Source organism: Palaemon carinicauda, chromosome 6, assembly GCF_036898095.1.
Source record: "Palaemon carinicauda isolate YSFRI2023 chromosome 6, ASM3689809v2, whole genome shotgun sequence".
Lineage (NCBI taxonomy): Eukaryota > Metazoa > Arthropoda > Malacostraca > Decapoda > Palaemonidae > Palaemon > Palaemon carinicauda.
Genome location: NC_090730.1, coordinates 14,835,860 through 14,907,948, shown reverse-complemented (window position 1 = coordinate 14,907,948; position 72,089 = coordinate 14,835,860). Strand labels below are relative to the sequence as shown.

The following is a 72,089-nucleotide window of genomic DNA, read 5'->3' as shown; positions in this document are numbered from 1 at the left end:
CCTTTTCTCTCCATATCATCCTTCACCTTATCTCACCATCTAATTCACTGCATTACCCCCTCTCAATCTTCTTCCCCTACAGATGTCTCTGAAGCCCTCCTCAACATGCGCCCACACCATATCTGTCGTGACCCTTGACACCTTTAATCTTTGCCAGTCATTTGTCTTATTTCATTGTTTTCCAATCTTTTGAGCTGTGATATACCCATAATTCACCTCGGCATACTCATCTGTGTTCTCTCATGTTCTCTCAATCTTTGCTTCCTCATTTTGTAGAGCCTATATTTCTGATCCATACATTAACACTGGTCGTATTCCTATGCTATAGATCTTCCCAAAACTGCTTTTATTCTATTCTCAACCTTCACCGCACCTCTTTCCTCCTGACTTAAAGTAGATCCCCAGTATGTGACCTGTTCCACCTGTTTTATAACAGAACCTTTGCTTTAATGCAAAGCTACCCTGTCCCTACCTTCCGTACGGCTTAACACATCCATAACTACTAATAAAAACATGCTTAATGTTGACCCTTGCTTTAATCCAACACCAACTTCAAAGGTTTGTTTCCCCAACAGCAATTTTGTCCTTTCTTTAATATGTCATCTTTACCATTCTAACCAACTTGTCTGGGACTTGCCTCTTCCACTCTACCACAAGCACCAAAACATCATTTCTTTGTTTTCAATCATACGGCTTCTACAGATCTACAAAAGTACAGAAGATCCTTTTGTTTCCCTCTCACGAGTCCATAGTGCTGTTTCCCAGTCCTTACAATCACATCTAGTATTCTCTCAAACCTTTAAACCATATCGGTAGTTTAATTCCCTTGTAGTTATTAACATTCCATGCCATCACCTTTCTTCATAGATATATATACCATTAGACTTACTATTTAAATTATTTCTTCTTTCATATTACTCTTAATTCTACCATCCATTCTTTCTTTTTCTTTATCAAGGATCTTGACAATTTCAGTTTGAAACTGATGGGCTCAGTGCTTTTCTATTTTACATTTTACTCGATGCCTGCTTTACTTCTGTATTCTGTATTTCTATCACTGGGTGCCTCCACCCTTTGTGCCTCTCCGCTCATTTTCAGTATTCAATAGTTCAAAATATTCTCTTAGTGACATCCTAATGCAATATATATCAATCTTTATCCTTGATAACTACCAGTTGCTTTAAATTCTCTTTGCCTTTTCTTCTTGTTTGACATCTTGTAGATGTCCTTGTCTTACCTATCTATTGCTATTATGGAGATTAGCAAAATCTCAGGCTTTACCATTTCTGATGGGGGTTATCTTAAGAAATAACCACCACCTGGCTAAACTCCAGGAATTACTCAACTTGAGCGTTTCATTTCCGTTATGGATAAAGGAGACTAATTAGCTATTCAAATATCTTGTACTTTTCAGAAAAAAAAATCCTTTACACTCGACTATAATGAACCCACGATATAACTGAAGTTAGTACTGTTATGTGCATATTACTGACGACTGGTGTCTAAATGTTGGGCCATCTACCTTGACTTGGATATTAGCAGTGCTGTCACTTGCCATAGATTATTATTCAAAACCCTAGCTCCTGTATCTAACAAGCATTTTTGTCTATACTAGTTTTTCTTATGCTGTGTACCTTAGCAAGTAGCAGGTAATTTTATCATGAAAAGTTTTCTGCACTGTTTAATATGGCAATGTGCGAGATAAAAGCAGTTAGTTTTCTATATGAGAATATGCTATGTGTAACGGATTCAATTATGTATATCTAGTGTGTAACGGATTCAATTATTTATAACTAGTACTGTATAACCATAAAAAGATATTTTACCTTAAAGATATTCTTAACATATTGAAACGCTTGTAACATGGATTTCAAAATAAAATGCATATAAAAAGTATTGCACTTTTTAATTTAGTTAACCTGGTATATAATAAGAAAACCTAAAGTAAAATAAAAATGAAAATACTTAGTAATCTGTATTCTTATATTAAAGCTCATTATGCAGAGTATTCTCCCTAAACGGCCCCCTGCCCCTTCTATTCCCCACCAAAAATGGGCTAGTAGGTTCATGAAGTCTCCACTCTTAACTACCCACTTGTCCATGTGGACTGTTATTGATTCCCCACGTACAGATTTTGTTCACCCCCCATAGGGGAGAGGAGCAGTGCTAGTGTTTTATGAATATTTGTACTAGTCATGATGGGCGAACTAAATCTCGGTAACTCATCAAAGTCTACTTCTTAATTCAAATATCTAACTAGGTTTTTTCCTGACTAAAGTCATGATAATCATGGCCTTGCTATTTTTATTAGTTGATGTTACTTCAAAAGCCTCTTATTAAGTCTTGAAGGTAGCTAAATAAAATTTTAGGTACAGTATAAGTGAATATGAACAATAAATTAAAAATGAAGACTTTTATTGTAGAAGATTGGATGCCCAACATGAGACAGGTTTCAGTGTAATCAGTTTAGCTACATAATTTAAATACAATCACTCTAGTCAATGACATTACATCAAATTCATGGTGCCCCATTTACTGAAAGCTTTAAATGCTCTCCATTTACAGAAAACTTACAATTGTCATGCATTACTCTCACGATTTGACCAAGAATGGCTCTAGTCGAGTCATCCTTCATCTAACATGATGCAATGACTGACAAAAATCCCGTTTTCTGTTATCTGGACACTGCCCGTTTTCTTTTTTTTTGAAAACTACAGGTGCATTTGAAGCTCAGCGTTTGAGGTTACATATTTCATGATTGTGAAAGTAAGCAGTGTTTTCTCTAATAGATAAAATTATTAATAAAAAAGGAGGGAAAAGGAAAGCCCACCAAGGCCATCCCCTGTCCCACCTAGTAACCAGTAACTTAAAGCAAAGTTTTCTTCTGAAGAAGCAATGTTACTAGGCCCTTGAATGCTTTCCTTTTCCTTCTTTTTTTTCCAATATTTTATTAATAATTTTACATAAAATAATTTATGGATTGTAATTTAATAACTCCAGGAATCGTTTGGACCTCTCCTGAAATTAAAATGTTAAAACATTTATGTACTATATAGTAGATTCCAGCAATTATAAAGTTATGAATTCTTTAATGAAACAAAACTATACACTAGGTCAAAAAATAATTCATTAATACTTCTAGAATGGAAAGCAAACAAAAAATCTAAAACAAGTAACAGAGTCGTTTTCAGGCCTTTGTGCAATTTCAGAACTATCTATTACTACAGACACCCAAAGCTCGGTCAAAAGCAGACAAGATTCACAAATGCTAAGTTGCCTCCCAGTCCTGTGCCATTTCATGTACACGATTGAGTCGGGTAAAAGAGAAGAGACGTGCAAGACTACTGCCCTGACCATCCTTGCTGCTTCCCCCAGCAGACAGTCAGATCGGACCGAAGTACGCATTTATCTTACACATCGACACCTAAATCACTTTAGCTGTGCAATAAAGTTCTCAAATACAAAACCTAAGGAAAACAGCGTTGGAAGGCAAGATCAACTTATATAAAAGCTGACACTATTCTAAACAATACAAAAGAGATTTTATATAACGACTAAAAGAAACCACCTAATGAAAAATTTTTACCTTTTACATGCAGATAGACAATGATATGAAACACATGATTCTATCTTAATATTTACCTACAGTCTGATGTCTATAAGTTTTGATTGAAAGTTGATAAGACTCCTTGCCCTACGCCAAATTCATAGAAATTTGATGGTCTTATGCACCCATAGAATTAAATAGAGCCAACCCCACTAAACACTATCCTCCACTTACAATGATTCAATATATCTTCAGCTTATAATTTCTCACCTAAGTATACAGTACTATCCTCAGCAGATTAGCTCTTTATATAGTATCATAATCTTATAACTACAGTATTCATAATAGCTTAGCAAGTAATAATAACAATACTATCCTCATCTTATAAACTCTGACTTATAACAGCATCAACTTATGACTATTCATAATGCTGTACTATCCTCATCTTAAAATTTCTTACTACACTATCCTCTTCTCATGATCCCCTATTATACTATTACAAACATACAAGTCCTGTCTAAATTGATATCTAATTACAAGTTACGGTCAAAATAGTTATGGTAAAGCGATTTTTGGTAATTAAAATAATGATACTCCCTGAATTTTTTTCTGAACAGACTTAGTATTAACCCAGCCTGAAATTAAGTTTAAATTGCCTTTTTAAATTTAACAGAATGAGCTCAGAAACAAAACATACAGACTCGGATTACGTTTGCAGAGTACGATAATTCCTTACTGAAAACCACCACAAATATCAAAATATTAAATTAAGCGATATAATTTTAGTAATGGTTGGAACATGAAAGTCTGAGCGCCTAAATAACGTTTGCAAAGTAGGTTAATTCTTTACTGAAACTACCACAAGATGAACAAATATTAAATTACAGATATAATTTTAGTATTGCTTGGAACACCAATAACTTTCTACGTAAGGCAGTTAAAAAAATTACCATCTAAGGCATATATCTTTAGATTACTAATTACGAAACACCCAGCAGTTCACAAAAATTATTTCAGAGGAAAAACTAGAATCCTTTTCATAAAAAAAAAAAAAAAACAAGACCAGGAATTATTACTTCTATACAAGGTAATTATTGTTTGTAAAATATATGCTAATAAAGACCGAAGCATTAAACACAAATCTCTAAGATCAAAAAGACAAATTATAATCCATCATTTATTCTTCAGGGACCTTAGAAAAACAAATTTCCTTCTTAGATAGTTCAGCAAACCACAAAATTAATAAAAAAATGCTCTAAAATCAAGAAAAAAACTTGCGCCTTAAAGAATTTTTATACTGTAAACAAATTCATATAAAAAAAAAAACTTTTATGTTAAAAAAAGTTATCTCAGAAAAGCGGAAATATTTTGGCATATACTAAAATTTCAGGTAGTTTCTTTACTCTCAATACATTTTTGTAATTATAATACGAGTTGTTTCAAAAACTTGATGTGATAAATATTCTATATGCTTTGTTTACCGAACCTGAGAATTCTACACTTTTGGGAAATAAATTTTTTTTTGAAGAAACTCTAGCTTAAAGCTTTCTAATGAGCTGACTGACTGGGTGTTGTACTTACTAAATGGATAGAGGACATTTTTCACCTTCTCACATAGTTAAATAAAATATAAGCCCTATATAATTCTATATGAAAAACTTACAATAATTCTGTATGAAAAACTTATCATAATTCACTATGAAAACCCCACCACAATTCTGTATGAAAAACATGCAATCCTAATTTGTACCAATCTATACAAAAACACTATAACTAAAATCCTTATAAGTCTGACTTCTTTAAGGAAACCCTGACAAAAAATCAACTTTCCTTTTCCACCTTGGGACACAATCCATTGAAGGGAAATGGGCAGAACAACAATCTCACTTCTAAATAAGAATCTCACACCAGTCACTCAATACTAGCACAGCAATCGTACATTCCTTGTAGTGGATTTCATGACACACTCATAATACAGAACAGTCCCAACATTTAATATGTGCAAATTCTCATCAAAATTAAAGATCATATCACAGGTTTTTCATCCTTTTGCTATACTGATGTGCAATGAATAATCATCTTAAGAGAGTAAAAGTGACATAAAAAACCAATTGAGCTTATTACCAGTAAGAAATAAAAAAATATCTGACGGGGAATCTTGTTAACAGCATTTTTAAAAAGGAAATTGGATTGAGGTTAGAAATATAATCCTGCACCAGGCCCTGCGAGGCAATTCAACAACTACATGTAACAGGAGAAAACAATGCAGGTACACTTTAAAGTTAAAGTTTCTGATAATCCTTCAGGCACAAACAACTAAACAAATGATAATTCTCAAAAGGTGTGTTACTTACGAGGTCAGTAGTGGGTACTGTCTTGGGCAAGATTAAGATTTTACTTTAAGACAAAAAAAAAAAAAAACCTTTAATATTGTACTGTAGCATTCTAAATTGTACCCTCTTTCAATATGATTTGTAAATTTCTCATTTCATCAGTTTTTAGACATCCATTAGTATTTTCCTTCTTTTCTCATTGGATATTCATTACAAATAATGAGTAAGGTTTGTTATCACTTTGATGGCTTCCCATGTTATAAGTGTGAGGTATCTTAATCATCAAAATTTTAGTCGAAATTCATGCTAGTTTCCAATATAAATTGATACCAGTTATCTAATAAATTAAAAGAAAAACTGGCCCAAAGGCCAGGCAATCTAACAAACAAACTAACGTTAAAATGGCTGCACAAAAAAATACCAGTTATGAATCTGTCCATGATCCAGCATTAATATATCTTACAATTTTCTATAGATTGCCAAGAGATCTAATATTAAAGATAATTAAGGGATTAAAATGGAGTAAAGTGGATTATGAATTAGCTATGTATAGTGCATTAACAAATGTCTGAATACGATATTCAAATTACTGTGAACTTTGCAAGTGTAATATACCTATTGGGTCTCTCACAATGTTATGAATTTTCCTCAATGAAGGATACTGATTAAGGATAAGAATATTTCTGCACATCAGTATTGCATTTCCAAAAAACCTACCCAGAAATCGATGCATCTTCAAAACAATGGTTTTGAATATATGTAAACAGCAGTTTTATGGAAATGGGACTTTCACATCTTGACCAATGTAAGGGAATACACAAAAATCTTTGTCATATATCCAGGAAATCTTGCACTTGAAACCCACAAACCTGACAAGATTCTTTCTCTTTATAAAACTATTCTTCATACCAAACCAGCTTACATACACACACACATATGGACAGCTTTCACGTCAACAACAAGATATTCGAAAACTTATTACACAATTCATCTAAAAATGCTTAAAGTGTTATTTATCCCTTCTTTATGTCATAGACACAAATGACACGAGACAAGAAGCAAAATGGAATTTATGAACCGAGCTGTGCACCTTTTCAGAGAGCCCAGGTATCTCGCCTTAATAAAAAGCTCTGAAATGCAAGACTTCAAAATGACCCTCTTACCAAATTCCTTATTCATTGAAACACTTACAGTATGTACACTATCATTATTTGCTAACATTTTAGTTATAACTTAACTTGTAGTTTTTATGAAAAAATAGAAATGAGTTACCATTGATTACACATTAACTTCAAGATGATCATAAACATGTCTGGAGTACATTGAATTACAATCCTTTTACATTAGATACTTTCACTACTTACATTACACAGTTCATACCAAATCTGATGTTTTTTGTCATTGATACTAGTGCATATAACTTTTCTAGAAATGAAAATGATAGTACCAAAACCTGTACATTTGACATTATAACATCCTACAATAGAAACTACTTTAACATTCTGAAATACTTGATTTAGATTGATCATTTATACCAAATCCTGAAATCTGATAAACCATTACAAACTTTAAGAATTTGAGGCTTTTGAGCAAGTGAATAATAGCATAGCAAAGCCAAGATTTTTCATGACTAGCTGTCAGGATAAAACCTGAGCTGACACGACAGCTGAATCAATATGCAAACTAAAATCCAACATGTTTACCAAGACAGGATGTTGGCATTTGACAAGTACAATATACTCAAGCAAACACATTGAGCTACAGCTCTCAAGGCACCAATAAAAGAATGAACAGGTTCTGTACATGGGGAATAAAATAATAGTCTAATAGAACAAGTGATTACTCTAGTTAAGATAGGCTCTAGCTCATGGACCGTTTAGCCATTTTTATGGTGAGGACTAAAATGGCAAATGCTGATGCTCAAAGAGGAGGGGGCCAGTGGGAGACTCATCAGCCATATGAGGAGAGAGTCTGTTTTTTTTTCTAACATTTCCAAATTTGGTATAAGGAAGGATCAAGGATGGGGAGGGTGAGATCTGAAATTGGAGGTGAGGATCAGGTCGACATAAAAGAGAACTTCGTAATTCAAACTTATTGGAAAATGTGTACACAATCTCCCATTATCTTTAACATTTAGCATGGTATTCTTCAAAAGAGAGAGAGAGAGAGAGAGAGAGAGAGAGAGAGAGAGAGAGAGAGAGAGAGAGAGAGAGAGAGAGAGAGAGAGAGAGAGAGAGAGAGAGCTACTGTTGCAAAGCAATATAAAAGGTCAAAGGCAAGATTGGTATTGTGACAAAATTTGACTAATATTCAAGAATTATTAACTTGTAGAATAAGCAATACAAGACACTGTACCATACTATTCTTTATCTTTAACTTATGAATGAAAATGGCAAACGTAGCAAAAGATTACAGAAGTGATGAGTGTCAAGACCGAGATAGTGTGAGCGCGTGTTGAGGATGGATGGTGTGGAGGGAGTGAGGAAGGCTGGGTAGGAACCTGTTAGGGGGGAAGATGGAGAGGGAGAGAGATCTAAATAGCAAGATAAGGTGAAGAATGACATAAAGACAAGAAGTCTGCTGGAAAAGGATGCCTTTGATAGATTGCATTGGAGAGGGTGCATCCAGCAATCAACCCCTTAATATAAGGATGATGGTGGGAAAGATATGAAGCGTAAGAAGGATTCTAATTTTCTTTCATATTTAGAAAACAAAAAAATTGTAAACCGAATACATTATTTTTCATAAAAGAAAAAGTTGATTATTGTACACAGTTTACCCTTAGCAATATAGTGTACAAGAAATTTACGGAAAAATAGGCTTTTAATATTTTCTGATTAAAAAACTAATGGGGATGAAGCAAATCCCTTGCCAGTTTTGTGATCGTTTGGTAGATAAAATAGATAGAAAAACTTAAGGTGCTACATGTAACATACCTTGAATTCTATTGATACAGACGTTCTCTTTTACATTTCCCCCAAAATATAAAAGTGAAATTACAAAATATATGAATAAATCTGAAATTCACCAATTTCATAGATTTTGCTGATTAGATCTTAATTCACAGAACAGTGCCAAATAACTCTGGAGCCTAAAGATTGGAAAGAAAACTCAAACTCTTGAAAACAAGAGTGACTGAAAAAATGAAACTATGAATTACTTAAATAGAAACAAGAAAACAATGAGCAACATGAAATAATCAATCCAATGACTGGACAAAATAGCTCCTAAGAAATAATATCTTTGAATAACTCCATAGGTAGTATAGTGCCCCAAATAACATATACTGTAGATCAAGGAAAGTCACAGATAACTTCATTATCCAATGAGTGACAAAACAACCTTATAGAAGTGTCTTCCAAGGCCAAGAAATGTCATGAATAACTGAATGAACCAAGGAATAAGACCAAATAACTCTAAAGACAATGTGGTGTCCTCAATAAAACTATGGGAAACAAAAAATTCTGTAAACGAGTGAATGCTAATAACTGGTAAATCAACTAAATGCTTAGATTTCTAATTAAATCAAGAAACACCTCAGATAAATCCACACAAAGGATTCCCACATTATTGCATAGACTGATGAGAATTTTAAATAAACTAAAAAATACATACACAACCTTAATTTCTCCACAATTCATGGCTGAGGAGTTTGTTAAATAACTCTCAAAACTAAGGAGTGCTACGAAAGACATTTTAAGCAAATCTGAACTAAAGAGTAAAATCACAAAAGCTTGACAAATCAAGGCATCACCCAATAACCAATCTTTATCCAGAGAAAATTCATTAAACAAAAGGAACTTTGCAAGACGTTTTTAAATACAAACTGAATCACAAAAGTCTGAATAATAAAGAAATCCCTTCATACCCAAAAGGGACCAAAAAATATATTTTTAAAACAGAAGTATCTGAAAATATCTGTTAACAAGAATTGCTCAAAAGAAGCCAGGATGGCCCAATGTAACTCAGCAGACCTAAGAACAAACAAACAGGATATCAGAATCAACTCTACGAGATTCCTTAAACAAGTACTTATCAACCACTAACAAAAAAACAAGTCAAGGAAATTTTTTTAAAATCTTGAAACACAAGAGGCCTTTCAAAACCATCAGAAAGAATGGCCTAATAATTTTCTCAAGTCAGGCACAGTCCTGAAACTTAGAAAAGCCTTTTAAAACCTTGAAAACCTAAGTATGAAGGAAAATATTTTGAACTGATATGGGCAGATCATAAGCTTTTACAAATTTTTCTTGAAAGTTTTTTACAACTGATAAAACATCCACAGAAGGAAAGAATAGATATACTGGAGCCTTAGGGTATATATTCCAGGAAACCAACAAAAAATTATTACCATTTTTAAGAACTAGTTATTGGTTGATATTGATTTTATGAAACTATTTAATTCTCCAGATATCTCTAAATATTTCAAATCCAAATTACATTTCAATAATTTTTCCTCGTAACCATTAGACCAAAAGAGTTTTAACTATTCATTAAAGAGGAGACAAATAGGAAGCCTTCAGAAAAGCAGGAAACCTAAAGGAAACTAAGCAATGAAATCATCATACCATCTACGAATGAGAAATATATTCCATATAAAATAAATGCAATAAACTATCATGGAAAGAAAAATTCTTTTTTAAGAAAGTTATAATTATCATGCGTCAGGACTTGATTAGGAATAAATTTCCAATCTAGACAGCCTTAAATAATTAAAAATGCTTACATTTCCAACTCATCAAACCATCAATAAAGGGATTTTGACGAAGGAAAAATCTATTTCTGGGGAGAGACCTGTGGCGCCCGGCGAAAAGTCCTTCTTGTATACCTTTTCTGATAAAAACCTTCCAATTATACCAGAGAAAGATAAAAGCATGGAATGCTGAGGTTACAACCCTCGCGCGAGCACCTTTTGGGTGTCGTGTATAAAGCAAAGGCGCGTGAAATCCACTATTCACAGGTTGTCTTCCATTTAGTTAATTCCTTCGCCAAAGGGATGGGCCGATACAGAGGCCCTAGACACATCCCCATCGCCGCACCACCCACGCCACGACGCGAGCGCCATCTGAACAACATCCTTCTGTATTGACCATGATGGCTTGGAAAGGAAAGGGTGGGATCGTGTAAAATAAGGGGAAGGGTTTCGCCGGGCGCCACAGGTCTCTCCCCAGAAATAGATTTTTCCTTCGTCAAAATCCCTTTTCTGGGTCGAACCTGTGGCGCCGGGCGAAAATGTACCAGAGAATGCCTTCCAAGCCCAACAATAACTACTAATTTAATAAGGGGAGAGAAACAACACCATGTAAAGAAAATCATATATAATTCAGGTAAGTAGGCATAAAATATAAACTAGCCACAGGGCATAGTGATAACAAGGAAACCTCTGAGTATCAGAGGAAAACATGCAACAAAACTGACATGGCTAAGAATATCCCAACTTAATAACAAGGGAAAACAATAATAGTTACAATCATATTAACCTACTGTAATATGTAATACACTTAGGGCTAACGAACCACCAAGGAAGCGGCGTCGTGGTGCGAGTGGCGGGTAGGAGGGAGAAGAGAAGAGATGGATGAAAGGAAGAACAAAAGATCAATGGGGAGAGATAAGGCTCCCAGCTGCAACCGTTGGATATTTAAGAGCCTGTAAGTTCTTTAGATAGTGGCGTTTGAAGACCATAGGAGATTTCCAACCCGTGTACTTCTTAAGGTTATCAAAGTCCATATTCTGGAAATAGTTGATGGAGGTAGCTATCGATCGGATATCATGAGCATGGGGAAATGAACCCGGATTGGCTTGTTTAATGAAGTATAGGATCTGTTGCCTAATGCCACGTATGGAAATGGTACCTCCTTGTTCTCTGATAAACAAGGGGCCAGACGATTGGGTAGCAGTCCTGGCTAAAAAGGCCCTGAGAGTGGTGACCGGACATAGAGAAGTATCTTGGAGAAGAGGAATAATCTTCCAAGGGGACCACCTATTTTGGGGGTCCTCGTTCTTAGCTAGGAACGCCCTGTCTGGTGAAAGAAGTACCTCACCTGAAGGGAGGAAATCCATGTTCTCTGAGTTTCGTGAGAGAGCTGCTAGTTCTGAGATTCTGGAACCCGAGGCCAAAGCTGTTAGAAATAAAGTCTTCCTAAGAAGAGTGATATAAGAGCAGGATTCGTTGTCCGTGTCGGAGGCCAGTTTGAGGACATCATTTAGAGACCAAGAGACCTTTTGAGGACGGACCGAAGGTCGAAGCCTAGCACATGCTTTTGGAATAGATGAGAAATAAGACTCCGCCAGGTTAATGTTAAACCCAACCAGGAAGACTTTCCTCAGAGCTGACTTAATGGTGGTTATAGTGCTAGCTGCTAGGCCTTTGTCAAAAATGGACCTAAAGAAGGAGATGGCTAAATTAGGAGTCATAACCGAATGGTCTGAAGTCCTTAAGAAATCCGCTAGTTTCTTAACCGCCGAATCATATTGGCGAATCGTTGAGTCCCTTTTGTCTGATTCTATAAAGAGGACATTATCTGGGTCGATGTTTGCGTCCCTACGTGCCGCAAACTTCATGAAATCCACAAAGTTAGGGTTTTGGCTATCCTTGAGGAATCTGACACAGTCCGTGTTTGGACCACCTGGGTCAGTTTGGGGAATGGGATCCGGAAGGGACGGAGTTTCAACTCGAGGAGGAGAGGAAACCAACTGCTCTTTGGCCAGTGAGGTGCCACTAAAGCTACTACCCCCGTTGAAGGAGCGGAGTTTGTGCAAGACTTTCAGTAGAAGATTCACTGGAGGGAATAAGAAGATCTTCTGCCAATGGTTCCAATCCAGGGTTAATGCGTCCATGGCATAAGCCTGAGGGTCCAGGTTCGGTGTCACATAACACGGGAGTTTGTGATTGAGTCGGGTCGCGAATAGATCTACCTGGAGACCTGGAACCAGCCTGAGTATCCACCGGAAGGAGTGCATGTCCAGGGACCACTCCGATTCCAGTGGGCTCGTCCTGGATAATGCGTCTGCTATCACATTCTGGACTCCTGCTAGGTGAGTTGCTGACAGGAACCAGTCTTTGTCGGCTGCCAAGGTGAAGATAGTGACTAGGATCTGATTCAGGTTGGGTGATTTGGACCCCCCCCTGTTGAGGCAGTGGACTACGGCCGTACTGTCTGAGACTACTCTGATGTGGGTCGACCTCGGAGGGGAGATTCTCTTCAGGGTCAAGAACACCGCCATGGCTTCGAGAACATTGATATGGAACTGTCTCATGGCGGGTGACCAAGAGCCCTGACACATCTGATGTTGGGAGTAACCCCCCCAACCACTCAGAGACGCGTCGGTATGAATTGTCACTTGTGGAGAGGGGAACTGTAGAGGAACTGACTTGGAGAGGTTCCTCCGATCGGACCATGGTCGTAGTCTCATTTTCAAGACAGAGGGGATCTTCGAGGTCTTGTCTCTTAAAGGTATTGTCGCCCTCTTTCTCCAAACTCGATTGATGTCTTTGAGTTTGGCTTTTAATAGGAGATCGGTCAGTGAGGCAAACTGGAGTAGGCCGAGGACTCGTTCTAAAGCTCTTCTGGACACCTGTTTGTGTTTGAGAAAGTTCCTGACCTTGGAAGCTATCTCCCTCACCTTCTTGGGAGGAAGGGAGAGCTTGTGCTTTGAGAGGTCCCAACGGATGCCTAACCATTCGAAGAGGCTTGATGGTTGTAGGCGGGACTTCCGGAGGTTGACTTGGAAGCCCAGTTTGGAGAGAAAATGGAGTACCTTCGACGTAGCTCTTTTGCATTCCTGGTGCGACTGGGCCCAAATGAGCCAATCGTCCAGATAGGCGACGATTTGTATCCCTTGGTGTCTGAGTTGCTCGAGCACCGTCTCCCCCAGTTTCGTGAATACCCTGGGGGCAATGCTGAGACCGAAGGGCATGACTTTGAATGCGAAGGCTCTCTTGCCGAGACGGAAGCCTAGATAAGGAGAGAAGTTTCGAGCTACTGGGACATGATAATAGGCGTCGGTAAGATCGATAGAGGTGGTGACGGCCCCACGGGGAAGTAAGGTCCGTACCTGAGAGATAGTCAGCATACGGAACTTGTCGCAAAGGATGTAAGAGTTGAGCTTCGACAAGTCCAGAACTACCCTCAACGCCGACGAGTCTTTCTTCGGGACTGTAAACAGGCGGCCTTGGAACTTCAGGGATCGAACCCGCTTGATTGCTCTCTTCTTGAGTAACTCCGCAGTGTACTCTTCCAGGATGGGAGTGGGTCTCTGGAAGAAGGTCACCGGTGGAGGAGGGGACCCCTGTGACCATTTCCAACCCAAGCCCCTTGATATTATGCTGTGAGCCCATGGACTGAAGGTCCAATGATCCCGGAAGTGATAAAGTCTCCCTCCTACCGGCATCACATCATTGGGAGGGAGTGAACTTAGGGCCCCTCCCTCCACGGGAACCCCTTGCTCTGGGCCCGCCGCGTTGGCGGAACTGTCCTCTACCTCTGGAACTCCCTCTTTGGTATCCACGAAAGGAACCGGAGGGTTCGTAGGCAGGGTTGTATGCAGGTGAGGGCATCCAAGAGGGGTTGGGCTGTGTACCAGGGGGAGCAGCGAGGTAGACTACCTGCTGAGGAGGCGCCTGTTGTCGAGAAGTCGAGGCCGCGGAAGGCTGTGGGGACGAGGTACCCCGGGCCGCTTTGTAAGGACTAAACCTCAGCTTCTTCTTGAAGAATGTGTGTCTCTGGGGTTCGAACCTCTTTTTGGCTGAGAGACCCCACCTTACCTGCAAATTCTGGTTTGCCCTCGCTGCGTCCTGAAGAACCTTATCCACCTCGGTCTGAGGGAAGAGGGTCTTACCCCAGCAGGAGGAAGCTATCAGTCTGTTCGGCTCATGCCTGATGGTGGCCTCCGACAGAACGAACTTCCTGCAACTAACCCGTGCTGACCAGAAGTCATGGAGATCTATTTGGTAGGATAGCAGCTGGTTCTTTGTGGCGACTCTGAACAGCGTTTCCTCTGGGTAAAGAGATGCAAGGGACTCCATGGAGGTGATGGATTGGAGGGACCTAGCAAGTCTAGTACGGGTCTCGAACTCAGTTTTGAGAAGACTCTCTATTAATCTGGGAAGCTTCTCAGAGAAAAGAGTAGAGGCACAGTCCGGGTCTAGTTTCCCCACCGTGAAGGTAGAGGCCGCAGCATCCCAGGCTGCCGAGGAACCCGGAATAAGCAAAGAGGTGGGGTCCGTCTCCTTGAGAGCCGGCATGGAAGAGCCTTCTTTGATGGCCTGTATAGTCAGCTCTGTGACTTTGTCTATGAGCGGCAAAGAGATGGAGGCCGCTGTCGTAAAAATAGTGTAGGAACCCTTGTGAGGGGTGAGCTTTGAGTTAATACACCCCCACTCTGATAGTGTTCTGGCCCAGATAGCCTGGGCCTGCTCTTTTGGAAATATGACCGTTTCCTTCGGTACCTTGTCCATACGGACCAATGCATGTTCCTTTAACCGTACAAAACCATTGAACGGGAATGCTAGTCCAGGGGGATAGAACTCCAGGTCCTCTAGAGGGCGGGTGCCCATGCCCTCCAGAGTTAGGGAGCCATCTACGAATGGAGCATGCAAAGCAAACCGCCAAGGATTGTTTTTATCGAAGGGCGGCAGCTTCGATGCGTCTGGGGCAGAAGGGGGAGGGAACTGAGTTCCGGCGCGGATCAGAGTAGCCATCATATCCTTAATCTCTGTTATTGCACCAGAGTGATGTTGAACTTGATCCCTGACCAATCCTTTGATCAGTTGGATGGGGAGGAGATCAGCCCAGGGTACCTGAAAGTCACCCGTTGGTTTTTTCTTGGATTTGGTAGACTTAGACTTCTTAGGAGTGGTTTTACGAGGAGCAATATGAATATCAGGAGCTGTCGAGGGTCCGGGGACCGGTGACGTTGATACTGGCAAAGCTGAAGTCTTATAAGTTCGAAGTGGCTTCACCTTGGGTCGTACGGAGGCAGAGGGATCCCGAGGAGAAGCCTTAGAGTTATCAAAACCTAGAAAGGAAGAGGTAGAAGAGGGAGTAGGAGAGAAAAGGGTTTCCACCAACTCGGCACCACTTACCTGCTCGTCCCTGGGTTCTACGTCTATATCCAGACCAGCCATGTCCATTGGTACGAGGGTTTCGTCCTCCACGGAAATGGTAGCCCTGACTTCTTCAATTAAAGGGGCAGCAAGGTCAGGAGAGACTGCAGCAGTAGTCGAGCCTGGGAAGAGACGGGAGGCCATATCCCCATCGAGGAGATAGGGAGCGCCAGACGGGGCATTCCTGCCAAAGCCCGACACCCACGGCCGAAGAGTAGCCCTTGCTGACCGAAGAGAGACATCATCGGCCTGTAAGATTTGCAGTGATTAGTGATGGAGGAGGGGGTTTGCCCTCCTAAATATACTGTGTATATCATATTCATGTCTATATTAGTGTCTGCCAACGAGAAATAAGGAACAAAGGGAAAACCCACTTACATCATCATTCAGCAGAACTGACGACAACTCGTAACAGAACGAGCACAAATCCGGGAACCACACTGGGTATTGGGCCTGTCCCGGTTCCTGGATAAAGGGAATGGAGCAGTGGGCATGAGACCGGCAGAGGTCATGCCCAACGGGGTCGCTGAACGAGGCAGAGCATCCTTCAGCAGTACAACGGGCCTTCTGTAAAAGAAAGGAGACATGAGTCTGGTGATGCTTGACACTCTGATAAGGGATAAAAACCTATTATTTTAGAGTTCTGGCACTCACTGAATTACCTAAGCACCCATATTGCCTTGACCAAACAACTAACTATTAACTTTAGTTGATACTGCCCCATACCATTGTTGGCACTTTAAAATTCAATTGTCTGTATATATGTAATGCACCCAATTCTGTTAATGACATAAGGATAATAAGCTTAAAGTAATCCGCCGACCTCCAAGGGTCGGGGAAGCAGTGACATGCCCTTAAAATAAATACAAACACCAGCCTTAGCTAAAGGCAAGGCAAATATAAGTGTGAAGTGTATGGGCGACCTCCGGTGAAGCCGGAGCTCCGGTGAGGCCGGATCGTAATGAAATGTCCTGAATAAAGGAGCCTTAGCTAATTAGCTAAGGCAACTTTAAGTGTTAAGTGTTTGGGCGACCTCCGGTGACGCCGGAGGATAATGAGATGCCCTGAATAATTCAATTGTGGCTAATAATTCAATTGTGAAAGATAAAAAGCTAAGTCGTAGCTAAAGACTAAAGCTTAGATTATAGTAAAGCGTATTTACGATCTCCGGTGAGGCCGGAGGGAGAAGAAAGGTCCTGAATAATTATTGTGAATAACAACACAGTTGTAATAACAAAGGCTATTGTGGATATGGCCGTGGCCTGAGACCGAAGTAAGGGCCACCGGAGGGTCTTATCTAAACAATATGAAGCCCGTCCCATGTAGTAAACAATATAAATATAACAATAGAACGAAAGATATTGAGAATCCCTCGTGGCGGAGTATAACTCAAGGCGGAGTGGATAACGTTCATAACTACTCCCGAGCCGTAACGGGGAGAGGGCGAAACACGGACCAAAATAACGCTAACAATTGAAAAGTCACGAAAAAATAAATAACTCGTAAGTTATCATCCACCCAGAGGGGGAGAGGTGAGGGAGGGAGAACCCGCTGACCGCACAAAACGGAAAACGGGAAATCCGCTCCCCCACCGGAGCTAAGAAAGAAAACGAGAGAAAGGGGTAACTCGTGACTGCGAACAGAAAACGGGGACCCCAATCTCTCGCTCTCTTGGACACAAAAACAGGACTAAAAATCACAAAACACTATTATAAACGTATAAAATAAAAATGTACATCCATATAATACTACGATCGAAGAATAGCATCCGTTAAAACTTAAAATAAATAGCACTGTTCCTTTAACCGAGTCGAGTGACGAACGCCTCGGGCGGTTACTAAACAAAAACAAAGCTAAATCGCTATCTCGATCGTAGGCTGGACTTACTTGCAAAAAGTACCATGAGCAAAAAAAAAAAAAAAAAAAAATAAAAATAATAACGGTTCTAAAGGCATAAGGCCAGGGACTTACCCAAGAACCTAAGTGACAGAGTACTAAACGGGCAGATAAAGATGAATTCCCCAACAAGTGAACAAACAATGGCCGCCATGAACGGCCAGACGGGGATAATAAAACAGACTATACTGGATATAAAACACAAGCCCGGTACAATAAAATACTGTCAAAACAAACTATGGTACTTAACATTGGAATGTGTGAAGATGGAGCTTCGGACATGACAAAATAAATCCACGATAGATAAAAAAGACCGAGAGCACAACGAAAACATTCAACACTTTTGAATTCCAAAAAGAAGGATGTAGTTCAGATGGCGCTCGCGTCGTGGCGTGGGTGGTGCGGCGATGGGGATGTGTCTAGGGCCTCTGTATCGGCCCATCCCTTTGGCGAAGGAATTAACTAAATGGAAGACAACCTGTGAATAGTGGATTTCACGCGCCTTTGCTTTATACACGACACCCAAAAGGTGCTCGCGCGAGGGTTGTAACCTCAGCATTCCATGCTTTTATCTTTCTCTGGTATAATTGGAAGGTTTTTATCAGAAAAGGTATACAAGAAGGACTTTTCGCCCGGCGCCACAGGTTCGACCCAGAAATTAACCAATGATAAAATGCCAGCCTTCAGCAAGATCCATGAAAGGTCTACAGAAAACTTTTGTTAAAGTATCAGACTTTATATCCTCTGAGAGAATAACTTTCCAGACAGAACCTTCACATATAACCAGTTGCTTGATAGTTTAGCAAAGTTTACCATTATACTTTCCAACCAGTCAATTAAAATGCGTTATGAATTATGATCTATAATGTATATCATGTGCAATTCTCCAGATTATTCAACACCAAAAGCAGGCTTCACATCAAACAGAACACCCAAAGAGGAACTAAATTACTGCTGTTGAAGCGTAGTTAATTCACAGAAATGCAGCATCTAAGCAGAGAACTCTGAAAAAGCATAACAATCGACGTAGGCTTTATGTCATCGAGGTGCATATGACGTGTTATAATTACACGACCAACAAATATTTACAGAATAGGAAGGCTTTATGGAAAGTAAGGATAAAAACAAGAGCAAAGAGAGAGTAAAAAACCCAGAATTGTTGAGTAGCTTTCCAATCAATCAGCATTAGTCCACCAAGAGCACCGAATCTTAGAAAAACAATGAAGAATAGAAATCACTGCATGAAATAGATCACCACCCAGTTTCATCTGACCTAATTGATAAACTGGTCATCAGTTTAACTTTTGATCACAAGGATATATTGAGTAAAGTTAAGATCAATTATTCTGACTTACGGTAACAAAATGTTTTCAAAACATACATTATAACATATAATTGTATACCACAATGCTTGTTTATGAATAAACGAGTAATTTAATATTGGTAACAAAAGTTTTAGTGAATATATTTTCTAATTCATAAGAGTATTGTTTGTGTTTGTGTCCCTTCAAATGCTCTTTACAAATAACAGCTATTAATTATCCGGAAGTACAAATTCAGGTAGCATAAAAATGTTATCCCACATGGGCTTAAAAGAATGGCAAACATACAAGCATAGTGGTCAAATAAAATTAGAATCAAGTGGCACACGACTGAAAATTATATAACCTATAGTTCTGATAAAACAAGGCATTTCCAACATTCTTATGCCTTGTATAAATGTGAAAAAAAAAATATTAACATTAAAATTTCCAATTGAGGGCAATGTATCAGTGAGAGTAAGATTTAATATTGAGGCTTCTAGTAAGACATAAAATAGCAAAAAATTCAGTGATATTTCAAGTTGCAATTAAGGTAGAACTTGATTTTATGCCTAGTTTTTTGTTAAAATTTTCCAATAAAACACTGACAGTAACATTTGCTATAGTTAAGACTTGATCAGTATACTGAAACATAAAAAGAAAACTATATGTTACAGATAACAATGGATTTTAAAATTTCTAAAAAAAATATTAGTTTTGGAATTGAATTTTAACAGCTAACTTTAACAGATTAATTATATTATAGGTAATTAAGAGCCTCAATGTAAATAGATCTGCACATAAATTTTGAAAATGATTAATTCTCCTTAAACTTAAAAACACGGTGTGAATTTTCTTATCCTTTTTTGAAGTCACTGATCCTATATTCCACTTGTGCAGTAGAACAGATGTTTTCTTGTGATTAAGAGACATCACCATCGTATCTACCGTCAGTCATTTGATAATCTCAAGCTAGTGATCTACTTTATCCTGAAAAAATATATTTCATCAATAACCCCTCACATAATTTAGGACAAACAAGAACATATAATTAAAATAAAATATAATATAAAATCTGCTATTTGATGAGATTGTAGCAAAAAATCTCTGTTTTTCATAGCTGTTCTTTCATGAAAATGAATAAAAACAAGCACACTTGCATTCACTAGATTCAGTTTATAAAAATGTTTTATCACGTCATCCAATTAAATAATTTAATTTTATATAAACAAATTTGATTCTTGACTTTGATGAAAAATAGCATTTTTAGATTGAAGATAGTTTTAATAAATGCAAATTAAGGTATTACTTGGTATGCAAAAAAAAAAAATGTCTAGAAATAAGAAATGTTTCAAGTAATTGAAGCAGGAGTAACATTTATAATATTAGAAAACTCATGATTTCTCAAAATGGAATGATTTTATTTATATATATCAATTTATCAATTAGTATATCCCCTATGCAATTACAATTGCAATGGAAGATGAAATATCATTGGAAGGAGAAAGCATTAATGAGGTAGAATCATTTAAGTATTTAGGAACAATGATCTCCAATACAGGGTCTTTAGAATTAAAGTTTAGTGAAAGATTGAAAAAAGCAAATCAGAAAATGGCTAGGTTAAGTAAAATTTGGAAATCAAATCGCCAAAATTTCACATAGAAATCAGACTATACTGTATATCAGTTTAGTGAGATCGGTGTTACTCTATGGACATGAGTCATAGTATGAAAATGAAACAATCTCCAATAGATTTAGTAGATTTGAGAATAAAGCCCTCAGAAGGATATTGGGAGTTAAATGGCAGGACAGGATTAGAAATGAAACTATAAGAGATTACTCGAGTACCATATGTGGATGAGATCATGATGAGGGGTAGAAGGAGATGGTTTGGGCATGCTCTTCACACTCCCCAAGAGAGATTAGTTCACCAAACGTTTAACTTGGCTCCACAAAGCACTAGAAGAATTGAAAGACCCAGGCCTACATGGCTTAGGACTATAAGGCACGAAGTAGGAGATGATGAATGGAGAAATATTGAATTAAAAGCGCAAAACAGAGACGACTGGCAAAATCTAACAGAGGCCCTATAATATAACATGCCTATAATATAACAGATTATCCCCAAACATACCTATTAAACACAGATTTAATAAAAAATATACAACTTTTACAATTATGAATGATTCTTAATCTTTATGACAGAAAAATGAAAAACAATCAATCTTTAGTAAGAAACCCTTTGTGTTTATTCTATTCCATGAGAATATTTGTATTTACCTAACTTGTAAATTATGAGCACAGTACGGTCTTGTCAGTAAAATTAAACTTGAACATATACTTACAAAAAGGTACCATTATTACTATTTGTAGACGAACCTAGGAATATCATTTTCCATACTTCACATTTTATATATAAAAAAAAAATGAATGTCATTAAGTTACTAAAAAGGAGGAGCCCATGGAAAATTTAATTTACTATGCAATATGTTTACACCTAACACAATTTCATGTAACATACATGACAGCTACCCACAAAAACCAAATACTGACAATGCTTGTAATGTGTCTTAATCAAAACATCCTTCTCTCAATATAAGCTATAGGGACCAGTCTTATGAAGTACTTTTATTAACCACCTGCCAATTAAACTATTTTGGAAAAATGTAGCAACCTAACTTGGATTACCCTTTTTATCTGATATATTCTTTTTCTCTCATGAAGACAATACATAAGTATAAAGATGACTGACTCCAGATTAATATGTTTGCCCCTTACTCTTTAAGAAAATAACTTTGCGAAAAGGAACTTCTTGCGATGATCAAGAATTAGTTAACTTCTAATCAGAAAAAGAAGCAGTGCAAGTTTCTTGATCAAAAATTATCTTATGACCATATTTTCAAAACTTTTCATGGTATCTCCAATGACACTCTTAATAAAGTACAGTATTTATTTCAATACATCATTAAGTAGAACTCCATTCTATCCAGAAGATTTTAACTTTTTTCTGCAAGAATAAAATCCATACAGAGGCAAAGAACATGGCAAATTTCCCTTTTAATTCCAACATTAAAGACTGAATAAATTTGTACCTTTCAAACTTAAACTGGAGACGATATTATTTCTCTCTAAAATATGTTCTATATATAATACAATTTGCTAACATTTGGTGTTGGGTAAAATGATAACATTTATGGAAGTAGTATTACTTTCCACTGCACCTGAAGTTTAGGTCTATTAACAAAAATGGTTATACTTCAATTCTGGAAGAAAAATGTTATTTTGATAATAAAATAAATTTTTGAATATACTTACCCGATGATTATAATAGCTGCAACTCTTTTGCTCGACAGAAAAACTCTACGGAAAAATTCGCCAGCGATCGCTACACAGGTAGGGGGTGTACTCAACAGCGCCATCTGTCGTTCAGATACCCATTACTCATTGTAAACAAAGAACTCAATTTTCTCCTCGGTCCACTGTGTCTCTATTGGGGAGGAAGGGAGGGTCCTTTAATTTATAATCACCGGGTAAGTATATTCAAAAATTTATTTTATTATCAAAATAACATTTTTCAATATTTAACTTAGCCGGTGATTATAATAGCTGATTCACACCCAGGGGGGTGGGTAGAGACCAGCAAAATATGTTTACATCATATGAGCTAAGAATTTTTATTTCATTTTAGAAGTTATCAAAATAACTAAACAAAATAAATAGGTACCTGGTAAGGAAGTCGACTTGAACAATTACTCTGCCTTTTTAAGTACGTCTTCCTTACGGAGCCTCGCGATCCTCTTAGGATGCTGAGCGACCCCTAGGAGCTGAAGTATCAAGGGTTGCAACCCATACAACAGGACCTCATCAAAACCTCTAATCTAGGCGCTTCTCAAGAAATGACTTTGACCACCCGCCAAATCAACTAGGATGCGAAAGGCTTCTTAGCCTTCCGGACAACCCAAAAACAATAATAAAAACATTTCAAGAGAAAGATTAAAAAGGTTATGGAATTAGGGAATTGTAGTGGTTGAGCCCTCACCCACTACTGCACTCGTTGCTACGAATGGTCCCAGAGTGTAGCAGTTCTCGTAAAGAGACTGGACATCCTTAAGATAAAAAGACGCGAACACTGACTTGCTTTTCCAATAGGTTGCGTCGATTATACTTCGCAGAGATCTATTTTGTTTAAAGGCCACGGAAGTTGCGACAGCTCTAACTTCGTGTGTCCTTACCTTCAGCAAAGCTTGGTCTTCCTCATTCAGATGGGAATGAGCCTCTCGTATTAACAGTCTGATAAAATAGGATAAAGCATTCTTTGACATAGGCAAAGATGGTTTCTTAACTGAACACCATAAAGCTTCAGACGGGCCTCGTAAAGGTTTAGTTCGTTTTAAATAGAACTTAAGAGCTCTTAGAGGGCATAAGACACTTTCTAGTTCATTTCCAACCATACGATAAGCTTGGAATATCGAACGATTTTGGCCAAGGTCGAGAAGGCAGCTCGTTTTTGGCTAGAAAACCAAGTTGTAGAGAACATGTAACCGTTTCAGATGAGAATCCGATGTTCTTGCTGAAGGCATGAATCTCACTGACTCTTTTAGCTGTGGCTAAGCATACCAGGAAAAGAGTCTTTAAGGTGAGATCTTTCAGGGAGGCTGATTGTAGCGGCTCGAGCCTGTCTGAAATAAGGAATCTTAGTACCACGTCTAAATTCCAACCAGGTGTAACCAAACGACGCTCCTTCGTGGTCTCAAAAGACTTAAGGAGGTCCTGTAGATCTTTATTGTTGGAAAGATCTAAGCCTCTGTGACGGAAGACTGATGCCAACATGCTTCTGTAACCCTTGAAAGTGGGAGCTGAAAGAGATCGCTCTTTTCTCAGATATAAGAGGAAGTCAGCTATTTGAGTTACAGAGGTACTGGTCGAGGATACGGATACTGAGTTGCACCAGTTTCGGAAGATTTCCCACTTCGATTGGTAGACTCTAAGGGTGGATGTTCTCCTTGCTCTAGCAATCGCTCTGGCTGCCTCCTTCGAAAAGCCTCTAGCTCTCGAGTCTTTTGATAGTCTGAAGGCAGTCAGACGAAGAGCGTGGAGGCCTTGGTGTACCTTCTTTACGCGTGGCTGACGTAGAAGGTCCACCCTTAGGGGAAGTGTTCTGGGAACGTCTACTAGCCATCGAAGTACCTCGGTGAACCATTCTCTCGCGGGCCAGAGGGGAGCAACTAGCGTCAACCTTGTCCCTTCGTGAGAGGCGAACTTCTGCAGTACCTTGTTGACAATCTTGAACGGAGGGAATGCATATAGATCTAGATGTGACCAATCTAGGAGAAAGGCATCTATATGAACTGCTGCTGGGTGCGGGATTGGTGAGCAAAATATTGGGAGCCTCTTGGTCATCGAGGTTGCGAAGAGATCTATGGTTGGCTGGCCCCAGGTGGCCCAAAGTCTCTTGCATACATCCTTGTGGAGGGTCCATTCTGTTGGAATTATTTGTCCCTTCCGACTGAGACAATCTGCCATGACATTCAAGTTGCCTTGGATGAACCTCGTTACTAGTGATATGTTTAGATCTTTTGACCAGGTGAGGAGGTCCCTTGCGATCTCGTACAACGTCAGAGAGTAGGTCCCTCCTTGCTTGGAGATGTACGCCAAAGCCGTGGTGTTGTTCGAGTTCACCTCCACCACTTTGCCTTGAAGGAGAGACCTGAAGCTTTTCCAGGCCAGACGTACTGCCAGTAGCTCCTTGCAGTTGAAATGCATTGTCCTTTGACTCGAGTTCCATATCCCCGAGCATTCCCGACCGTCTAATGTCGCACCCCAGCCTACGTCCGATGCGTCCGAGAAGAGAACGTGGTTGGGAGTCTGAACAGCCAGGGGAAGACCCTCTCTTAGGTTGATATTGTCCTTTCACCAAGTCAGACAAGACTTTATCTTTTCGGAAACCGGGATCGAGACCGCTTCTAGCGTCTTGTCCTTTTTCCAGTGAAAAGCTAGATGGTATTGAAGAGGACGGAGGTGTAGTCTTCCTAGTGACACAAATTGATCCACGGATGACAGTGTCCCTACCAGACTCATCCACAGCTTGACTGAGCAGCGTTCCTTCTTCAGCATCTTCTGGATGGATAGCAGGGCTGGGGGCTAATCGTCTTGTTGTTCAGCAACGTCCTCATCAGAGGGTTCCTCATCCGAAACTGATGAGGAAACGGCAACGGAGTGGGCAACGTCCGGCTCGCTGAATCCGGTTGCACTGGTGGATGCGTGACGGAGCCGGACGCAATATCATGGAACTGCTGCACAGTCTGTGAACTGTCAACAACCATGGGTGCGCGAGGAAGCACAGCGTCAACCCGAGACTGTCTAGACCGTCTGGGTTGTGCAGTCAACACCCTACCGGGTTGATGAGGTTGACGCACTGCGTCAAAACAAGTCACCTCTGCTGGTTGTTGAACATCCTGAACGTCAACAACCACCTACGAGCGTCGCTTAATGTCAACGTGCGGCTGGTAACCCACACTGGGTCGCATCGGTGGAGTAACCACCTCAACTGGCAGACGCGAGTAGGTTACCTCAGCGTCAACAGGGCGCACAACCGACCGGTTGGAACGTTGTTGGCCAGAAGGTTCTTCTCCGCATTTAAGTCCTCTATCAAGGACGCAAGCTTGGACTGTATGTCTTGCAGCAAAGCCCATTTAGGGTCTACGGGAGCAAGTGTGGAAACAGACGGGGTTAGCGACTGAGGCGGAACCGTTTACCATCCCTGAAAGCCTTGTTATGCGTGACATAATAGTACAGCAAAACTTCAAAGGCTCGACAACAGCTGTGAAGTTGACCTGTAAACAACTTGGAGCGTCTCCTGGCTAGGCGCCAGGGAGAGTCTACCAGAATTGAGAAGTCTATCTGGGCAGAGGCATGAACTCCCAAGCCGAGAACTTCTCTCGTGTCATATCAGACTCTCGCTCTATAAACCAGTTTAAAAGAAGGGAAAGCAAAGGCTGTATCCCCCAAACTCCTCCTGGTGAAAAACCAGTCGCCTAGCCAACGTAACGCTCTCTAGGAGAGCGAGAGAGCACTAGCTTAAAAACAATGGCTTCGAAGTAGCTAGGCCTAGTGTAAGCTCTGACGTTTAGGCGAACGAGGAGCAGCAGTTACAAAAAAATCCGGACGAAGATCCTTAAAAAAATCATCATGATTTAATTAAAGTCCATAGGAGGCTAAGCAGCTTTAGGCTCCTCTCCATCTGACAGAGTCCTCAAGGGAATATCAGTAGGAGGGAGAACAGCAATTTCCTCATCTACAGGAACCTTGTCCGATAAAAGCTGAGTTTAGTAGCGGACCAGAACGCAACGTCATGTAACTGCTTGACAGTCTGTGAACTGTCAACAACTGAACTGTCAACCACAACAGGTGCGTGAGGACGCACAGCGTCCACGCGAGACTGCTTTGACTGCCTAGACTGAGCAGTCAAAACAACTCTAGAATGCGGAGGTTGACGCACAGCGTCAAAACAAGTCAACTCCGATTGTTAGTGAACGTCTTGAACGTCAACAGGAGCATCAGCCAGTGGCCTAACGTCCAAATGCGGCTGAAAAAAACCACACGAGACCGCATCGAGTGTGGTTCTAAACAACCTGACTGACGTGACTAAGCTACGCCAACGTCAACAGTAAGCACAAAGGAACGTTAGGTTGGCTGAAAGCCAGGATATCGATGAGATAAACGGCTAGACTCAACGGACTAATCGGCAGAATAGTCTTCCATAAGGGAGGCAAGCATATACTGCATGTTTTGCCATACAACCCCTTAAGGATCAATGGAAATGGTTGTGGTAATAGACGAGGGTAACGTCTGTGACCGCAACACTTTGCCTACAAAAAAAGACTCTCGGAGTCTGTGTTACGCTTTTATAAGGCGGCGAGCAGTTATCCGATGACTGCATAGGGTCAGAGCTGTCCTAATGGCTGTAACCGGGACGCTGGACCTGTCCTGAAAGGACTGACTTTCGCTTAAGGGCTTCGAAACCTTGTGACAGGTTTCTTATGCGAAAAGCCTACGGATGGCGAGGAGAAACAACGTCTCTCTCGTCTTATGGTAGGGGAGATCTTGGTAAGATACACCCGATACCATAGAGGGAAAACGTCTGTTCGTTGGTCAAGGCCTCTCGAACCCATAAGTCGTTTGACATTACTTCTCCCCTGGGCTTGGGAGCTTGTAAGAGGTCCCGGACTAGGTGAACGACAGGCACGAACAGACGAACCCTCGGACGCAACGCTGTAACACTTTGCGCCTCGGACGCAACACTGTAACACTTTGCGCATATCACTTTATCACTTCGATTTTCTGTTTTGCACTTATTTCTACCTGAAACACGCAATTCTACCCTTCATTAAAAGGTAGTAATTGCGAAATTAGTCGTATAATGCAAGCTCATAATACCAGCAAAAAACAGAAAACATATTTTAAGATAAAAAAATCAGTGGCTCGGAAAGAGACTAAACACTAGTTCATATAAACTACGTTTTCAATCTCTCACCGCACATAGCCTGGGGACGAGAATAAAAACCTAAAAAAGTTTTATCCTTCCTCCCCGTACAGCGACTAGGGACGTGAGTAACACGAGAACAACGTTACCCGCTTGAACGGAACGTTTTCTCTCCTCTCTCTCCCTCCGTCTCTATCTCTCTCTCTCTTTCTCTCTTGATTTCGCACCTAAGAGAAGAGCCCAATTATATATCGTCAAAAAAAAAAAAACATGTTATTTGACTAAAGGAAAAAACTGAAAGGTTTTTCAAATAAAAAGTTCCTTTAAATTAGAATTTAAAACATTTAAGCTAAGAAAGAATGAACAAAACGTCAGAATCGATTTACTCTTACTGCAAAGTGAAACCGTGATACACTCTCTCTCTATCGTAACGATAGAGCGCATGTTGAACGTCCTGAACGTCAACAACTGCGTAGCATAAAAAACTAAACGTTAGTTCATCTTTGAAAACAGTACGAAGACTATCAAAGAAATTCTTTCATAAAATATTACATTTAAAAAGTTTTAAATCCTTAGCTCTTTAAAAGCTAAAGACGATATAAAGGGCTCAACGTTGATTAACTTCGGTTTCCAAGTTAGGACCGCCTACTGTCAGGAAAGGTCTATATAAACAAAGCATTAAAATTTATTTTTAAATGTTTATAAAAAATGGAAAGTTAATCGAAGAGGCCTAATAAAGGCAGAGAGATATAAAATATATATAGGAAAATCTATAACGTGATAAGATAATTACTAAAAGCCTAAACACACTTCCGTCTAAGGGAAGGGTCGGCCATTTAAAAGTGAAAGAAAGTCCATACTCCCTTTGTCACCATAATTAAATCTATCCAAAACGAGTTCAAGTTTTAAGATGAAGATAAAACACCTGCATAGCGAAAGCTCAAAACTAGAATAGTGTACTTCACCAAATAGTTGTGAAAACAAATCCAGTTAGCAACAGCGAATTAGTAGGTCTTGCCGGTAGCCCGACAGAGAGAAAATTGAGTTCTTTGTTTACAATGAGTAATGGGTATCTGAACGACAGATGGCGCTGTTGAGTACACCCCCTACCTGTGTAGCGATCGCTGGCGAATTTTTCCGTAGAGCTTTTCTGTCGAGCAACAGAGTTGCAGCTATTATAATCACCGGCTAAGTTAAATATTGAAAATTGTAATATCAATCACATATACCATTTTAGTAATCAAGCTATTTGGCTTGCCTCAGACATCAAATAAGGGATTCCAAGTCTAATCCGTTTATGAATAACTCAAGTTTAGGACGTATGGGAAGTGAAAAGCTAGACTTAGAAATAATCAATATTATTTTTTTTTCTGCTTAAATATTAGGAATTCCAAGGCAATATTACATTTACTAATTATCCGACAAGTATCATTTTACAGGCTATAGAAATATAGTATTATAAGGCATTAAGGGAGTGTTTAAAATCTATGACCACTGTAAGCATACTATCTAATCTTAAATTAGCGATTGCATAACTTTAAAGACTTTCAGAATTTACCTTTTGGGAAATATTTGTATATGTAGAAAGACCAGATATAAAACTAATAATGTGTGGGAAATAACAAAATTTATGACTAACTCACCTAAAATAATTTGAGAACAATCTTTCAAAAGAATTTCTCCAATACTGGACTTTTTTCAGATGGTATATTTTGAATGCTAAATTGTACACTGTATATAAGCTACCTTACAGAGAAATTTATTCCCTACTCTGTAACCTAACTGAAGTGTAAATTTCTGAGAAAAAAAAAAAACTTTGATGAAAATTTAAACTTATCTTTAAACTTATGTCAGCTGAATCTTACAGCCTCCATTCCTGTTATCCTCTTTGATATACATTTGATATGTTTAATTTAATCTTGTGCCATCAACATTCCTTTAGGGTCCATCTCCTTCCCATATTATTAAGGGAATCAGGTTGTCGACTAGTGCTTTTTTTGTGTACTGCCTTTAACTTTTGGATTTCAAATATGCAGGCAATTGATGAATCTGAAAGAAAAGTAAAATATTCTTACTCCAAATGTTCTTAACCTTCAAGTTACAACTGACTTGTTAATCAATTTCATACATAGTCACTTTATACGCTTATTCATTAAAATACCTTGCATATTCAACTTCATAATTTAGACCTTAAACTTAACCGTGCTTAACCAGAGTTTGTTAAAAAAAAAAAAAGAAAAAAAAAAATACAGTTCAGCTTGGATAATTATCTACAACTATAGAAGCAGCCATGTATGAGATTGGTGTTTTCATATCAATCTTCTTATTTAAGTATTGGTTTTATGAATACTATTCTTGATAAGGTTAACAATATTTTCATTGCTTTGGAAATACAGTATTGAATTTGAAGTATTAATAGTGAATAGGATTAAAATCTCACAATCATATAGATGAATAGAAAATTAGGTATAGAGTAATTATGTTTATCTGATAAAGTTTTGAGTGCAAGTACAAAAGATGGAGGACATTATAGATGTTTTTAAAAACTTTCGGTGATTTGGAAAACCTCTGGGCTGGAAGCGCAAGAACAGATAGGTGTAGGGTACTAGTTCCCTGGTGACTCAAAATTAACAATCACTTGAAGAACGAGCGAAAGTTCCAATCGTGTGGTTCCTTATTGCGTAGTTCCTGATCATATTATTCTCCATCTCAGCTCGCAACCAATCCTGTGCAAAAAGACTATCATAGATATCAAGTGTGAGGAATCCTGTCTTGAGGCGGAGAGAACACAATTGGAATATTCACACGAGGAAAAAACATGAAGGGAAGACCACAAGGAAACAATGTTGCTCGTTAAGGTAATGTCTTGCAGACCGTACAAGCAATGAGAATAATCATCAGTTCCTCCTTAACTGGTATCATAGATTGGAAAAGCTGGAACAAAGCAGATACAAAATGTTCTGTAACCAAAAATTCCTTGAAGGAGAGGCAAGAAAGATACATTTACTGGTGTCTGACAAGTGCGTAGAAGACCAATCCCAGAGTGACTGGCCTCTCAAACACTGCCCTAGCACCAAAGGAGACAGTGGAAACCTGTGCCAATTTAGAAGGCATGAATTGTAAAGATCAAGAACATGTTGATCATGCTTGTGGTATTATTGTTGGATTGGTAAGCTGTGACAATGTGGTCCAGTAATGTCCTTATATTCACACTACACGGCAATCATATACTCCACCACAGTCCTGCTGGGTTATCGTCTCTATAATACTCCGAAGAGGGAACACCTGTACCACGTAATAAAGCATATTCTTTAGAAAGGAAAAGTTCATGATACAAAACCTCTTGCCTCACGTATGAGTTGAGAATGCACCACGACCGCTTTCCAAAGTGAAAATGCTCCCGATACGTACTGGAGAACATCTTGATGTTCTTTGAAGCGTTGTTGGGTAGAAGAATCAACACAACAGCCAATTTCCTAAACAGTACCACCTACCAAACCATATTCCAAGGGAAAGGAAGCACTCCAGATACAAAATCAATTGCCTCTCTTATGAGGCAATAACATACTAGTATCGTCTTTCCAAGTGGATACTTTCTCAGTCTGTGCTGATGGTTCTTTCAACGTTCTTCGATTTCTTGGCGTCACAAAAGCGTCCCTGGAATGTCCTGGAGCCAGCAATGCTTTTGCCTAATCTCGTATGAGACCTAACAATAGTAGCAGGAGCATGAGCTCCATCATCTTGTACCAAAACAACCTCCCACGGTTGTTCGGGTTTTGATATAGTGGTGCTCCTCCAACAAGACCTAATAAAAGATTCGGTCAATGTCTTGTGAGACTCGGTCAAATCGTTTCTCCTGAGCTTTAGTGACTCCGTCTTTCTTCTCTTCTGAATGGCAAGCATCATATCTGAAGGCTCAGCAATAGGTGAGGAAGATATGGGAAAAGATGAGGTGATAGAGCAAGTTGAGCATATTTGCATCAGTTCCTTCTCGGTCATCCCGGATAATGGAAAAGGCTGATGCTCTTCGTCCCCGCCACCCATGATCATACTCTGTACCAGAAGGAGAAGGAAGTGATCACTTAGTGGGTGGATAACAGGTGCAAGTAAATTCAGGTGTGTGTGAATCTCAGGTACAGGTGGAGCGAGACAAACATGGAAGGTAGTATGTTCCAAGGCCGTACACATGCAAGTGAAGCTTGTGCTTGAGGAAATTGGGAGCATTGTACACATGTAATCCATACACATAAAATCCTTGAGCATGGAACCCTTGCATGTAGAGCGTGGTTTCTGTGACAGTGCTGAGTGTGTTGAGATGGTCTACTTAAGTGCTAATGCTGCTAGTATAAGGGGGAATTCATTCACCATGATACTTCTGCTGGACTGACATATTTCTTAATGGTAATTTCATCATATTTCAGGAACTCATGGAAGGAGAACAGAAAATCGGGGGATCCCCTTTATCCCGGTCGAAGGTCAAACTACTCGGTCTCATACGAGACAGAATACTGGTAAGAAGTATGAGTATTTGAATTGTGTACTGCTCAGTACTTTGTATGATCTTGGTATGTAGGCCTAGCGCTCCTGGAACTTACCCTTCTTACATATGTTGAGACAGATCATCAAAGATGCACTGCTACGTTGATCGATTATCACAGATGATGTCTTTTTTTTTCGGGTTGACTAAAAGTACTCATACGAGGGCACTGCATACAGTGCAAAACTGATCACACATGTAGAAGCAATGCATATCAATGTTTCTTCCAGTTAAGGAAGCAGTCTCAGCAAACACTGATTCCCCCTCTCCCAAAAGAGAGATATCATCCAGGAACGGGGGAGAAGGTTGGAGCACTTCATACAGACAGTAAGCACAGGTAAAAGGTGTGTGAACATCCATACTGAGTACACAGATTACTCCCCCAGGGAGAAGTATTCAGATGTACCTTTCCGCTAGGGGACACCTTTTGGAATTTACTAAAGGAAGGTAGGTTCTTGGTGCTGTAATGTCCCCACCATTGGGAGAGAAATGGTTGGAATTATGCAAACATGATCCCTAGTGATAGGTCTTCCTGGGCACCCTTGATGATGTCTTCAACTTTGTCTCCTACAGAAGTAACAGCAAAGACTGTCTCACAAAGATTAGGAAGAGGAAAAAGAAGAACTTCAAGTTCGGCTTTTTCCTTGTTGTACAAGCCAATGACGATACTTTCCAGGAGAAGAGACTTAATGAGCTCTATGAAGAAAAAGCATGACTAGATGTTATGTTCTTAGCAGCACCAAATCTTTCATCCATCAATAGAATACATAGATGATTATGGGCTGCCAGTCTCCTTAGGATTCCGGTGGTGTCTGTCTTCAAAGGGCCTAACAAGAGAGGGAATATACAGTAAACAAGAATGTGAATATCGGCAGGTTTGCACAGGAAACTATCACATAGCTACAGTTATTTGGAAGCAACTGCAAATCCTCCTCATTAATGTCCCTTTCATATGAAAATCTACCAACAAATTATCTTAAAGAAAATCCTAAATATAAAAGAGTGATTTGAGGATGCAAGACACCTGAAAAGTGAAAGCTCAGTGGCAGGTTGGGTGGGAGAGGCTTACCCACCACCCAACACCTATCTACCGACAACTCGTAAAGTCTTAATAGCATTTTCCACCTTCACTAAAGCACACTCCTATTAAAGGATGAAGGCTTGCATTCATGTAGCAACAAATATAATAGAACTTTTGTTGACATTACAGTATTATAATTAAAGCTTTGGGCATGGAAAATACAAAAAAGTGTATTTTTCAAAAAGTAATTTATATTTTTCCTAACTGCAATATCCAAACCTGAGTTCATTATAGGAGTATAATTTCAGCATGGCTAGAATTCAACTGTTAACATTTATAATGTAGTGTCAGTAGTTTCTGGTGATGGAGGATAGTTCTATTGATAGAAACTGCCTTTGTGGAGACTTGCGAGTGCATGATTCCAGGTGTGCGGGTACAGATCCGACAACAATGTCATATGATGCGGAAATTATATTCCCTTTCAAGGAATTACGCGCTGTACTTAGACTAGCCTTTCTCCTTAGAGAGAATCCTGTAAACCCTGGGGATTCCAAAATCGTAGCAGTGTGTGGGCAACTGGAATATGATATGAAAGTTTAGACTTCCAGAGGTAGAGGCGCACCTATATCCCTAAGGGAAACAGGCGAATCTCCTGGCCTCAAGACTTGTCCAAGATTTAAAGAAAGAAAATTTTAAAAGTTTGAAGAGAAGCCGATAGAAAGTCTCTGTGATTTGGTGTCTGGAATCAAAGTGACAGTTCTGTGTACCATGAAGGGGGCCTGGCTTCCACATCGGTTACTGCCGACACCTTGGTATAAGTTTTCACTCTCCCAGCTATACTGGAATCAATCTCCTAATTAAAAGACAAAGGTTTGTAATTGTGTAGGAACAAATAAGAATTTATGTTAATGATAATTTTACCAGGTGGATAATCACTTAAATTAAAATATATAGCTTAAAATATTGCTTTTATTTCACCCAGTGCATGTATCTCTACATCCAAACACTGCCTCTCAATGCTTGGGATATGTGCACCTTTATCAGGATGGACAAAGATTTCAGTGATTAATAGATAGGTGCACACACCAATCAATGTTAAGATCTTTATAGGGTCTCCATGATTAGCTTAGAGTTACACTGACCCCATTGATAACGGGAACAAAAATTCTGGCATTCACTGGTTCATCCACAAGTATAATCAAGAACGAAATGTGTGGTATCTTAAACTTGTTTTTTGGGCTCGAGCCATGTCGTCCTGATGGAAGTTCTTTTCAGCTGCTTCCTACTGTATTATATTTCTGCGAGTGATATTACAAGAGAATTACTGTCCGGTATCACGGGGTTCCAACCCGCGGAACAACTATCCGTGGATATCGTGTATAATCAGGGACGTATCCTAAGATAACCATAGATATCTGCACCCCCAATAGACTTTACCCAGTCTAATCCTCTAAGGGGAAGGATAAGTGAGGAGCCGTTACATATCCTATCACCTTTTGGTGCTCCCATACGACCTTGGCGCTTCATTCCTTTGTTCGCAGCTTCACGCTACTGTTCTATTTTTTGTTGTGCGCTTTTTATCAGCTTATTTTGAAGAATTTCTTCGTATGATGGCTTCCTCTTCCTCGTCAAAGTTGATACCTAAATCTCTTTGCAGTTTGTTTTAGCTGTAAATGATTTGGATCCCTATGGAGAATAATTTTTTAGCTTTTTCGATCGAGGAAGCCTGAGCACTTCGAGTCCAGCTAGCCTCAGCGTCGGGTTTCGTACCTGATCGCCCTTTTTTCGTGTTTACTTGTTTATTATACTGTATAAGTTTCACGTTAGCTAGCACTGTAGTTTTTTAGCATTGCGATGCTTTGGGCTCTATTTTAAGTTTGCATTTACATTGCATTTTTGTAATTTATGTCTTTTTTGGTTCGTGTCAGTTTCGACTAGCCTAGCCTAAAGGCGGTAAGTTTCTAGTTGGAGACGGACTCGCCGATGTCGTTTTGGTCTTTAGTTTCGGATTCGTTGACAGTGATTTTTCCTCTTGGGGAGTTTTTTACTCAATTATACTAGTTTTTTACTCAGTTAACCTAGTTTTTTAAGTCTTTTGATCCACTTGTTAGTGTTTTCTCGGTATTATGACCGTTTAGGCTCTTGACCATCGTGCTACAAGCATTCGAGAATTTTCAGGGCTAGGTATGTGCAGTTTTTTGAGCTCCCTTTGCAAAGGGTGAGCTCATTTATTTGTATACAAGTCAGTTCGATGGCTTTTTGTACTGCCATTTCTTTTAGTCTGGAATTTTTCTTTTGATTTATCGCATTCAGGCCTAGCCTGTCCTTTGGCTGCGTATCATTGGTCCGCCATCCTACATTCGTTCGAGATTTCTCATGCTGCGTAGCAGCAGTTCTATCGAGTTCCCCTTTGGGAAGGGTGAGCTCAAAATGTCAGTGCGCTGACTACTGTGTTCTGCCGTCTCTTAGCCTCTGGGAATTTGAGATCGAACAGCATTTCACTTTGTTTTATAACCCAATGCGTTACATATCTCTGCGGATGGTCATCCCATTACTGACATCAAACCTTGATTTATTTATATGATGCCGTGTTTTTGCAATTGTTTTCTTGAGAGGCCTTGTTCCTTCGGGGTTCTGGCCCTCCAGAGCCGTCAGCATACCCCTTTATAAAAGGGCGAGTTGTTAGACCGATGGCAGTGCCGGTACTTACGGCTTTGTCGTCTCCGACGGCATTCCTAATCTTAGGCATACGATAGTGATGCGTCGCTATTTACGGCGGTGTGGCCTATGGCGTAACAGCCTCTTTATACGGCATTACGTTTTTGTGAAAATTATTATTGTTTGACTTTGCTGCCATACTTACCCACACTGTCGTTACTGGCGGCAGGTCTAACCCCGTATATGTGAATATTTTTATGCCTCTGCTTTGAGGAGAGCCCTGAGAGACGACAATGCCGTTACCAAAGCGTTCCGTTACTAAGGGCAATATTTATACCTTTATGGCATACGTTTTTTCCCTTCTTGGAGACGGCCTTCTGTAAGGTGAGTGCTCTATTATCTGTTGATGAGTACAATTCTAGATTAACATAAAGACCTTACTTCTACTACTTGAGAGGTTTCTTTATGTAGGTCTGTAGCCATGGAGGTCTCTTTTACGAAAGGTCTTCTGTGGCTAGGCTTAGAAATGACCACTACATTTGGTTATTTGTTTCTAACAATCTATCCTGTTCCCTTCAAGGGTGTGGATTGGATTTTTAATTCGTATCCTTACAAGTTGGATCCTTTGTAGGGATCTTTCTTATAGGATTATGGGTTGGAATTTTTTCCAATTTTTTCCAATCTAACGCCATTAACCAGGGTCTGGATATTTTGTTCTCTACCTCTTACTTTCTCACCTATTGCAATTACACACAATTTGGGGATTACTATTCCCTTTTTGTTGACATCATAAAATACTATTAATCCATTCTTTTCAGTTTGGTGATTCAAAGAGACCATTGTACTCATAAATTTTTTCTCTTTTCTCCTTACAAGCGAGGTTTTCGAAGGAGATGCACTGCAGGGTGCAGATTTGTGCCCGGACCGTGAGGTATCCCTGTGGTCATGATATCTGCAGGACCCATGCTAAGTGCTGGAGGATGAAGGGTCCGGTCTCCTACTGGGACTCACAGGACTGCAGTGTGTGCAAAGATTTGCATCACTCGAGATGGATATCTAAGGATATCCCTGATGACGGCCGAATGTTCTTCCAGAGATCTCTTCGTACCTGGGTCAAGGGATTTAAGAAGAATGCTGACCCGAAGGCTCCTAACCTTCCATCTACGGAGTGGAAGGATATACTTTTCCCTAAGGCAGCTCCGGACTCAGTATTGGGCTATTCCCAACCTAGGACCATACCAACTGCCCAGTTGCACGAGGATGAGGCCTCTAGTGCCATGAGCCTCAATCTGGACAATAAGTCTACGGTTTCCTCTTTATCTCCGGGTAGAGAATCTGCTCTTCTGTCACCTGTACATTCAGATGACAAACCTCTCCCTCAGGTGGATGATTCTTATCTGCCCGAGTTGGATGACAATAGTGTGGCGTCTGTGAGAGACTCGGTTTTGGCCGCTGTTTCAATTGCCACCACCAAAGCGGCTTCCATGTCCATAGTTACAACTACGTCTTCCTTGTCGGGTACAACTCCTGTTTCTGTTCATCCTCCTTCCCAAGTTGAGCCGGTGGAACCAAAACCACCTAAATTTCCAAGTACTTTGGCTGACACGTCCCCTTTAGCTAACATGAAAGCTTTCATGGAAGGGACTCAACAATATCAAAGAATGATGTTCAAACCCTTGCGTGAGGAGATCCAAGCTTTGAAATCTCAGTAGGACCTGGGTAAGGTTAAGGTCTTACCTTCTCAGCTACCTTTTTGTACTCAACAAAATCCCTGGAGGTACGCGGGTCACGCCGGTACTTTTAGAGGGTATCCTCCACATTGGAGAAGGGTTAGGCTCCAGCCTCATAGCCGGTCTGGAATTTTATACAGATATCGAGGCCTATCCTTTTTGCTATGTAAGGGTGGCTGAAGGTGTCCCATTGAGAGACGACACTATCCCCAAAGAAACGATCCTTCTAGAACACACTAGAGCCCAGCACCTGGCCGTGAAGGAAATGAAGACAGCAGGGTGTCTTAACACGCAGCTAGGTGCCTTTGGTTAAAGGTTATCCCCATTTATAGCTCCAGATACAATGGTTTTCCCCTTTGCTTCGAAGGGTTTTGTAGCAGTAAAAAAGGCCATACGAGAAGGTAAATCTCTTCCTGTGTTGGAGGAACGTAGACCTGTGTCACTCGTTCTTCCACATCATGCTGACAATTGGATGGATGTTCAGTTTACCTTTTCGGAAGGTAAATTGGACAAGGATGTAGCCAGTCGACAATTTAACAAAAGATTGCCGAGGATTCCTGAACACCTCCTTAAAGCTAAATTGGAAGCTAGGGAGAGACCATCAGCCACGATGTCTCTCCAATGTTTTATTGAATGATGATCGGGAATTTCACTGATGCCCCAGTTTTTCTCCTTCTTGGCCAAGACCCATTTGGCTACCTTTATGAAGGATCTCTATGATTTCTTTCAGGCTCGAAGAGCCTGTAGGAAACGTGTACTCACTTCAGCTACTATACTCATGAGCCGAAACGTCTCATTGACGCTTGTACTGTATATGGGGAAAGGATCTGTTTCCTCCAAAAATCAGTGAAGGAGGTTTTGGATAAAGCTGCAGCTGAGAATAAGAGCCTTTTCCAGAGGTGGGGAATATCTCTAAAGAGAAAATTCACTCCTGGGGTCAGATCTCAGCCAAAGAGGGTCCACAAACCAACCTATCTTCTACAAGTGCTCCTCAGAACGTCCTTTCGATCCCCTCAGAGAGAAAGAGGCAGTAGAGGGCGCTTGGAAAGGGGCAGCAGGTCAAGAAGTTGTGGTCTTCGAGGTGCCAGAGGAAGCAGGGGTGCACATCCTCAGGTCAAACAATGAGGATGCTCCGGTAGGGGGAAGGCTGAAATTGATCAAGGACCGGTGGGCGTTCAGTCCTTGGGCACAGAGCGTCATTTCCAACGGATTGGGTTGGAAGTGGAAGAGACAACCTCTAAAGATCAGGAGATTTTTTCAGAAGTCAACACCTCATCTGGCACAATATGTGCAACACCTGCTAAAGAAGAGTTATCCGTTGCACAAGGTCTATGAAATTTCAAAGTCGTCTGTTTTGCATGCCAAAGAAAGATTCAATCATACCTCGAACTATTCTCGACTTGTCCCGTCTAAACTTGTTCGTTCAGTGCAACAAGTTCCGAATGCTGACTATTTCGCAGATACAGTACGGACCTTACTACCCCAGGATGCTTACACCGTCTCTATAGATCTTACCGACACTTATTGGCACCTTCCGATAGGTCGACGCTTCTCCCCCTACATTGGTTTCAGCCTGGAGCGAAAGGCTATGTATCCAGAGCAATGCCATTCGGGCTCAACATAGCTCCGGGAATTTTCACAAAGGTTATCGACGCAGCCGTTCAACAGCTTTGGGAAAAAGACCTTCAAGTAGTGGCGTACCTGGACGACAGGGTAGTGTAGGCTCCCTCGGCACGGGAGTGCACAGAGGCAACCTCTCAAGTTGTCAAGTTTTTGCAGTCCCTAGGATTTCGGATCAACTTCAAGAAGTCGAGAATGGACCCAGCTCATGTTTTTCAGTGGCTGGGGATTCATTGGAGCCTACAGTCTCATTCGCTGTCCATACCTCCTTCCAAGAGGAGAAATAGCAAAGTCAGTCCGGTCTGTGATCAAATCGCGATGGGGCTCTTTACAATAAGCCTCAGTAACGAACCCTCTCCTTAAAGGATGGCTCAAGGATGCAAGCAGAATTTGGAAGCGGAGAGCCTCCACAGCTCTCCGCGGCCATCAGAAGAAGACCACGGTGTTACTCCGAAGGCAATTTCGTCTGGGGTCTACAGCCAAAAGTCTTTCATAGGCAATACCGTTGCGCTTTCCTCCTCCAGTAGTGATTCTTCATACGGACGCCTCATTGGACGGTTGGGGGGGGTCATCCCCACTCGGGGGGGGTCATACCCCACTCTGGGGGGTCATACCCCACTCTGGGGGGGGGGGTCATACCCCACTCAAGAAAGTGCAAGGCGGTTGGTCTCAGAAATTCTAGCAATTACACACAAATATTCTGGAAGCCTGGCAGTCTTCTCATCCCTCAAAGAGTTACACTTGAAGAAGAATATTCACATTCGATTAGTCCTCGACAGCAAAGTAATAGTCCATTGCATCAACAGGCAAAGGTCAAGGTCTCCCCAAATAAATCATGTAATGTTTGCCATCTTTACGTTGGCTCAGAGGAAAGGGTGGCATCTGTCAGCATCTCACCTTCAAAGAGCACGGAATGTGATGGCGGACTCCCTATCTTGAACACACCCTCTAGAGAGGGAATGATCGCTAGACGGAAAATCTCTTTCATGCAGGAGTAGGTCCCTGGTCTTCAAGTGGATCTGTTTGCAACGAGTCTCAACAAGAAACTTCCCTGCTATGTAGCCCCAAATATGGATCTGGCAGCAGTGAACCTGGATTGGAATCAGTGGGAGAGGATTTACCTGTTTCCACCCTTCAATCTTCTCATGAAGGTTTTGGACAAACTTCGATCGTTCAGGGAGACAGCAGCCCTGATTGCTCCTCTATGGCCGAAGAGCAACTGATACCCCATAGTGACAGAAATGAACCACAGGTTGGTGCCCTTGCCCCACCCGAGTCTGTCCCAAAAAGTACAGAGGAAGACTGTCTTCACTTCACCATGGAAAACGAACACCCTTCATCTCATGATTTTTTCGCATTAGCCCTAGAAAAGAGGTTCAAAATTCAACGTGACAAGTTAGCGTTTGCAGAAAATTATAAAACTTCCACTACTTTGAATCAGTATGAAACATCGTGGAAGAAATGGGTTTAAGTACGTTAAGGACAAGAATCCAGATTTTATCATAATGGATTTTTGTTTGGGGTTTTTGATTGACTTACATGCGCAAAGCCTAGCATCCTCCACGATATCGTTGTACAAGTCAGCCCTGGCTAGACACATTTTATATGATTTTGAAATTGATTCTAACTCGGACCTCTTCAATATGATTCCGAAAGCTTGTGCAAAGTTAAGACCGTCGGCTCCGCCGAGACTGAACTCTTGGTCGTTAGATAAAGTGTTACAATTTGCTTCGGAAATTGACAATCAAACTGTTTCTATACGAGATTTGAATCAAGTAGTGATTTTTCTAATTGCCATGGCTTCTGGTGCTCAGGTTATTGAGATTGTGGCTCTCTCTAAAGATGAGGGTCACATTGAATTTACAGATAACGGTGAAGTTAATTTATATCCTGATCCTACCTTTTTGGCTAAAAATGAGCTTCCCTCTAAATGACAGGGAGCGTGGAAAATAGTTTTCCTCGTAAGTGATCTCACCCTGTGTCCAGAGCAGTGTTCTAAAGACTTATCTTTTCAGAACAAAGCATTTTAAAGGTGGTCAGTTATCTAAGGGTGAAGCAGTGGGATCAGATTTGTCTGAAACAAGTGAGAGCAAAGATGGCATATTTTATAAGAAGAGCGGAACTGGCTAGTATGCCATTGGGTCATGACCCTAGGAAAGTGGCTTCCTCGCTTTACTTTTTTCAGTATTTGTCCTTTGAGGGTTTACAGGCTTATACTAGTTGGAAGTCCACCAGGGTGTTCTTCAAGCATTATATGAAACAATTGGAGGAAATATGTTATTTTCATTAGTAAAATAAATTTTTGAATATACTTACCCGATAATCATGTAGCTGTCAACTAATCTACGGTCGGGATACGCCAGCGATCGCTATACAGGTGGGGGTGAACACCACAGCGCCATCTGTGGTCAGGTATTCCAGTACTTCTTGTCAACACCACCTCAATTTTTTCCTCGGTCCACTGGTTCTCTATGGGGAGGAAGGGTGGGTCAATTAAATCATGATTATCGGGTAAGTATATTCAAAAATTTATTTTACTAATGAAAATAACATTTTTCAATATTAATCTTACCCGATAATCATGTAGCTGATTCACACCCAGGGTGGTGGGTGGAGACCAGCATACATGTTAACAAAGAAGCTAAGTATCCCGTATTTTATTTTATTAGTTATTCAAAAATAACATAAAATAAATAAGTACCTGGTAAGGAAGACGACTTGAACCATTACTCTGCCTTTATTAAGTACGTCTTCCTTACTGAGCGTAGCGGTCCTCTTAGGATGCTGAACGACTCTTAGGTGCTGAAGTATTAAGGGCTGCAACCCATACTAAAGGACCTCATCACAACCTTTAACCTCGGCGCTTCTCAAGAAAGAATTGACCACCCGCCAAATCAACAAGGATGTGGAAGGCTTCTTAGCCGACCGTACAACCCATAAAAATTATTCAAGAGAAAGGTTAAAAAGGTTATGGGATTATGGGAATGTAGTGGCTGAGCCCCCGCCTACTACTGCATTCGTTGCTACGAATGGTCCCAGGGTGTAGCAGTTCTCGTAAAGAGACTGGACATCTTTGAGATAGAATGATGCGAACACTGACTTGCTTCTCCAATAGGTTGCATCCATAACACTCTGCAGAGAACGGTTCTGTTTGAGGGCCACTGAAGTAGCCACAGCTCTCACTTCATGTGTCCTTACCTTCAGCAAAGCAAGGACTTCTTCCTTCAGATGAGAATGTGCTTCCCTAATCAGGAGCCTGAATAGGTAAGAAACTGAGTTCTTAGACCTTGGAAGAGAAGGCTTCTTGATAGCACACCATAAGGCTTCTGATTGTCCTCGTAAAGGTTATGACCTTTTTAGATAGTACCTAAGAGCTCTAACTGGGCAAAGTACTCTCTCCAGTTCGTCCCCCACCAAGTTGGACAGGCTTGGGATCTCGAACGACTTAGGCCAAGGACGTGAAGGAAGCTCGTTTTAGCAAAAAACCGAGCTGCAAGGAACATGTAGCCGTTTCAGATGTGAAAACTATGTTCCTGCTGAAGGCGTGGATCTCACTTACACTTTTAGCTGTTGTCAAGCACACGAGGAAAATAGTTTTTAATGTGAGGTCCTTAAAAGAGGCTGATTGGAGAGGTTCAAATCTTGATGACATAAGGAACCTTAGGACCACGTCTAGATTCCAGCCTGGAGTGGACAACCGACGTTCCTTTGAGGTCTCAAAAGACCTAAGGAGGTCCTGTAGATCTTTGTTGGTGGAAAGATCCAAGCCTCTGTGGCGGAAAACCGCTGCCAACATACTTCTGTAACCCTTAATCGTAGGAGCTGAAAGGGATCTTACGTTCCTTAGATGTAACAGGAAGTCAGCAATCTGGGTTACAGTGGTACTGGATGAGGAAACTGCATTGGCCTTGTACCAGCTTCGGAAGACTTCCCCTTTAGACTGATAGACTCTGAGAGTGGATGTCCTCCTTGCTCTGGCAATCGCTCTGGCTGCCTCCTTCGAAAAGCCCCTAGCTCTTGAGAGTCTTTCGAAAGTCTGAAGGCAGTCAGACGAAGAGCGTGGAGGTTTGGATGTACCTTCTTTACGTGAGGTAGACGTAGAAGGTCCACTCCTAGAGGAAGAGTCCTGGGAATGTCGACCAGCCATTGCAGTACCTCTATGAACCATTCTCTCGCGGGCCAGAGCGGAGCCAACCAACGTCAGCCGTGTCCCTTTGCGAGAGGCGAGCTTCTGAAGTACCCTGTTGACAATCTTGAACGGCGGGAATGCATACAGGTCGAGATGGGACCAATCCAGCAGAAAAGCATACACGTGAACTGCTGCTGGGTCTGGAATCGGAGAACAATACAACGGGAGCCTCTAGGTTATCGAGGTAGCGAACAGATCTATGGTTGGCTGACCCCACAGGGCCCAAAGTCTGCTGCAAACATTCTTGTGAAGGGTCCACTCTGTGGGGATGACCTGACCCTTCCGGCTAAGGCGATCTGCCATGACATTCATATCGCCCTGAATGAACCTCGTTACCAGCGTGAGCTTTCGATCTTTTAACCAGATGAGGAGGTCCCTTGCGATCTAGAACAACTTCCACGAATGAGTCCCTCCCTGCTTGGAGATGTAAGCCAAGGCTGTGGTGTTGTCAGAGTCCACCTCCACCACCTTGTTAAGCTGGAGGGACTTGAAGTTATCAAGGCCAGATGAACCGCCAACAGCTCCTTGCAATAGATGTGAAGTGTCTTTAGCTCCTGATTCCATAATCCCGAGCATTCCTGTCCGTCCAAAGTCGCACCCCAGCCCGTGTCTGATGCGTCAGAGAAGAGACGGCGGTCGGGTTTCTGAACAGCCAAAGGTAGACTTCCTTGAGAAGAAAGCTGTTCTTTCACCACGTGAGAGTAGACCTCCTCTCTTCGGAAACAGGAACTGAGATCGTCTCTAGCGTCATGTCCTATATCCAGTGAGCCGCTAGATGATACTGAAGGGGGCGGAGGTGGCGTCTCCCTAACTCGATGAACAGGGCCAGCGATGAAAGTGTCCCTGTTAGACTCATCCACTACCTGACTGAGCATCGGTTCCTTCTCAGCATGCTCTGGATGCAATCTAGGGCTTAGTAGATCCTTGGGGCCGACGGAAAAGCCCGAAAAGCTCGACTCTGAAGATCCATACCCAGGTAGACAATGGTCTGGGATGGGACGAGCTGGGACTCCTCAAAATTGACCAGGAGGCCCAGTTCCTTGGTCAGATCCATAGTCCATCTGAGAATCTCCAGACAGCGACGACTTGTGGGAGCTCTTAAAAGCTAGTCGTCTGACGGAGCCGGACACAAGATCATGGTACTGCTGCACAGTCTGTGAACTGTCAACCATGGGGAAGCGAGGAAGTACAGCGACAACCCGAAGCTGTCTAGACTGTCTGGGTCGTACAGACAACTCCTTATCGGGTTGCTGAGGTTGCCGCACTGCGTCACAACAAGTCACTTCTGCTGGTTGTTGAACGTCTTCCCAGTGACACACTGACTCCGTAAACAAAAAATCCTCTAACAAGGACTAAGCTTGGACTGCATGTCTAGCAACAAAGCTCAAGGTCTATGGGAGCAGGTGTGGTAACAGACGGGGTTAGCGACTGAAGTGGAACCATTACCCTCCCTGGAAGCATGTTATGCTTAAATAAAAGTCCATAGGAGGCTAAGCAGCTAAAGGCTCCTCTCCAAATGACAGCGTCCTCAAGGGAATATCAGAAGGAGGGAGAATAGCACTTTCTCATCTACAGGAACCATATCTGAGAAAAGCTAAGTTCTCTCAGTGAGGGTTTCACTGGTGCAAAAGCAGCAGACTAGAAGGCAACGTTATGAAACTGCTTGACAGTCTAGTGAGTTGGCAACAACCAAAGATGTGTGACTGAGGAGCATGCGGTAAGGTATGCAGAGCATGCTGTATGTAGAGCATGCTGTAAGGTAAGCAGAGCATGTTGCATGGCGTGCGGCTTATGCTGCATGGGATGAGGCTCATGCTGCATGGGATGAGGCTCATGCTGCATGGTATGAGGCTCATGCTGCATGGGATGAGGCTCATGCTGCATGGTATGAGGCTCATGCTGCATGGGATGAGGCTCATGCTGCATGGTATGAGGCTCATGCTGCATGGGATGAGGCTCATGCTGCAAGGGATGAGGCTCATGCCGCATGCGTTGAGGAGGATGCCGCATAGTATGAGGCTCCTGCCTCATGGGTTGAGGCGGTTGCCACATAGCATGAGGCTCCTGCCTCATGGTTTGAGGAGGATGCCGCATAGCATGAGGCTCCTCATAGCATGAGACTCCTGCCTCATGGTTTGAGGAGGATGCCGCATAGCATGAGGCTCCTGCCTCATGGGTTGAGGAGGATGCCGCATAGCATGAGGCTGCCTCATGGGTAGAGGAGGTTGCCGCATAGCATGAGGCTCCTGCCTCATGGGTTGAGGAGGATGCCGCATAGCATGAGGCTCCTGCCTCATGGTTTGAGGAGGATGCCGCATAGCATGAGGCTCCTGTGAGGTTCCTGCCTCAAGAGTTGCGTCTGCCTCAAGGGTTGAGGAGGTAGCTGCGCAGAGAGAGGCTCATGCTGTGAAGAATGCGGTTGCTGCATGCATTGAGGCGGCTGCCTCATAGCATGAGGTTCCTGCCTCAAGAGTTGCGTCTGCCTCAAGGGTTGAGGAGGTGGCTGCGCAGAGAGAGGCTCTTGCCTCAAGAGTTGAGGCTCTTGCCTCAAGAGTTGAGGCTCTTGCCTCAAGAGTTGAGGCTCTTGCCTCAAGAGTTGAGGCTCTTGCCTCAAGAGTTGAGGCTCTTGCCTCAAGAGTTGAGGCTCTTGCCTCAAGAGTTGAGGCTCTTGCCTCAAGAGTTGAGGCTCTTGCCTCAAGAGTTGAGGCTCTTGCCTCAAGAGTTGAGGTTCTTGCCTCAAGAGTTGAGGCTCTTGCCTCAAGAGTTGAGGCTCTTGCCTCAAGAGTTGAGGTTCTTGCCTCAAGAGTTGAGGTTCTTGCCTCAAGAGTTGAGGCTCTTGCCTCAAGAGTTGAGGTTCTTGCCTCAAGAGTTGAGGCTCTTGCCTCAAGAGTTGAGGCGGTTGCCGCATAGCATGAGGCTCCTGCCTCAAGGAAAGTGGAGGTTGCTGCATAGCGCTGGTACCTGGCAACTCCCAATGCGGCAGCTCACGCATGGAGGCAGGAGGAGCCTCAACATCATACGTCTGGCAGGGTGGACTGCGTAGAGGTGGAGGAGCGCTCGCAGGAGGAGGTGTGCTAACCTTCTCTGCCTGAAACTCCTGCATCAACACCGCAAGCTGAGACTGCATTGTCTGCAGCATAGACCACTAGAGTTTAAGAAAGACAACAACAAACGGAGCTACTGTCCGTTGAGACTGAGGGTCTAAAACAGCTGGTGCGGCAACAGACGGAGTTACTGCCTGTTGCGATACCACCTTGCCTCTCTGGGAGGTGTGCAGTTGTCGTACTGCAGCAAGTCCGAACTGACCCAGTGCTAATGGCACCACCTAGGAGTTGGACTTGCGCGGAAGGGACCGACTTGCACTTAAAAGCTGCAAGATTTGGTCCATGGTTTCTGCGAGAAACCTCTTCCGCAGACGAGGAATAAAAGGGCTCTCTCGTCTTTGTGTGGGTGGGGTGATCACGTCGGCTACGTGAGTTGGTTACACCCAAAACCACGGAGGGAAACGTCTGTTCGTCGATCAAGGCCTGATGAACCCATAAGTCCTTCGACGTTACTTCTCCCCTGCTTGGGAGCTTGTAAGAGGTCCCAGACTAGGCGAACAACTGGCACGAACAGACGAACCCTCGAACGCAACACTGTAACACTTTGCGCTTATCACTTTATCACTTTTGATTTTCTGTTTGCACTTATTTCACTGAACTCGAAACTTTAAGTGGTTTGTACCTGAAACACGCAATTCTATCCTTCATTAAAAGTTAGTAATTGCGAAAACAGTATTACAATGTAACAGAAAAACATAATGAAAGATAAATAATTCAGTGGCTGGAAAAGAGACTAAACACTAGATCAAATAAACTACGTTTAAAATCTCTCACCGCATAAAGCCTGAGAACAAGAATAAAACTCTAGAAACGTTTACCTTCTTCCCCTAAAGAGACTAGGGAGAAGAGCAAAAACGATAACAACGTTACCCGCTTGAACGAAACGTTTATCCTCCTCTCTCTCCCTCCGTCTCTATCTCTCTCTCTCTCTCTCTTGACTTAGAACCTGAGAGATGAGCCCAATTATATATATCGTTAAAACATATTATTGTTAAAGGAAAAAAACTGAAAGATTTCCAAAATAAAAAGTTCCTTTATTAGAATTAAAACCATTTAAGCTAAGAAAGAATGAACAAAACGATAGAATCGTTCTACTCTTACTGCAACGTGACACCGTGAATACTCTCTCTCTATCGTAACGGTAGAGCGCAAGTTGAACGTTCTGAACGTCAACAACTGCAGAGACAAAACAAAACGTTAGTTCAACTTTGAAAACAGTACGAGACTATCAAAGAAATTCTTTCAAAAACATTAAAATAGCATAATATGTTAACAGGTAAAAACAAAATGACGGGCTCAATGTTAATTAACTTCGGTTCCAATAAAAGACCGCCTACTATTATTGATCGAAGAGGCCTATAAAATTAAGAAAGAGAGTCTATACTCTCTTCGACACCAACACTTCCGTCTAAGGGAAGGGTCGGCCATTAAAAGTGAAAGAGAGTTCATACTCTCTTCGTCACCAAAATTAAATCAAAAATTAAATCAAATTAATTCCAAAAACTTGCTAAGCTAATGATAAAGCTTCCTGAATAGCGAAGGCTAAACTCTAGAGCAAATACATCACCAAATCGTGAGCAATAACTCCAGAATCAACAGCGTATCCATGTAGGTCTAGCCGGAGGCACGACAGAGGAAAAATTGAGGTGGTGTTGACAAGAAGTACTGGAGTACCTGACCACAGATGGCGCTGTGGTGTTCACCCCCACCTGTATAGCGATCGCTGGCGTATCCCGACCGTAGATTTCTGTCGGCAACAGAGTTGACAGCTACATGATTATCGGGTAAGATTAATATTGAAAAATGTCATTTTGTGGTGGCGGCGGGTAGTGTTATCAAAACCCGCTGCATTTTTCCAGCTTATTTCTTTTAATGAGTAAACTGTCTGTTTTTGTTCCCAGATCATTAATGAAAAAAATTTGTTTTGGTTTTCAGGATTCAATTTCGTTTCTCTGAATAACATGTGTACCTGCTATTTTTCTATAATACTGTATACCTGCTTTAGAAATGGTTAAACTATAGTTCAAATTATGTGTTTAGGTATAAGACTATATATTATCTTTTGCCTTATTTTGCTTATTTCTATCATAAGCTTCCTTCTGGGGTTTTATGACACGTAAAAAAAATTTTTTCACTCATGATAATTTGTGTACAAATATATTGAGGATGTATGGTTGGGTACAATATATGATCTTTATGCTTATCATAATACTTGTAATAATTCTTTGCTCTAATTTTTTGTAATAAAAGATTGTATATTGTTGCACGCCATTTATTTCTAGCCCTAATTTCATTTTACTGGCAATAAAATGAGTGTACCATTGTTAATTTCTATCCTTACTGAACATAATACACTTTGCTTGTGGATGGGTATTTTGTTCCATGCATTTTACTCACTGAGCTTATTACAGTTTTAGTGGATTGACCTCTCACCACTGTGGGATGTCTTCACCATGGGGGAAGGTGATAGCCAGACCCGGCTCTTATCGCCTTGGTAGACCATCATACTTTTCAAATAGTTTTATTATGGTTCAAAATAAAGGTAGAAATTCATACCTAGGCTTCGTCGGAGCAAGACGGTTAGCATTTTTTGGTATGGGGACTTTCATTCAAAGCCTCCAACCGAGTAATAGGTAATTCTCTGGTACACTTCCATCAGGACGACATGGCTCGACACCAAAAAAGGGATTTTGACGTAGGAAAAATCTATTTTTGGGTGAGATGGCCACGTTGACTTTATAGCCCACCCGTTACTAAATTTTGTCCCACCAAAATTGCTCGTTAGCAGTTACAAAACTTAACCATACTACTATTTGTGATGGTAAAACACTAAATGAAATGTTATTCCATATGTTTCACAAACAAACCCATAATTAAAACATTGACACATATAATAGATTTGAGTTATTCGTTATATAATAGGTTTAAATTATTCCTTATATAATAATTAAAGTTATTCCTTATTAATAGATTTAAGTTATTCCTTATATAATAGATTTAAGTTATTCCTTATATAATAGATTTAAGTTATTCCTTACCCAAATCTGGGAGGTTGAAGATTGAGGTCTTTCTGTAGCTACAGGGACTGTTCATTGGAGTCCACTTTCCACTGTCAGGTGAACGTATAATGTACATGCTTCCAGCAGGTAGTTGTGGTACTATTTGTGACTTTTGATCTGTTAAATTGATAAATTTATATTACTATAATAGTCAAACATGAAAAAAATATTTGGAATAAAAATTGGCATTAAAGTTACTTTTTCCTAGTGAATGAACATATGGAGAGAAGGGATTAGCTAAAACATGATTCTTTTCTAACTCCCCCACAGAGAACGTACTGATCCTAGCCTATTGATGTTCTGTGCATATGTACCTGTATCAGGAACTACAATGAGTTCTGAGTAATTAAACAGAGAAGCAAAATCTTTATTAGTGCTCCATTTTTAAATTACCAACTCCAGCTACATGAAATACTTTTTCTCGGGCACAGAAGTATCCATATTCCTTTGTTAAACCTAAGTGTAATTAATATGAAGTTTTTGATTTCCTGCTCTATTCCACCATATATTTACACATCAGCAAAGATCTTCCTCTAATACAATTTTACCTCCCAAACTTTGATTCCTTTATTTGAAGGCCAATTACAGGCCGCACAAAAACCTCTTAGTCGTGGCAATAATTTTCTGTGACTTCCAAGCAATTTGACCAAATTTAACCATTTGGTTTTATCTAGTCAAGGTTATGGGGATAGTCTTACCTAACAGATATTTGCAGAAAATTATTCACTAAGGAGTTTTTACCTCGCCTCTATAGGAACCCTTTCCGCTAAAGCTCTTTTAATAGTTACTCTCTTTGTATGGCTATAAAACCACAAACTAATTTAAAGTCTAAATACTCATAACTTTCATCTGGGGAGGAATAACACAACTGTACAGATAAATCCATGTACCAGTAACAGACTTAACAATTAAGAGAGTTACACAAACACACACAAAATATCAGTTTTCCCTGAGTAAAAGTTCTGTAAATGCAACATAATCATGATTGGCGAGTCTTCTTAAACTAATTTGTTACTAACCTTCACTATATAATACTACATTACATACATTTTCATAACCTATAAAACCTTGTTTGCAAAGTTGAATTTAGCAAGTTATAATGTATGTTAGAGGTGTTTGTATCACCAGTTAATTAGCCCAAGCTTCCAATTTAAGTTAGTTTACGGCTTTTCCTTTAGTTATCTTTGCCCAATGCTATAGATCCGTTTAGAATGTGGATCACACAAAGCCAGGTACAAAGAGTAGCTTGTGGGTTAATTTCAGGAATAATAGGCTAAGGTACATCCCTTACTTTCATTCATATATAATGTGCTATTTTAGTCACAGCTCAAATATGATATTGTAGGGTAGGGTAGGTAATCTAAAGTATGGTAAGGGAAGGGTGGGTAGGGTAAGGGTGGGTAAGGTAAGGGTGGGTAGGATAAGCTGGATTAGCTAAGTTAAGTTAAGGTAAGGGTAGATGAGATAAATACTATTAAGGCAAGAGTAGGTATGGTAAGTGCAGGTACATTAAGGGTAATTAAAATGGTATTAGTAGGTAACATAAATACTGGTAAGGTAAGAGTAGCTTAGATAAGAGCAGGTGAAGTAAGGAGAGGTAAGGTGAGGTTAGGTTAGTTAGGAGTAGTTAAGGTCTGGGTAGGGTAAGTAATGATAGGTAAGGAGTGGGTAACATAGGGCAGGTAAGGTATAGCCAGGTAAGGTATGGTATGTAATATTAGGTAAAGTAAGGGTATGTAATGTGAGGTTAGGTAAGGATATGGCAGGTAAAGTGGGGTTACGTACGGTAAGGGAAGGTAGAGGAGGGTCAGGTAAGATAGGGATAGGTAATCTGATGGTAGGCAATGAAGAATGTCAAAACTACATAAAACGCACTACAAACAGGCGAGTATATACGCAAACCTATACTGAAAAGTCTACTCTGAGCTAGACCTAATCTAGGACGAACCCGAAGGGCCTAAAAGAGATACAGGGCTAGGTTCTCAGGTTACTTACCCGTCAAAAATCAAGAAAACTTTAACTTTACAGCTATTTAAATTTCAACGAAGTCGTTATGGATTAAGGAAAGCCTAACCTTCATGGTAAAAGTAATGGGAAATAAATACTGTATTATTTACATGTCCAAAAGGGTGACAGGTTCCAGCAATGTTGTCTAGTTTGACGCCTATTATTGATCTATTTCCCAATTTCAGCAATCTTGACCATCTATTTCATTAAATCTGCACTGAATTGTTGTGATATACTGGAACTAGACGTAGCTGTAGTACGGACGATATTAGTAGAATAAAGTATTATTATATAAAGTTATATACTTGGAAATAAGCACTAGATAGGCTATATCTGTCTGTGTGTACATCAAAGATATTTAGGTAAGAACGAAAGATTATACAAAAAATACGTGTGCATTGGCACTAATTAACGCCATCTATTGACAACGCCTCCAACTAAAATTCAGTAAAAAGACCTACGGACGTATCATAATTCATAAGTTTTATTTTCAATTTAAGCCCTTAAAGAAACATACAACTAAGAGTATTGCTTTTATACAGAATATGTATTTTATTTGATCATATATGTATTTTATATCTATTCAGCATTGCAGCACAGAGAATTGTAATTCATATTAAGCACGTATTTTTTCGGTTTCACGATTTCAAATGTAAACAAAAGACCAAACTGACTAGCGTTATCTGCTGCCAACGAGCCCTATTAACCAGGACAAATTCTCATAACTTGTAGCAACTTTCTGATCTTTCTATTATTATCTTTGTGAGTCTGTAGAAAGCCATAGATATCATATATAGAACATTCACATGAATTCAGCCAGCATAAAAACAGATAAACTCATCTCAGAATAATTCTTCAAACTACAACTAAAACGATGAACATACTGACTTGTGATGAGACAAGGGAATACAATAGGCCATAATAAGCGTGAAGAAATTCTCTCTCTCTCTCTCTCTCTCTCTCTCTCTCTCTCTCTCTCTCTCTCTCTCTCTCTCTCTCTCTCTCTCTCTCTCTCTCTCTCTCTCTCTCAATAATTTGACTGGTTTTTTGTAATTAAGATTGGTTTCCCCTCTCAGTGAAGTCTCCAGTGTTTATCATGTGATCTTATTAGTCTAATTGGATATAATAATAATTACTGATGGAAAATGGTATAAACCTATGAATACACCATAATGCAAAAATAAAATCATCACATTATTTTACAATAGTGTCTTACTATTGGTTACGATAACTACAAGATCAATATTATATCTACTGTATAACTACAAAATCAACATTTTTAAGTAACCACATAAAGTTCATAGTAAGGAAGTCATCATGTCTAATTAAAATGATTATGACTGATTGTAATAAAAGATGACATTCAAGAAGAATCTTATGATTTAAGAAAGTTAAAATTAGAGTTTGGAAATTCTCATTCTTGCATGAAAAGGCTTTCACATATTTGCAAAATATGGCAAGAATTTTTTTTTCCAAATATATTTTCTCTAAGTAAATGGCACTTATAATCACTTGATATATGATTAAATTCATACCAGTTAATTAATAAAATTGCTATTTTGTGGGAATTAAAAAAAATGCATATTCATGAAAAAATACTGCAGAGGAGACTGAGATGGAATTATGACGAAATAAATAGCTCAACCTATCGGAGTTGGCATCACGTTTTACCGATTTTCTTCGATCACCAAAAAAAAAAAAAAAAAAAAAAAAAAAAAAAAAAAAAAAAAAAAAAAACAATAATGATTATGTTAGCATTCTGTATTAAAAGATGAAAGTGATATAAATTACTTTTAAAATGAAAACACCATGCTATCATTTTTAATATAGTATTACTCAATGTGTGGACATATCCACAAGAAACAACCAAAGGAGGCACTTAGCTAATAACTAGTTCAGTAATTTTCAAGGAATCGCTTAACTAAATCGTCCAACGCAACCACGTGGCTTGCATTAAGGTTGATTTTCCTGTAGCTCACTCTTCTGTGTAATTTTGACATGCCAGTGCCATCTATTGTTGATATTTGTAAGAAGTCGTAGAAGCTCAATTATTTTGAAAAACTATAATATTTTATGTTGATAAATCTATAAATAATAACCACAATACACGACCAAAAAGCACATTACTTATTTCTAAGAAATTGGTATAAAAGACTCCTGGAATATTGTCATAATTAAGATATAATGAAAGAATCTGGAAAATTCTTAATTCAATATTGGCAATACCATATATGGGTGGAGCCTATGCTGAAAAGGAATCTGGAGTACAACACTAGCATGGCGACAATTAAAGTTATGTTAAACATATACGAATCTTTTTTACATCTCACTGTAGGAAGTTTAAGTTTTATAAACGTTTTATGTTCATATATGATGAAATCTTGGTCAATGAATCAATCTTTTCAATGTTTTTTTTTCCCTTTTTGATGACATTAGTGTTTGCTATCCTTGTTTTCTATTAGGATTAAGGATTCGTAAAACTTACGGTTGATATAGACTTTGTGTCTATTTCCTCTCTTATTGGAGACTTTTTATGACATTACTTCATAAAGAGAATAAATAAATATACATAAGACCTGAAAATAACTTCATATAGTATAAAAGTAGATGAAGATTTTTAATTACAAGAATGAAGAGTCTCTGCTGACATCTACTGGTAACTCCTGGAATTGTACAAAATGCAGAAATTTGCTTTGAAATACTATAATGTTTTATTTTGGAAACGCTACCAAAATATTCTATATGCACAAATATGATTACTTGGTTATTGTAGAAAATTTAATTTTATCATGTTAATAAAAATTACTTAAACCTTTTCTATCATTATTAAAGAATTACAAATTTTCCTCTGATCTTATGTCTGGTAATACCTAAAACGACATGACCGAACGTCAGAAGGAGAAACAGTTCGGCCACAATAATATAATTGTATGTTACTTTCTCTCAATATAATCAGGAGGGTAACCAAGAATTATATTAAAAGAATTGTTATTATAAATGACAGAATGAGTTTTCAGTACATAAAATTGCCTGCCATGCAATTAATTTGCATAATGCACTCTTGTAAGATTACGGGTATTGGCCATCCTGACAACAAAATCGGGCGCATAATTTGAAAAGCAAAGAATATCAAGAAACCTTAAATTTAACTAGACTGAAACAATAATTGATATTATTCCTCTGCATTCTCGTGTACATTCAGAGACCAAAACTATTTTACGAATAAAAGAAATAAATAAAAGAAATGCAAGCTTTTAGAGTTTTAACACTGATATAAAGATGCTTACAAAAGGACTGATATCGAATATACCTAAATATCTGTATGCCATAATTTTATCTTTTGAACGTCTTAATTTTTTACTAATCCCTATTTCACATAAGTATGAAACTATTATTACCATTGCTATGTTACATCCTTTCTTTGTTTAATATTGGATGTTTTATTGTAAATTATTGAAGAAGTAGCCGAACACCTGTTTATGTTGCATACATCAAAAAGTCTAGCCTGGAAATAATTTGAAGTGAAAAAATTTCTGACTGAGCTGGCACATCCATGAGATTTAATTTCTCAATCAAATTTAGATTTGGCAATTTTAACTGGGAAACACCGATTCACAATAACAACAAATAAACAATTTCTACCACCTTAAATTAAGTGAAGTTTAAGCTATTCATCGATCAGTGAATGGAGAGATATAATTGGCTATAAAGGATAATATTGCTCTCTCTCTCTCTCTCTCTCCTCTCTCTCTCTCTCTCTCTCTCTCTCTCTCTCTCTCTCTCTCTCTCTCTCTCTCTGTGTGGACCGTTCTCACTTTCAGGCTTTGGCTCCTCTATGACTAATTTTTTTGTATATACGACCTTTAATTTATTTCTGTTTTTCTTAATTTATTTCTGTTTTTCTATCTCATATCCGTATACTGTATTTTCTATGTACTACAGTCATTTCTTATTGCATCTGGCAATCATCTTTAATGAAAAAGGTCAACATTTGTAATTACCAGGATGCATACTTAAAAGATGCAAATTAGTTCACAATGCGTTCCATATACGGTTATAACTAAAAGTTATGTCATATAGAAATGTGGGTATTGAGGGAAATTCAAACGATATAACATAAATTCATATCTCAAACTCTAATTGTAATTTTCTTAAATCATAATGTTTTGTTTATAATATTTTGTTTATGATCATTAGTAGGCCAATCATTTACCTTCTTCCAAATCCGGAAATTTAGACATTTAACGGCTCCTTGGAAGCCTCCTCGTAAAGGTCCCCCTTCATTTAAGTATTAAGACTTTAACCAATTATTTCGAAAAAATAATACATTTTACTTAAAATTCTTTGCATTAGTGAAAGTTCAGATCCTATACGATAGTTTTGTCCTCAATGAATGATATGAATAGCTATTGCCGTAAACCGTATATCAATTACATTTTTAGACGAGAACCTTAAATATATTATGTTTGAAGGGGTAACTGAGCTATTCACTGTCATTCTATAAAACAAAGGGGAATGTAGAAAAACTTCAGGTTGTGATCCTTTTAAACTAAACCTATAGAGACCAACTGATACATCACATACCCTACCCAACACAAGAAGTAGTGAAATGATCCACCCTCGGCCTCTTGGCAATATGAATAAGCTCGGAATTATCAGCTTCAGTGCTGACGGTCTGTCAACAGCGAAAGTGGATTTGCTCACTAACCTAAAGGCCAATGTACTGAGCATCCAAGAGACTCACACATATCAGAGACTGCCTTAAATATCTGACATGGACTTGATAATATCCCACAAAAGACCAATCCATGGAAGTGCAATATATGCTATAGCGAGTTCATAATTCACAAAAGTAGAGACCTATCCGAGGATGGGCTGGAGATCCTACAAGTGGAAGATAAATACTTAAAAAACACCACTTCTGTCTACAGAACAAAACCGCCCCCCCCCCCCCCCAACCCCCGCTCCTCTCTCACGGCCGCAGATCAACATCTCCGACAGTATGCCTTGGCTCGTGATTCGGGACTTCAAGAGCAACAATAGTCTTCAGTTTCTTCTTGACGACTTGAAAACCCTTAATATCTTCAGTCTTTCGGATGTCCAGTAGGAGCTTGTTATATAGGTTTCGGGCTGCATATATGAAAGATCTAGACCTACAGTAGACATTAATCTTAACTAGATATAATGTAACTAATCTCGTGTCTACACGATTAGTTGGGTGCACAATGTGTAGTAATTTTCTTAGATATTTTGGGCGTCCGGTTCTGATGAATTGATGGGTCATTGCTCATATTTTCTATTCTAGCTTTAATAGACAGTCAGTGTAATTCAATTAACGTAATTTGTACAAGTTGTCACACAACCCCTCAGACATACACACATATACACACATGCCCTGTATCACAATTCGTTGGATGATAGCAAGCACCGATTACCTCAAAAAGAAGCTGACCAATAACTGAATGAAAATTGAAAAATGGACGGCACACCTCTTTACAAACCAGCAACTTTAAGAGACAAAAGCAATGATTAATTTATGAGACCAGACTCCATGAGAAAGTCATAATCAAGTCTTATCAAGGACAAGTGTCTGGGCTTCTCATATATTGAGTACTACTTTACTGAATGGACCTTTCCAGAACTTTTTGTGGTCAAAAGTACCATGTACACACGTTACATTATTTAGAATTTCAAATGTATATCTACATCCCTCTTGTTAAGAAACAGTTTCTAAACGAATGGCTCCCTAACTTTTTCATCTTCTTGTTTTCTAGGTGCTTCTATAATGTAGACTTGACAATTAATGTTGAATACGCACTGTGATATTCTAAATACCTCAAATTGTATACGACTAACAGATCATTTAGGCCCTGTCGGTACAGGATTTCCATGTGTGATAGAGCCAGGAAAACAAATATTAAAATAGAAATAGAGAAACTGAGTGAATAAGGCTGCTAAGGGATTCGGACGCATAGATTTTCTCACAGTTCAATTATTCCAGTTTATGTAAGTAAATCAAACTGTAACAGGTATTCTCCTTAGACATCTGATCAGCCATAATATGTAAGGATTGAGCTGAGCCCCACATTGACTATATGATATTCCCTCTTTATAGACTTTAGGACCGGTGACGTTTCCCATCAAGAAATTTAGTTAATGTGAACTTAAAATTCTCGAATTTATCTGAAATTATAATGATAATAACAACAATATTTCAATTGTAATAATGATTACGATAATGATAATTATAATTGTAATGATAATGATGATTATTATAATCCGAGATTTATTATTTTACTATACAGTAGTTGATGTATTTCTTAAAAATTTTCAAAAGTTTACAAATAGTTCCTATATAGTAATTACGAATAACCAGTAAAATGAAAGAAAATTATATAAAAAAATGTTATTGCACTTTGAAACCGTTAAATGATATTAAAATCGAGTTGTTTTCTTTATTTGTCTGTCTGTCTGTCCAGAACAGGATTACGCCAAAACTACTTAACGGATTTTGACGAAATTTTCATCACAGATAGAGCTAAGGTCATGGACGACCTCATTAAATTTTGGAGATGATCCAAATCTGGATCCGGATTCTAAAAGTGGACTTGAATTTTTTGCCATTTTAAAGATATCTTCGAAACAAACAGACGCATTTTGAAGAAATTTATACCTCAGATAGATCTTAGGCCCTGGACGACTCTATTAACCTTAGGCAGAAGTCAGAAATCTCCGATTGCTCTTTTTAGATATAAATGTGAAACATTATGAAACGAATAACATGTATCAAGCATTAGGAAGTTCTCTAAGAGAAGGCTTTACCATCTTATGAATTATGGCCGAAGAAGGAAATATCCTCGAACTTTTACCCTCTTCTGACATGCAATTAGTTCGCCTAATCTGGTTCTTCTCGGTGCCTTTGGAATATATGTTTCATGAAACGAAGCAGCTAAGCTTTCTCATTAACCTCGCGAAGAAAGGTGTGAATTAAGAATCCGACCATTATGAATTTTTATATCATTTTCTATTTCAGATGAATTTTTAGGTGTCACACAAGATAAAAAAATGTTGATGAAATATTAATAGAAGATCAAAATTCGAAATATAAAAGAAGGAAGATTTATCATCATATAAACACATTTACAATAACTGCTTAAGTTCATATAATTATGGATTAGAAACCTTGGCAATTATAGATTAAATGTTTCCACTACATGACCTGTAAATTCACAATCGGGAAAACCAACATAAAGGCATGAGAGAGAGAGAGAGAGAGAGAGAGAGAGAGAGAGAGAGAGAGAGAGAGAGAGAGACCCATCAGTAATGTGGTCTGGCCAACGTGGTGATAAAAACTGGACAAACCCCTGACATAAATTTACATGTCTGAAGCCTTTGACTTGCAGTGGACTAGAAACAGATGCATTTGTTGTATATACATACACACACACACACACACACACACACACACACACACACACATATATATATATATATATATATATATATATATATATATATATATATATATATATATATATGTATATATATGCATTTATATGTATATATATATATATATATATATATATATATATATATATATATATATATATATATATATATATATATATATATATATATATATGAATGATTTTTATCACATATACACGTGATTTTCATGTTTTTAAATAAGTCAGAAATCAACTTAAATTTCCGCTCTGCTACGGGATCTTAGACCCACAGGGAAATTTCCTTATTGATATTACTGGCGGGCCAAGGATTCGAACTCTAGCGCTGATAAAAATAAAATAGGACTTAGTCCATACAGCTGTATATGGTTCAATATAAGATTAGGACAGTATCTTAATGAATGAAAAAAGCAAGAAAAAGTAATTCTGCAGCTCCACAAATATTGCTGTAGCAATTGCTCAATATTTTCCGAATATTTTGCCGTTGCTGATTTTAAAAAAGACAATCTCAGCTTGTTAGTTTCTTTTAGGTTTAATACTAATAAAATAATTATTAGGTTAATGATAACCAAATGTCCACTTTTGAATTAAAAACTCATTCAAGAAACAAACTTGTCATTCCATTTCCTCCGCAAATTTTGATTTTGTTATTCTAAACGAGCAATAAGCGATGTGAAATGTTGAATCCTTTCGAATAAACATGATAAAACGACTGTGGAGGTCCTGTAGAGGGTAGGGTTCCCCTGCTGTACGGACCGAAAAAGCAGCCCTTAAAGTAAAGTAAAGCAATTGGGGAAAGCTAAATTCCCATTAATAATAAACACATATCAATTGCTTTCTTCAAATTGTAGTAAAAATAAGCAAATTTTGAGTTCAAACCCCATCCAAGGAAATTCACAGAATGAAAATTCTTTCTGAATGAGCTCAGGTATGACGTTCTAACTCAAATCAAAGTTAAGAAAATAGAAAAAAAAATCACAATAGGAAGGCAAATATCCTTCCATAAAACGATAGGATAACTAACTGGATTAATGTTCCATCTCTCTCTCTCTCTCTCTCTCTCTCTCTCTCTCTCTCTCTCTCTCTCTCTCTCTCTCTTCTTACAATGTGCTTGTAATAAATCTAATTGGGTAATATAATCATATACCATTTCTGATGAAAAATGGAAAAAAAAAAAAAAAAAAACATAGGTACATCATAAATCATTGTAAAATTTTCATGTTTTAAAATATTGCCTTGCTATTGGCTACAAGAACTACAAGATCAACATTTTCTTATGAAACCACATGAGAATTATAGAGAGGAAATTGCCTTGTCTAATTAGAATTTTCATTACTGATTGTAATAAAAATAATATTGCAGAAAAATCTTATGATTCAATAAAGTTGCAATTAATGTTGGACAAAAAAGTCATTCACAGGTCAGTGAGATATGGAAAGGAAAAGTTTTTTCTTTTGCAATTAATGAAATTAGTATATGAAAAAAATGAAAAATAATATGTAATTGATTTGTGAATATTACTTACGGAAGTTGCTAAAGGTGAGAGCATATCCATAGGAAACAAGCCGAGAAGGCACTTGGCGAATAACTAGTTCAGTAATTTTCCACGGAATCGCTAAACAAAATAGCCCCAACAACCACGTGGCTTCCATTAGGGTATATTTTCCTTTATCTTAGTTTTCTCCCTAAATTTGACATGCTAGTGCCATCTATTGTTGGTATTTGGAAGAAGTGATAGAAGCTAAATAATTTCGAAAAACTATAGTAAATTTTGTTAATAAATCTGTAAGATAATAACTACTATACAAGACCATAAACCATAATAGTTACTTAAAAGAAATTGGTATGAAAGACTCCATGAATATTGTACTGATTAAAGTAAACTGAAAGAATCTGGGAAACTCTTAATTCAATGTTGGCAATACCATATATGGGTGGAGCCTATGCTGAAAAGGAATTTGAAGTACAATACTAGCATGGCGACAATTAAAGTTATGTCAAGCCTATACGAATCTTTTTTAAATCTCATTTAAGGAAGTTTAGGTTTTATAAACGTTTTATGTTCATTTATGATGAAACCGTGGTCAATGAATCAATCTTATTAATGTTTTTTTTTTTTCCTTTTCGGTTACATTAGTGTTTGCCATCCTTGTTTTCTTTTAGGTTTAAGGAATCGTAAAACTTACAGTCGATATAGATTTTGTGTCTATTTCCTCTCTTATTGGAGACTTTTTTTTTTTGTGAAATTACTTCACAAATAGAATAAATAAATATACATATAAGCTACAAATAACTTTATATAGCATAAAGGTAGAGGAAAATTTTTAACTACAAGACCGACAAGTCTCTGCTGACATCTACCAATAACTCAGGGAATTGTATAAAATGCTACAATTTGCTTTAAAATACTATAATATTTTATTTTGGAAACGCTACAAGAATGTTTAATATGCCCACTTATGATTACTTGGGTACTTCTTGTTAATTATAAACTCTTAATAACTATTACCTAACCAATTTTGATCAATATTTAATGAATTACAAAGTTTCCTTTAATCTTATGTCTGGTAATAAATAAAACAACATGGCCGAACGTCAGAAGGAGAAACAGTTCGACCACAATGATATAATTGTATGTTACTTTCGCTCAATATAATCCAGAGGATAACCAAGAATTAAATTAGAAAAATGATTATTGTAAATGAAAGAACGAGTTTTCAGTACATAAAATTGCCTGTCATGCAATTAATTTGCATAACTCACTCTTGTAAGATTATGGATATTGGCCATCCTGACTAAAAAATGGGCGCATAGTTTGAAAAGTAGATATCAAGAAATCTTAAATTCAAATAGACTAAAAGAGGAATTGGTATTATTCCTCCGCATGATCGTGTGCATTAAGTGACAAAAAAGTTTTATGAATAAAAAAAAGCTACAAACTTTTAGGTATTAACAAAAAAAGCTTACAAACGTAATGCAAGGGAATTATGAATAAATACCGGTATGTTGTTTTCTCTTTTGAGTCCCCCTGTTTTTTTCTAATGTATATTTTATACAGTTATCTCATTATCATCACCATTTTAATGTTAACCATTCAAGAACTAATACCTTTTCATATTGCATGCATCAAAAGGTATTGTTTGAAACTAAAGAGTGACCTAAATAAATTTCTGACTAAAGTGGTACATTCCAGGAATTTCATTTCCCAAGCAAATTTTAAGTTGGCAATTTTGATTGTGAAATATTAACTCCTAATACAATAAACAAATAACTTCTGCTTCCTCTTGGTTCAGTGAAAATAGTCATTCATCGATCAATGATAGACAGCTAGCATTGGTTACAAAAGATAATTCTCTCTCTCTCTCTCTCTCTCTCTCTCTCTCTCTCTCTCTCTCCTCTCTCTCTCTCCTCTCTCTCTCTCTCTCTCTGTAGCCTATATATCACTAGTAATTTGCTTTTGAATTACTAGCTCAACTATGTATCCTGTATTTACTATGTGCTTCAGCCAGGATCCAGCAATTTAAGAAATGAGGGTAGGGTTGGAAAACATGGCTTAAGCAGCTGGGGCTAGAGGGCTGACTCAATTTTATGCCATTTAAGAGCCAATTATTTCACATTTTTAAACTATTTTCACTTTATATTGGAGTATTATAAGGTGAAAATGCACTATGCAATAATAGCATTTCCATAAAATATCTAGAAAATTTCAATAGAAATCTCTACAATTACTTTTAGTACACGAAGAGACGGTTCCGCAAAAACTTTATCAGCTGACTACCTCCGAGTTAAATTTGTAATTATTGGAGCGCCTGCATCCTTCCCTTCAACTATGAACCTACAACAATTCTTGACTTGTCAAATTGAAATTAGTCTTCCCACTTCATTAGAATGTTTCTCTAACAACAAAAGTATTAAGATGCATTAACGAGAGAGAGAGAGAGAGAGAGAGAGAGAGAGAGAGAGAGAGAGAGAGAGGAGGAGGATTTCCATCTTCCACATCTCTTTTATTGCATTGTATGTGATTGAACAGAATATTTTGATCATATTGTTTAAGTTTTATCAAAGTTTGCATGTTTTCGTAAAATCCAAGCTTTATTTTATGAAATGTTTTTTAATGTCTTCATATTCGAAATTTCTCCGAAGAAAAGCCTGGTTTTTATTTCTCCGAAGACGTTTTTGTTGTTGTTTACATCTTTCTTAATCCTATGTACTGTGCTTTCTGTTATAGAAACAACATATTAGTTATCTCACATATCAAAACCTTAGCTTTGTTTGAAGTATTTATTATATTTAGTATCGGTAAACTTATTGAACAATTATATAATTATCAAGTTTCATGACGTGTTCTTTAGTTAATCATATCACATTTCAATATTACAAATGATATGGAACAAAATTCGTAGTAATTGAATTACATTGTAATCCCATTTAAATTTCCTCTTTCAACAGATATGAGTCTTGTTTCAGATATTAAACAGAACAAAAGCTAATCAATAAAAAAGCCATATCAGCGTTTTCTGACAACTTCTCTTACTGCCACGAAAATGTCATTGTCACTTGACAAGTGTTCCAACACATGGCTTAATCTCCTAAAAAAAAAGTCATAACGCGATAAATGCAGAAAAGTAAAAAAAAAAAAAAAAAATGTAGTTTAACAACAGGAATATGCACACCAACAGATCATGAATAAACATAAAAAAAACGAATGATACTGATATTAACGACTGACGATGATACATACATATAAAAGGAGAGAGAGAGAGAGAGAGAGAGAGAGAGAGAGAGAGAGAGAGAGAAATTGGCTTCAGTATTAAATGGAAAATAATTCGTCTTTATGGATATATTAGAAAATACTCTCCTAGGATATTGGACCTAAATAGTGAGATACTCCAAAGGAATGTATTGTCACCTATGTTGTTTATCCTTCTTATGGATTTTGTAATGCATAGAACAGTTGGGGATGGCGGAGAAGGACTGGACTGGATTGGTAACAGGAAATTACTATGAGATTCAGGGCCTCTGTAACACGGTTTTTTGGACTTTGCTCCTTATCAAAGCATCGGGTGTAGCTGAAAGTTGACATATGTATATTTTACAACCACACACAAATTTTGTCAGCATTATCAATAACCTAAACCCGATGGTTTTAATTTTTATAGAGTAAAAATGATCCAGCCGACGCCATGGCCAGTGATACCGAGCCAAGAGTCGAAAACATTCATTACGTAAGCAATGTAAACACCTTTGGACAAAATTTTGCCCCGCCCATCCACCAGACACCCATTCACCTTCTTCCATCTGCTCTGAAACCCATAACAGTCAAGAATGGCTACCAGGATTTGGAATTGCCCCCGTGGTTGCAAACCTGCATTTGTCTTTCGACTTGCAACTTTATACAGTCATGAGAAAGCCCTTGGCCATATCTATTATAGCCTGAATAGGTAATTATTCAGTTTCTAGTTTAAATCCAATGTTTATGGTCTGATTTGTATTTAGCGTAACATGATTATAATACTTGTAATGTCATTCAGGCTTTTGAACATTTCCATTAACTATTCACTATGCCACCAAGAGAGAGAGAGAGAGAGAGAGAGAGAGAGAGAGAGATTGTATGTAAACAGTCTTTATATAACTTTTTTGGTTAGAATAAGATTTTTGTGCTAAAGTCTCCATCAGACCAACGGATCATCCGATATAATTTTTTTTTCTTCTTCTTAGGCCGTACGAACGTGCTGGCTATGTTTTGGGCATGACTGCATTTTGTAAATAAATCATGAATAGTTTTAGGAGTTTTATTTGTACATCTAATGGGAATCTATAGAAGTAAAGTGAACATAATTCATTTATCCTTTAAAATAATTACTACATGTAGCAAAACAAATAGTAGTAAAGATGATAATGCAATGAAGGAATGATACCATACTTTATCTTTAGCTTCAACGTCGGTAATAACATACCCAGTTGCCATAATTTGTCAGCTTAATGAAATAACCTATCATCTAATGTTAAACTTAATTTCTGAGGAGGCCATGGCTTATAGCACAGTGAAAAAACATGACAAAGACTTTATGAATGGCGGAACAATACATAGATGTGGGTGGGGTATCAGTGCTGGCGTAGTAATACTACTGTAGCAGTACTGCCGCAACAGTAGTATGCATGAATTAAACGTTTAGGCCAACTGCTGGGATCATTGAGGATCATTTAGCACTTCTTACAACTACTCGAGAAATGAGTTTTTACAGCCAGAATTTGAATTTTCTGATCCAACAATGCCCATGATAGCCTTCAGTGTTATCCTGATTCATAACGAGGCCAAAGTGGGTGGAGTCTCATGAAGTCATCATTCTGACGATAATTATTGGTGAAGGTTTAAAGCGAAAATACGGTACCGGCTATCTTTTTTTTTACAGTAAATAGGTAGGTAGATAGACAATGAATAAAAATTGCTTGACATTGGATATAGCAGTTATCAAATCAAGCTGGTCTACTACGTTTTTGAAAATTACCAACTATTCCATACACTTTGTCAATCTGATTGTGACCTATAAAGTAGACTGTAATTTCTTAGGAAACTTATTTTGGGAGTTAGACAAATAATCGAAGTGTTTTTGTATCTATTAACATATTTTGTTCGTTTGTTCATTATGACAATTCTCAGTGGAGAGGTTTCAGAGTTCATAAAGGTGTACTGCTTTGCTTTTATTTACACTTTTGTGTTATTGTTGGCAGAGGTATAGCCTTCGTTACGTATAGCCCAATCATCGACCGAGAAAGAGAGAAGAAATGCCGTCATAAGTTACGTAACGAGTGCGTTCGAAACCTTTTCTCTGAGTAAGTTGGCCCGTCTTCAAAAATCGTCACTTTTACTTAATAAAGTACCAAATTTATTCAACCTACGTAATGCAGAATATAGTCAAAATTTATGTGTAGATATAATGTGCATTCTGAATAAGCATTATATTTATGAAATTCATAGAAAAAAAGTTATTGCGAAAAAACCGTGATACAGGGGCCCTGAATCTCATAGTAGCTAACCTAGAGTATGCTGATGCCGCTGTCCTCATTAGCAAAACACCACAGGACTTGCAAGGCTTACTTACTAGAATGCATGAAATATCACATGAGGTTGGGCCCAAGATAAATAGAATAAACAGAGAGATGACGAAAACGGAATGTGCAATGGAGGATGAAATATCATCGGAAGGAGAAAGGATTAATGTGGAACCATTTAGATATTTAGGAACTATGATCTATAATACTGGATCTGTAGAATTAGAGTTTAATGAAAGATTGAAAAAAATTAAATCAGCAAATGGCTAGGTTGAGTAAAATTTGGAAATCAAATCGCCTGAAATTACATCTGAAATCAGGCTATATATATATATATATATAATATATAAGATTCGTGAGATCGGTGATACTGTAAGGACTTGAGTCGTGCTATGCCAATGAAATAATATCCAACAGTTTTTGTAGATTTGAGAACAAAGCCCTCAGAAGAATACTGGGAGTTGAATGGCAGGGCAGTATTAGAAATGAAACTATAAGACCCAGTTCTACATGGCTGAGGACTAGGAAACGTGAAGTAGGAGATGATGAAAAAATAAATCATCACGATAACTGACCGATTAATTTTTTTTTTTTTTTTTTTTTTTTTTTTTACAAAGTGCTACTTATGATATCACTAGCATGCATGCTTTTCATGCTTCTAGCTTCAAATAGTTTATTTCAAATTAACTCAGACTCGAGAATAACGACACAAGGGGAATTTCATTTTATATAAACGGCTATGCACAAGAGTCAATAAAAAAAGAAAATAAACTCATACCATTTGTCAAGTGAAGGAGATAAGAGTTCCTTATGACTCTACTGTACATATTTATGGCAATATTCAGTTTGCAATTAAAATGGTTTTGACACTAATGTTCGTGACTATCATAAATTTACTTTCAAACGTTGAATCACGGATCGTTTTTTTAACTTTTGAGCAAGAGGACCGTTGTAGGAAAAATTGTAAAAAGCCCAATAGCATAATAAAGGATGAAATCTAAAAATAAAGATAACTGACTGCATACATATTTCCCCACTCATATGGCGAGTTTAACAGTCAAACTTTTTTTCATGAAACCCCAAGTTTGCCTGTTAAACATCATTTTCTTAAAAAAAAAAAAAAAAAAGGGGGTGGGGGGGGGGGGGGGTAGTGGATATCGAGACCCTTTGGATCCGCTAGTATACTATTTCCAATTGTATTTGGCAACCATCTTTGATAAACAGGCCAATTTTTTTTTTTGTACATCTCAGAATGCATATATGAAAGTTGCAAATTATTTCACAATGCGTTCCATATACGGCTATAACTAAATTATATGCCAAAGTAGAAACGTGAATATTGATAGAAACTCGCGTTACGTAACAAATCTTACGATTTAAGAAGATTAGAATTACTTTGAGATATGGCTTGGAAAAAAAATTCTTTTCCAGCTACGCTTTCTTCAAGTGAAGACCCATGTAATCACTTGATATTTGATTAGATCTGACACAGTTTGATAATAGCGTTACTATTAATGGAAATTAATAAAAAATAAATATTATATTTCAACATACTCCTGACGCAGTTGATATTGAATCAATATCATGACGAAAATAATAAACTGTTCAAATTATCGGAGTTTGGATTACCCTTTACTGTTTAATATGACCAAAGGAATAACAGACTTTAATGATAAACATCATGCTAGAAATCAATCTTCTAAGAAAAAAAATAATAAAAATTACCTTTTTCTAAATGACAGGGTAGCTTACCATGTTAATTTTGTTAATATTACTTAATAAGAGCGCAAATTAAATTAAACAAGCGTAGGAGACAATTACCTTGTTCAATAAGTTCCCAAAGAATCCTTTGACTATATCGCCCCAGGCAACCACGTGGTTTGCAATAAGGTATATTTTCCTTTACCTTACTTTTCACCACCATCATGACATACTAGCGTCATCTATTGTCAGTATGTGGAAAAGGTGGATGGAGTGATATTATTTCGAAAAACTATCGTATTTTTTAGTTGATAACGAGCAAAAATAAAATATTGACCTAAAGCATCAAATGAAAATTATAGTTGGTAGCACAAAATTGATATAAACGACTTTTTGAATGATACATAAATGAAATATTTTTATAGCTTCCAAGAAATTCTTTGTCCAAATTTGGCAATACCACATAGGGGCGGAGTCTATGGTTAGAAGAAATCAGGATTAAAAACATTACTCTTTAGAATGAATACTCATATTGAATATATGTGACTTATTATGGCGTTATACTTAAAAACAGATAAGTTTTAGTAAAATTTTGTATTTAATATCAAATATAATTTGGACAATGCATCGTTAATTTTATATAGTTTCTCCGTTTCAATGACATTAGGGTTTGCTATTCTGGCATAAAACTGCCGCCAATTTTGAAAAACATCATCGTTATTCGCAGAGGTTTTCTTTTAGGATTAACGAATAATTAAACTCACTGTCAGTATAGACTTTGCGTCAATTATTTTCTCTTACATAAGGCTTACTGGTGCATTAATTTACACCTAGAATAAGTAAATATACATATGAACAGTTAGTAGCTTCATAATGTACATATGAAATGCATAACCTAAACTAAAGGACCGATAATTCACTGCTGACATCTACCGGTAACTAATAGAATTGTAGATGATGCTGTTGTTTGTTTTGAAATACTATAATGTTTTTTTTTATTGGAATAAGGATTCAAAATATTTTATTTCCTTAAATGTGATTTGCAGATGATTTTTGTCTTGGAATTTTACTTCAAATAACAATTATCTGGCAAATCTATATCAATATAAGGAGGCTTGGGATAGGTTCTAGAATCTCTTGTGGCCAATTTGATACCAGTATGGTGTATAGGATCTAAAATATTTAATCGGCTTGTGGTGGCTGAAGAGTATTTCACAGCAATAACTAATTTTTGACAAAAGTAAAATGTAACTTCTCAATTTTTTTTTAGTTACCGGTAAATGTTCTCAAACAATCTTGCCATTGGAGGTACTCTTTTCCAGGACAAGGAAATCCACAAAGATGCATGGACTTCACCATGTGGTAATTTCAGAAATCGAATAGATCACTTTGCCAATAATGAAGAGAGAAGGAGGACAGAAATGTAAAAAGCTATAGAGGTGCAGATTTCGGTAGTGATCACCAGCTTTTCATTACCACACTGAAATTAAAACTGAAAGCTCACGACAGAAATGCAGATAGAATACCTAGTTTAGATACAACCAAGCTTCTGGAAGATGAGCACAGAGTAAAGCGGGGTTTACACGGCCGAGCAGCTCGTCGAGCCCGGTTGTCGAACCTACTTGTAGAACGGCTCGAAGAGCTTTCAGACAGTACATCGAGCCTCAGTGTGCCTCGTGCTAAACAACGTCAACATGTCTCTCGACCAGGACGATTTGATAGCCATTGCTTTAGCAGTGGCACTAAGAAGGAAAAAAAAAGATCAAAAGAGAGAAATTTTCATATACCAACTTGCTTGTTGCTTTAAAATTAGAGCCTGATGACTGGCGCAATTATTTGCGTATGGATGAAGACACGTACATTGATCTACCGAATCGTGTCAGCCCTTTCATTACTATGAGGAAGGCCATAACTCCACATGAAAGACTGAGTGTCCGCTATTCCTTTGTTTCTGGCTACTTTATTGGAATAGTCTTTTGATTCAACTTTCCATAAAGCTGGATGAGCTCGATATGTATGTATGAAATCAAGTACGACTTCCTTCTCATTCTTACTTTCATTAATGGCAGCAATTATGCATTTCTTTGATGATGTTTCCTCTAGCAGGTTTGAATAACAACTGAGGTTCGATGCTCGACACCCGTTCACACCGCTCGTCAAACAATGTAGCTCCGCCCACAAAAGTCAAGATGAGCCTGACTTTCATCGAGCCGCTCGACGAGCGCGCTCGACAACCAAATAGCCCGTTTACACGCTCGAACATCAATTCAAACACAGGGTTGTCGAGCCAGGCTCGACGAGCTGCTTGCCCGTGTAAACCCCGCTTAACACTTGCAATTGAATGTGGTGATCTATTTGCAGTCTTAGAGACTATAAGCGACGAAGAGCTGGCAATTAATGTAGAATGGTGTGATATCAAGAACATATATTAGTCAGTTGGTAGTGAAGGTTTGGGACATGCAGTTACACGGAGAAATCCATGGATATCAAATATACGTGGGATACTATAAAAAGGAGACAAAGACAGAAATTGATCGTTGAGAGTTTTTGATGAACTAATGAAAATTACAAGGTAGAGCATGCTAAGTATTCTTGTATTGATAGTGAGGTCAAAAGAAAAGCCAGGAATGACTAGAGAGAATATTTAGACAGGAAAGCACATGAGGCTGAAAAAGTTATGAATTCAGGGAGTGGCTATGGTATAAGAATCGCTCATAGATTTATTAGTGAAATCTCTGCTGGGTCAAGGAGGAAGAAGCATATACCCATCAAAAAGGGATATGGATCTGGTATAACAACAGAGGATTAAGAAAGGCAACGTTGGATGGAACACTTTAGTGAGGTCATGAATAGGAGATACGAAGGGAATAATTTGATTGATATACCTGAAGCTGATGAAGACCTCGATGTGCCCATGAATGAATTCAGTGTGTTTGAAGTTGACGGTATCATTAAAAAACTCAGGAGATGGAAAGCCCCTGGTTACGACGGAATAACTGCCGAGATGATACTTACTGAAAATGAAGTGACCCCCAGAATGCTTACAAGATTATTTTGTAGAATGTGGCATGAAGAGGCAAAACCTGATGATTACAATAATTACAGAGGCATCACACTTAGGTCAGTTGTCATGAAAATATATACTATGTTCATTCTAAAGAGACTAGAGAGAAAGATTAATGAAAAGCTGAGAGATGAACAAGCAGGATTTAGAAAAGGTAGAAGTTGTACTGACCAAATTTTTAATTTAAGACATGTTGTACAGCAATGTGTAGAATACAGTAATCCACCTTTCTTGGCATTTATGGACTACGAAAAAGCATTTGATAGTGTGCACTGGCCAATTTTGTGGAGAGTCCTACGTTATTATGGAATTCCTCTTAAATATATGAATTTATTTAAGTCCGTTCATGATCATAGTAGGTGCAAAGTTAATATTAGTGGAGTCATATCAAATGAACTTCAAGTGAACAGCGGAGTATTCCCTGTGTGCAATTTGATACCAGTGTGGTGTATAGAATCTAAATCTTTAAACGGGGTGTGGTGGCTCAGGAGTATTTCACACCCGTAACTAATTTTTGACAAAAGTAAAATATAGCTTCTTCGCCTATGTTGTTTATCCTGTTCATGGATTTTGTAATACATAAAACAGTTGGAGGTGGTGGAGAGGAATTGGACTGGATTGGTTACAGGAAATTAACTGACCTAGTATGCTGATGATGCTGTCCTTATTAGCAGAACAACACAGGATTTGCAATGCTTGCTTACCAGAATGCATGAAATATCACACGAGATGATGAGAACTGATTATGCAATGGAAGATGAAATATCATTGGAAGGAGGAAGGACTAATGAGTAAAATCATTTAGGTATTTAGGAACTATGACCTCCAATACAGGGTTATTAGAATTGGAGTTTAGTGAAAGATTGAAAAAAAATAAAAACAAATCGGACAAATGGAAGGTAAGGTAAAATTTGGAAATCAAATCGCTTGAAATTACATATAATAATTAGGTCACATGTCAATTTAGTGAAATCTGTGTTACTGTATGGACATGAGTCGTGGCATGACAATGGAAAATCTCCAACAGATTTAGTAGATTTGAGAACAAACCCTCAGAAGAATATTGGGAGCTAAATGGCAGGACAGGATTAGAAATCAAACTATCAGAGGGATTACTTGAGTGCCATATGTAGATGAGATCATGGTGAGGGGTAGATGGAGATGGTTTGGTCATGCTCTTTGCAAACCCCCAAGAAAGATTAGTTCACCAAACATT

At 38.7% G+C, this 72,089-nt stretch overlaps 1 long non-coding RNA gene across 3 annotated transcripts; it reads right to left on the bottom strand.

Annotated features, from left to right (window-relative positions):
* Positions 1 to 19,328: 19,328 nt before the first annotated feature.
* Positions 19,329 to 51,937, bottom strand: LOC137641968 (uncharacterized). Of its 3 annotated transcripts, XR_011044617.1 has the most exons (4): positions 51,700 to 51,937; positions 49,562 to 49,699; positions 29,530 to 29,713; positions 19,329 to 20,172 (listed from the first exon to the last, which is right to left on the bottom strand). It is a non-coding gene; the product is annotated as an uncharacterized lncRNA (long non-coding RNA). The 3 variants fall into 3 exon arrangements; XR_011044616.1 differs by lacking the exon at positions 19,329 to 20,172 and having other exon boundaries at positions 28,854 to 29,713; positions 51,657 to 51,937; XR_011044615.1 differs by lacking the exon at positions 19,329 to 20,172 and having other exon boundaries at positions 28,854 to 29,713.
* Positions 51,938 to 72,089: the final 20,152 nt, after the last annotated feature.